The following is a 72,089-nucleotide window of genomic DNA, read 5'->3' on the forward strand; positions in this document are numbered from 1 at the left end:
AATCTGGGCTATCCTTGTAAATGGAATTTCACATCCTCCCATTGGCATAGTCCATCATTACTTGAGACCTGCCCCTGTATTTCTCAGAGACTATGGGACTCCCCCTACTCCTTGCCCTTTGCTGTGGCCAATTCATTGATGTCCATCTAATTAAGAGAGGATGAGAACTCTTGTTCTGGATTACACTGGGGCCTTAAGGCGTTAGAATTTGTTAAATCTTCCTGTGCACAAGGTAACATATTAAGCACTTTATATATATTATCTCAGCCCCCTCAGCAATCTTTATTAACCCTATTTGTAGATATGGAAATGGAAGCTCAGAAAAGCTAGAAGAGTTGCCATAGACACACAGCTGGCAACCTGAATGAGATTTACCAGACCACAGAGCCTGTGTTCTTATCTTCAAGGCCATAAATCGATCTCCATTTCTGTTGACCCATACTCTATAGGCTGTATTCCAAGTCTACTTAATACAAGCAGAAAATCACAGCATGCCTTTGGGGCAGAGGGAGGTGGATTCCAGACCTCAGTTGTATCTGTGTCCTAGGGCTGCCATCACAAAGTATACAAACTGGGTGACTTAAAGCCACAGAAATTTATTCTCTTACAATCTTGGGACCAGAAGTGCAAATCAAGGTGTTGGCAGGGTTGGAAGCAGCCTGACCACTGCAGAGGTGGCTGTTGGGAAGAAGTGGAAGATGAGGCTGGAAGGTCTGAAGGGAAGGACAGAGCCCTGTGTCAAGAGTGTATTGACCACAAATCACAAAACCCCAGTTAACACTGACTAGAGTGATAAGGAAATTTGCCATCTCACCAAACACTGCATCTGTGGATACAGTGGGCCCTGGGGTGGTCAGATCTGCAGGTCTGAGATCTTGTGGAGGACAGGCTCCTTTGCTACTCTGTGGGTTGACTTCCCTCCCCTTGGGGCTATAAGACGACTGCCCAGTTCCAGGGCTCACATCCACTCATGACAATATAAATCCTAGATTTGGAATGAATGGTCAAGTATTTGTAACCCTTTCACTTTCAATACATTTTGCCAAACTGCCCTCCAGAAAGATGTTCTAACATATAATAATATAATTTGTAATTTATAATAATCCCATTAGTCACATTTAAGAATGTCCACTTCTGACATCCTTATCAACACTGGACAGTGATTTTTTATTAACCTTGGTCAGTGTGTCTGGCAAATTTATGATGCTAATACATATGTATTGAATTCATAAATTAATGAATTCTTGCTTTTTTATATTCTTTCACTTGTGAGTTACCTGTTAGTGCCCAGCTTTCTGTTGGTATATTAATCTTTTGCTTACTGATTTCTAAGAGTTCTTTGTATATCTTTGTTTTTCAAATATATTACATTTATTCTCTTCTATTTGTTGTTATGCTTGTAGTGTTTTCTGACTGTGTTTTTATGTGGTCAAACATATAACATATTTATCTCTATTTTTCCAGTCTGTGAATGATTTTATTTTCAGCAATTAAATCTTTAATCTTTTTGGAGTTTATTAGAGGGTATAGAAGAAATCTAATTTATTTTTCTTCTATGTTTGGTCAATACTATTACTGACTAAATATCTCCTTTACCTACTGATTTGAAATACCACCTTATTGAGCACTAAATTTTAATTTTTCTTAAGTGTCTTTCTGGACTCTAATTTATTCCAATGAGCTGTCTTATAGCTCTAGATTGACTTTAGAATGCAATTGTGGTAATAAAGTGATTGTTGACATTTCCTTCACATTACTGGGAATGCTTTCAATGCTTTTCATTTCAATATATTTCATTAAATATCGTGTTTGCTTGCTTATAAGTGGGAGCTAAACAATGGGTACGCATGAACATAAAGACAGAAACAACAGACACCGAAGGCTCCAAATGGGCAGAGGGGAGGAAGGGGTGAGGGTTGAAAAATTACCTATTGGGTACAATGGTCACTATTTGGATGATGGGTACTTCAGAAGCCCAAACCTCACCATTACACAATAAATCCATATAACAAAGCTGCACTTGTACTCCCTGAATCTAAAATAATCATCTATCAATCAATATCATGTTTGCTATTGATTTCCTAATAGGGAAGAGTTTTAAATATTTAGTTCTCTAAATTTTTTTTAGAAATGATAGCTGAATTTTACAAACGCCTTTCAAGTTTTTATCAGGATCATGAGTTTTCTTTCTACTAACTTGTGTGATACATTGTTTTAATTGATTACTAAATGTTGAGCCATCCTTACATTCCTGGAATAAATTCTATTTGGTCATACTATATTACAGTTTTAGTACACTGATGGAATCAATTTGTTCTTCCTTTATTTTGAATAGAGGATGAAACACAGGTTCCCAGGGTGGTAGCATTAGGTGCTCCTCTTCAGTGGGAATGGCCCACAAAGTCGTCCAGGCACCTTTCTCTTTAGTGCTCCAGGCGATGACTCAGGTGTGCAGAAGCACGACTTCCATTGGGAGGCCCAGGACATGTCCTGACCTAAGGCTTTGTGCCCCACAGGAGCCAATATCTGGTGAAAGAGCTCCACAGACAGTTTCCAAGGCCCCTGCACTCAGGAGAGCCCAGGACTGTGACACTCCACTAAAAATGGATAGCTCATTTATAGTCATCCCAGCCCAGACACTTTGCCACCCAGGCCTACTTGATATTTCATCTTCATCCAGTGTGTAGGGGAACAGAGCTAAATAATTAATGGAAAAGCTAGATTCTCAGAAGGGAAGAGGCTGCATTAGCAACTTTACTTAGATCATGTCCATCCCTAAGGGAGTTCATTCTTCATTTTCCTTTTATGTGCCTTCTTTTGGGGGCACATAAAAAGTGAATTAGGAAGAGTTTAAATAGTGTGAGAATTTTCAATATTTCCTCACTCCTCCATAGAAAGGATTTTTCTTTTTTTATTTCCACAAAGCCAGTGACAAGACAGTTCCCAAGACATAGTAATTAGAATTTTTTTGTTTGACAGTGTCTCACTCTGTCACATAGGCTGAAGTGCAGTGGCATGATCTTGGCTCACTGCAGCCTTGGCTTCCTGGGCTCAGGTTATTCTCCCACCTCAGCCTCCTGAGTAGCTGGGACCATAGGCATGCATCACCACACCAAGCTAATTTTTTAAAAAAATTGTATAGAGATGGGGTCTCCCTCACATAGCTATTATTACATTGCTCAAGTTGGTCTCCAACCTCTGGCCTCAAGCGATCCTACAGCCTCAGCCTCCCAAAGTGCTGGGATTACAAGTGTGAGTTACCACACCTGGCCACTGAATCAATTATGTTCTGACAGAACTCATTTGTAAAATCTGGGAATGATTACTTATGGAGGAAAATTTGTTGGTGTTTTCTATTTCTTCTGTTTTCATTGCTCTATTACATGTTTTACTTAATTTTTTGTGTGTGCATTTTTGTAGGAGATAATCCCAGACATGACAAAGTAGTAATATTGTGCATTTTACCCATCTTTTCTCTTTAATAAAAATTGTAAGAAACTTGCATATTTGATTTTTTCCAGAGATTCAAGTTTTGCTTTTATGTATCAATTCTGTGTGTGATTTTTATCTTCCTAACTTAGCATTTTATGCTTTTTCATTGTTAATTTCTACTTTTTTAAAATTTATCTTATCATTCCTTTTCTAACTCCTTGAGTTGAATATTTGCTTCACCTTTTAAACAGATAGTAGCTGCAATTATCGAATACATTATATGGTAGGCACCATGCTATACATCTTTAATGTGTTATCTCACTGAATCCTCATAATACCACACAAGGCCATATAAGAGGTATTTATAGCAAAGTAGTTATGAGTGCAGACTTGAGACTGTCTCTGCCACTTACCATTCCATAACCTTGTGCAAATAACTTCTCTGTGTTTCGGTTTTCTCATCTGTAAAAATGGGGTAATTTTATAAGCTACGCCATGGGGCTGTGATGGAAGATAAATTAATTAGTACCTAGAAAGCCCCTGGAGTAGTGTCTGACCCACACACAGCACGGTGGAAGTAGCTGATATTATTAGACTGGTGCAAAGGTAATTGCTGCTCTTGCCATTAAAGGTAACGGTAAAAACCACAATTACTTTTGAACCCAACTAATATTATTTTAAAATGAGGAAATGGAAGCTTTAAGAAGTCTAGTAATTTGCCCAGCATCACATAGCTATTGCTAGATAAGGAGCCATCTTTTGAACACAGTATGAACAGCATTGCATAGATTTTGTTAAGTAGTTTGCTCATTCTCATTGATTCTTTAATAGTCTGTAATTTCAGGATTAAGACTGTAATTACATGATAGTCATCCTTGAAATTCAGGAATTTCACCAGGATATGTCTCGTTGTGGCTGTTCCTTGATTCCTCCTGACCAGCATGCAGTAGGCTCATTAGATCTTAAGATGACTTTCTCCAACTCAATAAAATTTTTTCTGTTAGTTCTTTGACTTCCAATCTTCTTTTTTCTCCTACTATAGTTCCTACTGTTTATGTGTCAAAATTTCATAAACCTATTTTTCATGTATTGGGTTTTTTTCTCTTAAATGTCTTATCATTATTCTTTTTAGTACTGATTTCTGGGCAACATTTGGATTGGGTGTTTTCATTCCCAGTTTCATTATCCAAAGATTCTCATTTGCTGTTTAAGAGCCTCTATTCAGTTTGTTTTTTTTTAAACCAGTGATCATTTTAATTTTAAATACTTTTAAAATGTAAATATGCATTCCAAAAAGCACATAACAAGCACATGAAGCCCCAGGAAAGAAAGATGATATACAAATGACAGAGTCTCATAAAGTGGTCTTTGAATTTCCCACTAAAATTAAGTTAGTAAAAATTCAATTTAAACTCTAGTTTCCATGAAAACTCTTCTACCCCAGATACAGCCATTCAACTTCTCTTTTTCCAAGATCTGGCAACCACTGCCAGATCCTAAAACCAGTCATCTGGTTTCAGTTGTTCTTCTCCACACTCTTCCCCGTTCCTCAGCATCTCTCCATCTTCTTTTTTGCTACTTAATTAAATTTTTATTTTAGAACAGCTTTTTTTACCAAAAGATTATAAAGGCAGTACAGAGAGTTCTCACATACCCCAAATCCAGTTTCTACTAGAAGGGTACATTTTTTACACTTAATGAACCAACATTGACATAAGATTATTAATTAAGTCCATGTCTTATTCAGATTTACCTAATTTTACCTAATGTCAAGTAACTTGCCCAAGACCACATACCTATTACTAGATGATAGCTGGTAACTTTTCTGTTCCAGGATCCTTCCCAGAACACCGTATTATATTTAGTCATCATGTCTCTTTAAGCTCCTCTTGGCCATAATTTCTTAGACTTTAGGGCCAGGCACAATGCCTCACACCCGTAATCCCAGCACTTTGGGAGGCAGAGGTGGGTGGATCAGCTGAGGTCAGGAGTTCAAGACTAGCCTGGCCAAAATGGCAAAATCCCATCTCTACAGAAATACAAAATTCAGCAGGGCATGGTGGTGCTTGTCTGTAATCCCAGCTACTCTGGAGGCTGAGGCAGGAGAACCACTTGAACCTTGGAGGTAGAGGTTGCAGTGAGCCAAAATCATGCCACTACACTCCAGCCTGGGTGGCAGAGTGAGGCCCTGTCTCAGAAAAAATTCTTCGATTTTCTTTGATGACCTTGACAGTTACAAGGCACACTGTTCAGGTATTTGGTAGAATGTCCCTCCGTTGGGATTTGCCTGACGTTTTTGTCAGGATTAAACTGGGGATATGTGTTTTGGGAGAAAGACCACAGAAGTAAAGTGCTATTTTTGTTATATCATATCAAAGGTACATATTATCCACATAATTTATCATTGCTGATATGACATTGATCATCTGGCCAAGGTCGTGTTTGTCAGGTTTCTCCACCACAAAGTTCATCTTTCCCCCTCCTTTCCATACTGCACTCTTTGGAAGCAAGTCTCTACGCATAGCCCACACTTAAGTGGAGGCGAAGTATGCTCCACTTCTTCGAGGGCTGCGTATCCACATAATTATATGGAATTCTTCTGCATAGGATATTTGTTTCTCCTATTTATTTATTTATTTGTTTGCTTGTTTATTTATTTATTCATTTTATCATTTGTATCATTAAGAGTTCATGGATATTTATTTTATACTTCGGGTTGTAATCCAATACTGCTTTATTTATTTTGTTGCTCAAATTGTTCCAGTGCTGGTCACTGGAGCCCCTGTGTTCCTGTGTTCCCTTTGGCCCCTTCAATGTGGCTTTTGAGATTTTTTTTTTTGAGCACTTATTACTTTGTGGCACTACAAGACACTTCAGGCACATCTGGTCTATTTCCTTCCCCAGTCCTAGACGCAGGCATTTCTCCAAAGAGCCCAGGTTCCTTTTACTGGAACCATTTTATTATAAATCAAAATGGCAGCTAGGGCGTGCTTATTATTACTCCTGAGATATTTTTAGTTGTGCTATGGTACCTTTTATCTTTAGGAACTGTTTGACTATTTCTTCCTCTCCATAACAGCCTGCTCTTGCTTTAGTGATGTAATAAAACAGTTACCCCAGGTAACCTGCCTGTTATGATGTGATGGCTAACCAGCCCTCCCCTGATTCTCTTCCTGATTGTGCCATCCCAGTCTAAAACTTCATAGCATAACAGGGTTGATGGATTAGTTACTTATTGCTGCATTCAAACTATTGCAAAACCTAGCAGCTTAAAACAGCACATATCTTTTATTGCACAGAAGTTGCGTCTGTCAGGAATTGAGCACGGCTTACGTGTTCCTGTGCTTCAGGGTCTCCCGCAAGGCTGTAGTTAAGGTGTTGACAAAGGTGGTGTGGTCTCCTCTAAAGGCTCCATTGGGAGAAACATCTGCTTCCAAGCCCACACGGCTTTGGCAGGATTCAGTTCCTCCTACCAAACTTGCTGGGCTGAGGATCTTGGTTCCTCCCTGGCTGTGCACTGAAGGCTTCTTTATCACATGGACTTCTCTAATGTGGCAGCTGGCTTCATCAAAATGTGCACACTGAGAAGGCAATAGGGACATCTGCTAGCAAGAGAGAACTTGGAATCTTTTATAACCGTGTCGCTGAAGTGGCATCTTATCACTAGGTTCACTTCACACTTCAGAGGAAGGATTGTACAAGAATATGAACGCCAGGTGATGTGGGTCCTTGGGGGCCACCTTAGAAGTCTGCTCATACAGGTAGGGATAAGACCTGCCTACTCCAGTCCCCAGAGAGGATACATAGTTTTTCATCTAGATTGTTTCTGTGGGATATCAGGAAATAATGAGCATAGAACAAGGCATGGAACACTACCTTAGTCCTGGTAGTGTGATGTTGATTTTTAATATGTTGAGTTTGAAGTTATGGAAGGAGCTCAGATGAAAACATTCAGTCAGTTGTGGCTGAATGAGACTTGTTTTAACCTTTCTTATGACCCAGCTCTAGACTCAGATATTTTGTAGGATTATCTCATCTTAAACCTCGTAACAATTCTATGAGGAAGGCATTGTTACCTGAAGTTTGTGGACAGAGAAACAGAGGTAGAGAGGACTTAGGTAACTTTTCAGTGCCTGAGCATCCTAGTACCCTAAGCAGCCCCCCCGCATTCCCACTACTGCTTGACTCATGCAATAGCAGTCTCCATCTCAAAGGAGACCGGGCTCTGTGCTTCAGCACTTCAGAGACAGCAATAGCTTCCACTTCTCATGCACCCCTCACATCTGCTAACTCTCTCAGGAGTTGGCCCCAAATGCATACTATTGACCTCTCTCTCTTTCCACTTCTCCGTCCTGCTCCCTTGGATGGAGTGCTTCATGGCAACTCTCTCCCTGGTTCCTGACTCACTCCTCCCCACAGTCATGACAAACTCCTTTCTTCCTTCATGACTTGTAATGGGTTCTAGAAGCTCAGTCCAAGTTAGAGAGAAGGCTCTAACCCACTGGATTACTCTAAGCTCACTGAGCTGGTGAGAGACAGAGCCAGGATTCAACCTACCTTCTTTGTCCTACTTCATTCTGCTTCCCTGGTTGACCATCAAAGTAAACATTTAATTCAAACTCTGAACTCAAACACCATTTTCTGATTGTTCTTTCTATGGTCTAAATATTCTCAGTTTGATGAAATACGTAAAATGCAGTGGAAGAAATGAATAACATTCCTACTACGGCTGTAGGGATGTCACTCTTGGGAGTAGAGGTCAGGGTAGGGGTAGTGGGGCACCAGGAACTCAGAGCAATGGCAGGGAGAGGCAGCAGGGCGTGGGCATCACACACACCCCAGGGGTTTAATTCCACTGCTCCTCTTGGGGGAAAAGGTGGCTCTACCTCTGGTTGTGCTCCTGCCATTGCCAGAATGACTGAGACACCAAGCACAGGACCCAGCAGGAGCCTCACCCACAATACCATGTGTCTGCCTGAAAGGATGAAAGACAAACATGTTTTCCAAGTTGATTTCAGAAAAAGATAAGCAAAGCAAAGAAAGAAATAGTCATTCTGTTCTTCATGCTACTTCATAAGAAGCAAACTGGGGATCCCGTGCAACAACTCTAAAAGTTCTCAGCACCAGTGTGGGAACTCCAGCGCCCATGTTCATGACTTCAGTCACCCTGGTGGGGCTCCAGCTGGGCTCAAAGAGCCCTGCATTTGCTAAATAGAGTATCATCGTAATTAAAAATGGTGACATGATTTTACAGAGTTTTGGGATCAATGGTCCTCTTAAATAAATTATTAGTTGTGGGGTGTTGTTTTTTTTTTTTCCATTTCAACTAATTTTCAGTGTATCCTTCTAAGGAAAAAATGAAGGTCTGGGTCAGGGTCAGGGTTCAGATCAGAGTGTAGATTAGAATTCTTCTACAGGCTTGGCATCCTAGATACAATTAATTCAACAAACATTTTCTGCCTCTGGAAACTTGCTAGTCTCCTGGTGCCAGGGGCACCTCTTGCTAATAACTCTTTTCCTATCTTATGCTCTGCTCCCTCTCAGTCTTATGTGGAGTTCCTTCACTTTTTTCAGTCTCTACCTACCGGATTGCCCCAGGACTCAGTCCTGAGCTTACTGTTCTTCTCTTCGATGATATAGATGTTCCCATTCAGTCCATGGCTTTACTCATCCACGTGCTGATGACTCAAATGGTATCTGCAGCATCAATAGCTTCCCTGAGCTACGAAATCACATTATAATTGTGACATGTTTAAATAGGAACAGATTTTCTTTCCCGTATCAATAATCAGATCACCTTTTCTCCAACCTCCTCAGCAATCAAGATGTAGCTGTGAGACTGAAAATAATGTTTATAATCCTTAATATATTTAGGATTTAAAATACAAAGAGATTTAATGAAATTTCATGAACAATGGTCCGCAGATAAATTATGAGGTGTTTTGTTTTTTGTTTTTTGTTTTTTTTTTCATTTCAACTCATCCTCAGTATCTTTTTAAGGAAGAAATGAGGGTCTGACTCTGATGATTGGTCTGTGGTCTTGCTGCCCCCGGGCAGGAGAAGAATGAACCAGGAGGAGTAAAAGTTGGAAGCCCAGCTTATCTGGTACCAAGGGATCAGAGGCAGACATGTGGGTGCTGATCTCCCCTCTCTGAACTTCTGGCCAGTCAGGGAAATATGGGTTACAGCTCTTCAGGGGAATGCTGAGAGGAGAGTTTTTGCCTGATTTATTTTAGGAGCTCTGGGAGAGATCATCACCCAACTGGCCTTTATGCCACCAACCTGGGCAGTGGGAAGGAGGTGGCAGGCAAACATATCAGAGTACAATCAGTGGCACAACTGGGTCAGGCAGAGAGAGGGCTGGATTGTAGCTAATCTACCTTAAGGTCCCCTGTGGTAGGGATGGGATGCAGAAATTCCCACATGTTGCCAAAGTGTCAGTGGACCATGTCTAGGTGGAAAGCTAGTGGACATTCACAGGGCCTGTGGCTGCAAGGGGCACAGTGGGCCACTGAACCAGGAGCTGGGTGGAGAGTATGGCAGACAGCTAGAGGGGTGCACAGGGCAATCCAACACGGGGCTGAGTCAGTCAGGGAGTCCCAGAGCATCCACCAAGCCCTCACCATGCCACACTAGCTGCCAACTTCAACAGTGAATGTCAGCAGGGCCAGTGATGTCCAGGGCTTTGCAAATAAGGTGCATGACTGTGGAGTTCAGAGGAGGCAGAAGACACGGAAATTCACAAAGACTCTTTCCCCGCCCTGCTGGAGGGCATGATAGGCTCCTGGCATCTTGGAGAAGAGGAGTGATGGGCTGAACATCTGAGAGATTGCACCTGTTTAAATGCTGCCCTCAGAAGAAGAATCCCAGGCTGGACTAACTCTAGTTCCCTCCCCCAGTCAACCCCTATCCCACAGTAGGTCAGCAGTCATGAAGAAGATCCGAGAGGAGGATATAATTGTATTGCACTTCTGAGTTACACTTAATGCAGTCACAAATTTCCTCAACTCATAAATCCGATTGTTGACATCTAACATGAATCTTAGCTCAAACCTAGCTTAAACTGAATTCTTCTTCCCTCCCTCCCTACTAAACAACAACAACAACAACAAAATAAAGCACTCCACTCTTAATTTTCCCTGCCTTAGTCAGCGGCAGCATATCCTCCCATGAGTTTAAGTCTCTCGGTTGATTCCTCCTTTCCCATCACCCTGCACATCTCATCCACCAGAATGTCTTGTCAGCTCTACTTCCAGGCATATCCTAAATCAACCCCCCTCTCTCTTTCTCCTCCACCACTATTATCCTTACAAAGATTATTGCAATCTCCTCTTCCCTGTTCCACCTCTGAGGCAGCTTCCACATGGTGCTTTGTATGCAATAAAAAAAGACAGCCCTTTCTACACGTGAGCACAGTCCCAGGCTAGACATGGAGTTTGGTAAACAGGCAAGGGCTGGATCTCAACTCTACGCATCCACTCTGCCTGGCACCATTGTGTGGACTCCACCCTACTAAAACACAGCCAGCAGCCCTCCTTGCTTCTTTGCTTGCACCCTATGATTCAGTATCCACCAGCAGCCAGAGGGATCTTTTAAAGACATAAATGAGATCTCGCTGCCCTGCTGAATATCCCTAATGTCTTCCCAACACTCTTAGAACTGTATTTCAACATCCCCCCATGACCTGTGATGCCTGCACACTGGGACCCTGCTTCCTTCTCTAGCCTTGCCATTCTCCCTCACTATTACCCTCTTTTCCTCCCACATGATGCCAGACCATTGCTTTTGATTTTTCTGTTTTGCCAAACTGGAATACGCAGGCTGGCTCCTTCTTGTCATCTAGGTTTGGGCTCCAATGTCACCTCCTCAGTAAGGATTTTCCTAACTGACCCCATTCATATTCTCCTCCTCCCACACGTTCTGTCATATTACATGTTTTTTTTTCCTGATGTTTATCAACCTGTAAAATCATTTATTCATTTGCATATTTCTTGTTTCTTCCTCTTTTAATTCAGCAAGAATAAAAATTTCAAAAGCAGGGACCACTTCTGTCTGGTCCACCTCTATTTTCAGGATCGTAAACAGTGAATGGCACATCTTTGTGGAATGAACCCTTGACTTAAAGAATCAGTGGTGAAAATTTCATGTGGTGTTATTGTAGGTGTCTCATAAAAAGACAGTTAAGTTGTTGTTAACCAGCAAATCCAAGGCTTTAGTATTTCTCAGAAAGACAGTGACGTGGACATAGAAACACACAGATGGAAGAACAGACATAAGTAATCATTAACAATTTGCTGGACAGTGAACCAGCCACTCAGGTTATCCAGTTTTCAGCAATAAATTGCATGGCAAGTTGATATCAGTGTTGTGAGTTTATCTTAACAGATTTCATACTTCAGTTTTCTAAATATTTCAAAAGTTCAAAAATAGTTACTATAACATACTATGCTTGGAATAAAAAACTGTTGATGAAAACATCAATAAAACCCATTTATAACTAAAATTGGATCTTCTAGTTTACCATATGTTAAACTAAAGATTTCTTACTCGAAGAAAATACATTTTTTCACTCTGTTCCCAGGGTCTCGCTCTGTTGCCCAGGCTGGAGGACAGTGTCATGATCTCAACTCACTGCAGCCTCAACCTCCAGGGCTCAAACGATCTTCCTGCCTCAGCCTCCTGAGTAGCTGGAACCACAGGTGCATGCCCCTATGCCCAACTAATTTTTAATGTTTTTGTAGAGACAGGGTCTCCTCTCCCTATGTGGCCCAGACTGGTTTCAAACTCCTGGGCTCAAGTGATTCTCCCACCTCCACCTCCCAAAGTGCTGGTATTTCAGGTGCTAGCTACCACACCCAGTCTGAAAATCCTATTTTAATACCTGAATTCACATGGCATATTCTATGTGGTTAATTCAATTAAGGTAATAATGAAACATCCCTCCCTTCCCTTTTTCACAATGTCTAAAGTTTAACTAAATACAGCATGAGAAAAGACACTCTTCAGTTGCGTGATTATGATACTAAGGAATCATTTAGGGTGTTGCCTTTCATTACTGAATTTGAAACTAGAAAATAGCAAGTTTTCAAGTGGTTGAATGCTTTTACAAAGTCATGGAAAACAAATTCTTTCGATAACCATCTTTTCTTCTGACTCTGAAACTTTTCTTCACCATTTGTCTGCATCCTGTTTGTGGTTTAAATAAAATCTGATCACAAAGAATGATATGACACATACTAAACAATAGTTAGAATCATCTTAAAATGTATTCATCATTAGATGTTCAAGTTTACTAAAACATTATTCATGGTGTTACCAAATCCAGGAACTGCTTACTTCTACACAATTTACTCTAATATACAGCCCTTGCAAACGAATATTACTAGTGATGACTGAGCCTCGTCATGACCAGTTCACAGAACTACTACAGTGAGGGTATTTATCGAGTGTTACCATCTTCTGTTACCTCATTTGCTCCTAATCTTCAGCCCTACTATGATGACCTTGTGGTCTGAGGCTCGGCCTTGAGGTTTCTCTTCTCACAGTTTCTTCGGTTCAATTTAGGAAAAGCAGTAGTTGCACAGTGGACTAAGTCTTATAGACATATTTTCAGATCACTGTAAGATACTGGTTATTAAATGTAAGCTCCGTTGAACAGTAGGAAAAACAATTTTTACTTGAAACCCACTCTATTTTTCTTTCTTCTTTTCTTCATCCTTCCTCCTTTTTTTCTTTCCTTAATTTCATCTTTCCTTCACATATCTATTGTGTTTCCATTATGCAGGAAGTCTAGCATGAGACAACTATTTATGAACTATGAAAAACCCTGTTGCTATGCCTGGAACGGAGTAGATCTTCCATTGGAGGGGGAAAAAAAGAATGAAACACATGGTTTCTACCTTTGATGCTGACATGATTGAATCTTTTGTTTGAACTTACCTGGACACAGATCAACTAATCTAAGCTCTCGTCTCATATTTTAGAATCCTTCAGAAATGGTCCTCTATCTTTTATTTAAATGAATGGATTTTTCCATCATGTAGTATGGTAGGGGAAGAGAACTGTACTATTATTCAGAAAATGTGGAATAATTCCCAAAAGAGAGTGCATAAAGCTCAGTGTAGTAGCAAATGCGTTGGAATTGAAATCAGTAGACCCGACTTCAAATCAAGATTTTGTTTCCAACAAGCTGTATAACCTTGAATCAGTCACTCCCTGCATATGAGCCTCACTTTCCACATTTGAAGAATGAGAAGATATATTATTACTTGGAATTCTTTTAAACAAAAGTGACAGGAACCCAGCTGAAACTAGTTCAGGCAATAAAGATAATTTTTCAACTAAACGTCTTCAGACACGGCTGGATCCAGGAATTTAAACCACGGCGCTAGAACACCGTCTTGTTCTCAGCTGTGCATATTTCTGTGTTGGCCATTTCTCCCCTCCTATAAATGGGTTTCCACTGTGGGCCTAAGAGAAGTAGCCACCGGTAACTTTAAGTTTACGTCATCCCAGCTTCTTAATTCCTAGAGGAAAAGACTTTTAATTCCCAAGATCTGTGGCTCAGTCTGAGGGAAGAACTCAGGTTGGCTGTGCCCTGTTCACACGCCTATCCTCTGGAACTATCTCTGTTGCTAGGGGAGTAGGGTTCTACTTTTGGCCAAATGTGGAATTTATGTCCACCTCTGTAATTGGGTGTGGGAGGAATTTTCTTGGTCCCTGCTCTATTGTCCATTTTCTGGCTACAGAAAAAGCATTAAGACAGCACAAGTTTTGCCCTCAGTCTTTCCAGGCAATGTTTCTCCATGCCTGTGATAGATTAGGAGACATGGAACCAGTGAGGCATTTCATCTATGAAGCAAAATTATTACCCATGTCCTTTGCTCATATACCTGTCATATTCTAGGGAATAATAGTTTTGTTACTCACTAAGAAGGTTTCTATTTTACAAAGAGATAAAGTACTTGCCCAAATTGAAATGTCTGAATTGTGATAAAGTTTAGGGCTAAAACTCACACCTACCTTCCCCCAACCAGGGTCCTCTCCACACCACCATCCTTTCTCTTTGGTTAAGCAGAGTATACTGTTTTGCCGTTTTGGTGCCAGTGGTCATGGGGCTACTCCAGTTTAGAGGCAGTGTCAAGTTAGTTCCTCCAGGCCCAACTTAAATCTTCTTAAGTATTCTATATTATTTATATTCCTTAAGCATGAGCATTTTTAGAGCATCCTGACCGACAAGCTCAGTCAAATATTACTACTCCAGACTAAGAGGAAGTGCAGAATGAATTATAGGATCTTTTGCAATAAATGTAGTCTGGGCATTTCCAAGTACATACAAAAATGAAAACACAGAATCTGTACTGAGAAGCTCACAGATCAGCAGATGACTTTTTGAAACCTCAGTTTCCTCATGTGTAAAATGAGGGAGTTAGACTAAATGACTTCTAAGGTCATCTAGGAGTCTGTGAACATGATTAAGGCCTGTTGGAGCTTCTTTCAGTCTCTAGACCCATGGAGCAGAGTTCATTTTAATAAGTAGAGAAGTTATATGCTGAAGATGCTTGGGGTGCATGGGTTGTGTCTGTCATACTCAACTTTATCTCCAGAGCATTGGCAGTCAAAGTCCTGACCCCAAACCACAGAGGCTGAACCTGGCTTGTTGATTCCTGAAATTTCAACATGGGGACTTCATTCGTTTTGCCCTCTCCAAAAAGACAAACAACAACCTTGGAAGAGGCGGCTTGTGTAAACTGTGATCAGAGGCTTTCCTGGAGCTGGTTTTGAAAGGAAGAAGCACAATGTCTCTGGACATCAGCAAAGGGGATTTAAGGTGCTGAGGGGCATGGCAGTAAGAGACCAGGACATCCAAGCCACACGCTAAACATCTGGCAAGTGTGTGAAGGCTCAGTCTCATAAAAAACACTTGCCTTTACATTCTCAGTGTGGTCAACACAGAGCACATGTGTCACTTGCATTGTGACCTCAGGAAAACACTTCTGGTTAACCGCCAAGATTGAGGCTCACTTTTTTATCAGTGCCTTCCCTGAATAGTCTGTTCAACCATGATATGCCCACGGATACAGGAAGAACCAAGTGAAGTAAAGTGAGATGACTGACTGGTCCAAGGTCACTGTGAGATTGTGCTCATAGTCTACATGTCATCCCACCTTTTTTCTTATGCTAATAAGCCAGGCAATGATAGATTTTCCAAGGCTTCAATGACATATTGTAAATGTCAAACTGCTGCTTGAGCTTATCTTGCATTTTTATGTTTCAATACAAATGTGTCAAGAGCCAGTGAGATCTTGAATCTATTAAGCCTTTCATTGCTACCTGATGTATAACAGTGATGTATAAATCCATGTAATTACAGTACTCTTTTTTCGGTAACACATTTTTAAGATGTCCAAATGAAAGGTGTTATTTAATACTTAATTTCTGAGAAATTGAAAATGTATAATGATTACATGCCGTCTTTAGCCTAAAATGGGAGAGTTCTGTCTGTAAGTCTATATTGGTACTTGTGCTGTTTTTCCTAGATGGGGGCAAAGTGGGGTAGTGGTGGTGACAGGTTATACCAACCTGTCCATAGGTGCTATTATCTATCAATCAATCAATCTGTTTATCTATCTATCATCGATAGGTTGATTTATCTATCTCCTTACCTATCCTCTGCTTACTGGAACAATTTTGGTAGATGATAGAACATTCATTCATTCATTCATCCCCTCTATAATTATGCATTGAGTACCCACCACGCCAGGCACTACTCTAAGTAGTCAGGATACAGCAGTGAACAAAACAGACAAAATCTCTACCTGCCTGGAGCTTACCTTCTAAGGAGAGAGACAGATAAGCAACACAGCAGTTAGTTCTAAGGAGAAAATAAAGCAAGTATCCTTTGAGTAGAGCCCAGAAGGAGGAAAGGGAGTGACCCTCACAGATATCTGTGGAAACAGCATTCCAGGTAGTGGGAGCAGTGAGTATGAAGGCCCCAAGGTAGGACTGGGCCTGGAAGGTTTGAGGAGGAGGAGACCCCTATGACTAGGGCAGAGGGAAGGAGGAAGGAGGTAGCAGAAGACAAAGTCAAAGAGGAGGGGAGGAGGGGAGGAGGTCATATTGGGAGAGACTGCATAGGTCCTTCTAAGGACTTACTTGGCTTTTACTCGGAGTGAGAGGAAACCTTTGGAGAGTTTTGAGCAGATGTGTGGCATGAGCTGACATTTTAACAGGACTCCTCTAGCTGTGTACTAAGGAGACACTGTAGGGAGCAAGGTAGAGGTGGTGAGGCCACTAGGAGCCTGCTGCACACTCCAGGTGAGAGACAGTGATGCCTTGGACCCAGATAGTGGTGGTCAGAGCTTTGAGAAGTCTCCAGAATTCTATAACCCATCTTCTGCTGACAGATAAGAAGTAGAATGTGAAAGAGAATAGAGGAGTCAGAGACGATTCCAAAGTTCTGGGCCTGAGCAACTGAAAACATGGAATTGCTATTCACTGAGGTAGGAAGACAAATTTTAAAGGAGATCTGGAACTCACTGTGGACACGTATGAGGTGACTATTAAAATCAAGGAGGAGTTGAGTAGAGAGCTGGATATAAACATCTGCAGTTCAAGTGAACTGTATCTCCAGGGCTGAATCAATCACACAGGAGACTGCACTTAAAGCCATGAGATGGGATGGCACCCCAAGGGAATGAGCGCAGGTAGAAAGAAATGCTCCTGGGACTTAGCTGCGGAGCACTCCAGTACTTAGAGGTTGGGGGCTTGAGGGGGATCAGCCAAGGAGAAGACTGGCTAGAGCAGTGGTGGGAATGTCAGAGGCTAAGTTCACAGTCTTTTACCATGAAATAGCACAAAATTAAGTAGTGTACTCCAAAATCATTTTACATTAATTGATCTCTATTTAGAAGAATGTGTGTGATTTGGCCTGAGAGTCAGACAAAACATTGCTAAGGCAGATTCTATTGCATCAAGCAACCACAGAACTCTATTTGGATATGCCTTCCATCATTTTTTCTACTTTAAAAGAGGATGCACACCAAAGTTTTAGAACCAAAGCATTTGATTTAAAAGCTATTTGGATACATTTTTTTTTCTGCTTAATTCCAGAATACAATAATTACAATTGTCAACATATTTCTACCGAATAATAGCAAAAATTATTCTGAATTAAATGTAGGTTGTGTGAAAATAGGTTTTTTATGTCTTCCAGACTTTAGAAGAATCTGAATTTGTGAAAAGGATCTTTTGCTCAACTTTATTACCTTTTATAATTAAATAATGCTTTAACTCCAACCTGAAAGCAATTAAGAAAAATACCAGGGATGCTATGAATGTGGTATAAGCAATGTTGTGATGTATTAACTCAGTTTCTAGCACAATTTTCTAGTTAATAATTCAAACAAGTGCAACTGGAGTATTATGCTCAGGGGTCAATGAAGTATTTGCACATCATTACCACTACTCGTTAAAGACAGCATATATATATACACACACACATACATATATATACACACACATACATATATTATATAGGAGGCAGCAGAAGACAAAGTCAAAGAGGAGGGGAGGAGGTCAGATTGGAGATATATATATATATGTATATATACAAGTTTAATATTAGTAAATTTTCCTGGATTGAAAAAGAAAGCTCTGTTTGAAAGGGAAATGTGTCAGTACAATAAGAGTTTGACAGGGTTGTCTTCTGAAGCACCTGTATAATTATCCCACTAAAAGTAGCAACACATTCTTAGGATATGACTCAATAGCAATTCACTCTTGGTGAAATATACTTCAATCAACAGGGGATAGTATGATGATTTCCTTTCAAAAATTTGAGAAGTTCCCTAAAAGTAAGAATGGGTGATAAATGTTGATAAAGAAAAATAAATATCAAAGTTTTTTTCTAAAGACTTTATTTATTAAATATAAGGGCAACAATGCTTGACAAGGATGTGGGAATTTAAAGTCGACTCTGATTATGATTCAATCCGAACTGAATACATATGCTGAGGATCATCATTGTGGGAAGAAAATATTTCTTCATACACAAGATCTGCTCCCCACTTCTGGAAAGAAATCTTTCCCGTGACACAAAATGTTCCGCATTCTTTTTCTCAAAGCCCATCTTAGTGCCCACATCATTCCAAGTGCCAGATATTCATATAGTCAGGCAGGTTTTAAGTAGGTTTCACTTAAATTTTTATTTGTACATGCTCTGCACACCTCATCCCATTTTTGTAAGGTTCAAATTCAAATGCACGTGAAAAATCTGAGAATGCCTTTCTCCCTACAAGTGCTGTTCTTTATTATTTTACTCAAAACAGGGAGTCCGTACTGGGAACTGTAAAAGTCAGACATCCTGTCCTCTATTTTAATTTCTATTTTTGTAATAACTTTAACACCACCATCTAGAAGACATGGTGGTAGGTGCTGGTGTGTTCAGAGATGATATGACCAGTAGTAAATATTTATTGTTGCAAGCACTTAGCCGCATTGTACGTATAAGTGTGGGGCCCACAGTTTGTTCTCTTGCACTGTTCCCCGTCCTGGATTGGCTGCATAGTCCTTCACTGGTAAACCTTGCTGATGTCAGTGAGTCTGATTTCTTAAAGCCTTCTCAATACCTTGTTTACAAAGAGTTGCCCTATTTCTGTTGGCACTGATTGGTGGGATTGCTGGCAGTATACCACTATCCTATGGCATTTTAAATATTATATCCATTAGCTATTGGAGCTCTTTTCTATTTACTCTGGGAAGTACTCTACTTTATGATTTTAGGGTAATTGGTAATACAGTATATTCCTTCAATTAATGATAATCTTTTTTTAAAAATCACTTCAGGCCGGGCGCGGTGGCTCAAGCCTGTAATCCCAGCACTTTGGGAGGCCGAGACGGGTGGATCACGAGGTCAGGAGATCGAGACCATCCTGAGCTACACGGTGAAACCCCGTCTCTACTAAAAAATACAAAAACTAGCCGGGCGAGATGGCGGGCGCCTGTAGTCCCAGCTACTCGGGAGGCTGAGGCAGGAGAATGGCGTAAACCCGGGAGGCGGAGCTTGCAGTGAGCCGAGATCGCGCCACTGCACTCCAGCCTGGGCGACAGAGCGAGACTCCGTCTCAAAAAAAAAAAAAAAAAAAAAAAAAATCACTTCAGAGCGTTTTCTTTCTAGAACCAGTAAAGCAAATTAAATGAAACCATTTAATTTTAAGTTCTTAATTTTTAATCTTAAAATATGTCAGTTTTCATAGATTGTAAATTAACATAGGAGGACATGCCATAAACAAACAAATCAAAATTTAGTAGCTTGAAACAATTCCCTGTTCTTCATAGGAAATATCTTTGTGTTAACATTTTCCTTTTGCTCAAAAAACTAAGAAATTTTTATTTTTGTTAATGACTTCTTTTTGAAATGCACCTTAAAATGATTGATCACCAGGACATCTATAAAACATGACTTACTAACCTACTTTTACTAGGTGATTTTGAATGACTAACTCTGTTTCTCTTGATGATCCCAGATTTATGCTGATAATTAAAGTAATAATACAGAGTTTCATCTTTCATAAATAAAATGACTACAGAAAATTATCTCAAGATTAACAAAGTATTCCTAAGAAATTTTCGGTTAAACATGGCAATAAAATCACTTGCTTCTTTTTAAACAAAATATATTTGTAGAATTATTTTCCTTGAATTTCAGGTTTTAAAACCAAGTAATCTGCAAAGTTGGAAAACATGATTCAATGTTACATTTTATTTTAAATGCATTGCAATGTGAAAGCTTTACTAGAAGAGCAATAGGAAAAGCAATAGGTTAAAAATCATTTTTCTTCCTTATTTTAAAAAGTGATAACTTCAGATCCATGAAGCTGTGCAAAAAAAAGTCTACCATAAACCAGAAGAACACGTTATTAATGAAATCTTGAGCTCCATACAATACCCTTGACTTTATTCACTTTTCAACACAGAGTAATAGCTTTGAATCAATGTTGTCAGGGACGACTAAACCTGACCCATTTAGAAATGCTTATTTCATAATTCCCCATTTACGATGGCCTCATAGTGTGGATACAGTGCAAAGGGCAGCAAGTTCTTCTGCATTTAGAGACACACTAGCTGGATTTGTGATTTTAAAATGAATAGCCTTAATCTTGAAGCAAAGTTAAATAGCTCCTTTACTAATTTCCTTTAGGGAAAAATGAATCTAAAGAAATATGAAATAAAAACTGCATCTCAAAAATCTTGAGAGATTTTTGCACAGACAAAAATTCTTGACCTATTTAGATAATAGGCCATTTATATTTTAAATAGTAAAAAGCAAATGCTTAAAAGAAAAATATGATCAATCTTCAGGACATAATTAAGTCCACTGCAGGTTCAAACGAGATGAATTAGAACAGAGGGAAATCTTACAGTGTCTTTTTATGCTGCCAAGGTGTTTTGCAGTGTCCAAGGGGAAACATGTGCAAAATGTACCTGAACTTTTCTCTGGGAAGTGGGCAGTTTACATTTTAAGCCTAATACAGACATGATTCAGAGATATTGTGGGTTCAGTTCCCGACCAGTGCAATAAAGCAAATATCTCATTGAAGCAAGTAATATGAATTTTTGGTTGCTCAGTGCATATACAAGTTATATTTATGCTATACTGTAGTCTAAGTGTGCAGTAGCATTATGTTTAAAATCTTTATGTACCTTGATTTAAAAATGCTTTACTCAAAAAAAATGCTAACCATCATCTGAATCTTCAGTTAGTCATCATCTTCTTGCTGGTGGAGGATCTTGCCTTGATGTTGATGGCTGCTGGCTGATCAGGGTAGTAGTTGTTGAAGATTGGGGTGTCTGTGGTAATTTCTTAAAATAAGACAACAGTGAAGTTTGCACATGGATTGACTCTTCCTTTCACAAGAGATTTCTCTGTAGCATTCAGTGTGTTTGGTAGCATTTTACCCACAGTAGAACTTCTTTCAAAATTGGAATAAATACTCTCAAACCCTGCCACTGCTTTATCAACTAAGTTTATGGAATATGCTAAATCCTTTGTCATTTCAACAACATTCACAGCATCTTCACCACAAATAGACTCCATCTCAAGAAACCACTTTCTTTGCCCACCCATGAGAGGCAACTCCTCATCTGTTCAATTCCTGTGAGACTGCAATAATTCAGTCACATCTTCAGGCTCCACTTCTTACTCTAGTTCCCTTGCAGTTTCCACCTCAACTGCACTTCCTTCCTCCATGATGTCTTAAACCCCTCAAAGTCATCCATTTGGGCTGGAATCAACTTATTCCAAACTCCTGTTAATATTGATACTTTGGCCTCCTCCCATGAAGCCCAAATGTTCCTAATAGCATCTAGAATGGTGAAGCCTTTCCAGTAGGCTTTCAATTTGCTTTGCCCAGATATATCAAAAGAATCACTATCTACGGCAGCAATAGCCTTACAAAATATATTTCTTAAATAATAAGACTTGGAAGTCAATCCTTGATCCATGGGCTGCAGAATGGATATCGTGTTAGCTGGCTTGAAAATGTTAATTTCTTTGTACATCTCTATCAGAGCTCCTGGGTGAGCACTGTCTATGAACAGTAATATTTTGAAAGGCCTCTTTTTCTGAGAAGTAGAGCTCAATAGTGGGCTTAAAATACAAAGTAAAATATGCTGTAAACAGATGGCTTTGTCATATTTCCAGAGCACAGGCAGAGCAGATTGAGCATAATTCCTAAGGGAATTAGGATTTCTAGAATAGTAAATAGTAAATAGTAAATAGGCTTTAATTTAAAGTCACCACCCACATTATTCTTAACAAAAAAGGCCAGCTGTCCTTTGAAGCTTTGATACAAGGCACTGATTTCTCCTCTTTAGCTATGAAAGTCCTAGACGGCATTCCCTTCCAACAGAAGACTGTTTAATCTACATTAAAAATCTGTTTTGAATGTAGCTGCCTTTATCAATGATCTTGGCTAGATCTTCTGGATAACTTGCTGCAGCTTCTCCATCAGCATCTGCTGATTCACCTTGCACTTTTATGTTATGGAGATGGCCTCTTTCCCTAAATCTGATGAACCAAACTCTGCTAATCTCAAACTTTTCTTCTGCAGCTTCCTCACCTCTCTCAACCTTCATAGAATTAAAGAGGTTGGGCCTTGCTCTGGATTAAGCTTTGGCTTATGGGCAGGTTATAGCTGACTTCATTTTCTGTCCAGACCATGAAAACTTTCCCCATACTAGCAATAAGGATGTTTCACTTTCTTGTCATTCGTGTGTTCACTGGAGTAGCACTTTTTAATTTCCTTCAAGAACTTTTCCTTTGCATTCACAACTTGGCTAATTGTTTAACACAAGAAGCCTAACTTTCAGCGTATATCAGATTTTGACATGCCTTCATCACTAAGCTTAATGATTTTTAGATTTGAATTTAAAGTGAGAGACATGGAACTTATCCTTTCACTTGCACACTTACAGGCCATTGTAGGGTTATTAATTGGCTTAGTTTCAATATTGTTGTGTCCCAGGGAATAGAGACGCCCAAGGAGGGTGAGAGAGATGAGGAAACAGCCAGTGAGTGGAACTCAGAACACACACATTTATCAAGTTTGCCTTCTTATATGGGTGCAGTTTATATCATCCCAAATCAATTATAATGGTAACACCAAAGATCCCAAATCACAGATCACCATAACAGATATTATAATAATAATACACTTCAAAATATTGCAAGAATTACCAAAATGTGACACAGAAACAAAAAGTGAGTACATGCTGTTGGAAAAATGGTGCCAATAGACTTGCTTGATCCTGGGTTACCACAAAACTTCAATTTTTAAGAAACACAACATCTGAGAAGTGTGATAAAGTGAAGTATGCCTGTATAGCATTACTTTATCTCACCACACTGCCAAAAATAAAGATTCTTTATTAAACAGAAAATATTATTGGTAGAGTTTACCTGTATTCTTTTTACAATAAGATACATAAACAATTTCATTGTAGAGTTCTGAAATGATGTTGAGTCAAATACAATTTGATCCCAGTGTAGTAAAGAGTTAACCTTATCCAAAGAGAGGTCTGACTTTGCACTTGGCTCCTAGGAGGTGATATCTTAGTCCTTGGAGTGTCTTACCTGATAGGAGTGTCTTTGTTTACCTGGGAACCTCGGGCCACATGGGACAGTCTAATAATGTGGTTTATGGTGGAGGTTTTGGGCTATGTGATATCACCTTGACCTCAGGGGTGAAGAAGGCTGGAAACTAAAGACCAACCACACACAGGCAGTCAACCATGTCTATGTGACCAACCTCCAACGACAACATGAAAGAGCTTCCCTGATTGACAGTACTCCATTGTGTATTGCCATACATTGTTGCCTGGAGAAATTTAACGCTGCTCATGATTTCGCTGGAAGAGGACACTTGGAAGCTCTACATATGGATTTTTTTTTTTTTTTTTTGGTATTCTTCTCCATGCTTCTCTTTCCTTGGATTATTTTAATCTGTATCCTTTCACTGTAATCGACTACAACCATGAATATAACAGCTTTCCATGAGTTCTGTGAGTCCTTCTGACAAATTGTCACATTTGAGGTTGATCTTAATCCATAAGCTCTGAAGTTGGTGTCAAAAGTTCAAGCTGTCTTGAGGATTTCCCAGAAATGTCCAACGTGCACCACACCCCCACCCACCCCACCAAAACTGAGACATCTTTTTATGTGTGAAAGTATTTTTAGTGTAATTTTTGTTGCACAATTTTACTTGTAACAGTCAGTACAGATGTTCCCAAACATTCCAGGTTTCTTCTTCCAGGCATAAGGTAGGACAGCACTTCCTCACCTAATTTAAGTTAGGTGTTGTCATTTTAGCTAGCTTTGGCCAATGAAGTAAGAACAGAACTGACATACAGTTAGAAGTTAAGGTGTGGTATATGCGTCTCAGTGTGTCTTTCCCATGGTCACAGACTATTTTTCCAGACAGTGGCTGCTCTAAAATCCTTGGTCTCAGAATGAATACAACAGGGACGAGAGCTTCTAGCTGAATTGTGACAGAAATGTAGCATGACTGAGAAATAAACCTTTTTTGCATTAAATCACAGCCGTTTGTTATTTCAGCATAATCTAGCCTATTCTGACTTAACCAAAATCTTTGTTTGCTCAAAGCTTAATAATAATACTTTCTTTAAAAGATCTGTACAACAATGTTCTTTTTTGTATCACAAATGGCATATTGTGTATTCCTGTATTGTAAAGTATATCATAATTATCTGACCAACATCATTTTAGGTATGGTTCTTTCTATCAAAATCTAACATATTTATATCAATAATTAAAATTCTAGAAAAATTTTCCATAATATTCACAGAAATGCACCAAGATACATGATCTTCACAGCCTACTTTATAATAGTAAAAACTAAACATCCAGCAATAGAAGAAGGTTAAAATAATTGCAATGTTTCCATAGAAGGAAATTTCTCATTTGGCCATTATGAAGTATGAGGAAGAGATTTCTCATTACAACCAAGATAGAGAAATAGATTGTCCCTCTGCATAAAAGAACAAAAGCACAAAACCAGAACCAACCAACTAAACAACAAAATCAACAAAAAACAATACACAAAGTATTTGAAACAATGACTTTTGTAGGAACACAAAGGGAATGATCTTTTTCCTCCTTGTCATTATATAGGTCACAGCCAACATCCATTCCTATGACAACAGGTTAACAAGAGAAAAGCATAACAAAATTATTTGATCATAGCTTTATGTGATCTGGGAATCTTCAGAACAAAGACACAAAGGTACAGGGGAACTATCTGATTTTTGTTTAGGTTTGATGAAGCAGGGACAGTGTATAGAAATGTAATTAGATAAACAAAAGTGTATAAGCTAATGGTAATAGGCTGAAAAACCTAGCAAGTTCTGTTTGATTAGGTTCTTCCTGAAGAAGAAATATTGTAGCATTTCTTCTTCCTGGGTATAGGGTAGACCCTTCTGGAATGAGGATCTTAACTTCTTTATAGCCAGCTATTACCCAAAAAGGCAGAGGAAGGTTAGAGCAACATTTTTAGGTTTTATGGTTGGCTTTGGGGGAAAACGGTTCTGGTTTCTATGACCCACCTTGGGGAAGAGGAATTCTAGTTTTTATGGTTTGCCTCATGGGAGTATGAGGGGTGAGAGACAGAAGGGCAAAAGATCAGAGAGAAACTTTGCTTTTGAGGCTGCTTCTAAGGTCTTCACTTTGGAGTCATGTTCAGAGCCCCAATACTTTTAAGAAACAAGACATCAGGCAACAAAAGACAAAGATCTCCAAGAGATAAGAAACAAATGAGATATGTCCTATGATTACCCCTATTTTATTGCCTTAAAAGAATGTCTAGTCTGCTACACAGAGAGGGGGAATCCAGACTAACTTTAGTGGACACCCTGAGCTTAGGAATTGACAATATGCTGCTAAGGCAGTACTTGTGGGTATATTTATAGCACTGCATGCCTATGTTAGAATAGAAGAAAGGTCTCAAATCAGTGAACTCAGAGTCTACCCTGAGAAACTAAAAAATACATAGCAATTTAAATTCAAAAGAAAGGAAATAAAGATGAGAAGAGAAACCAATGCAATATAAAACAGAAAAAATAATAGAGAAAATTAATTAAACCAAAGGCTGGTTCTTGGAGAAGATCGATAAAATTGATAATCCTTAAACCAGACTGATCAGATAAAAAAGAATGTAGACACAAATGACCAACATCAGGAATGAAAGAGTGACATCATTATAGATACCACAGACTTTAAAATAAGAGAACATTATAAACAATGTTATGTCTATCAATTTAACAATCCAGATGAAATGGATAGATTTATTTAAAGATATAAACACCAAAGCTCCTTTAAGAAGAAATAGATAACCTAACCCAATAGAAGAAAAGCCCTATATTTATCAAAGTAATTGAATTTCTGGTTAAAAGCCTTCCCACAAAATAAACTCCAGACCCAGATGGCTTTATTAGTGAATTCAACCAAACATTTCAGAATAAATAATACCATTTCTATATAGACTCTTCCAGAATTGAATAGGAGGAAATACTTCTCAGCTTGCTTTATGAGGCTTGGATTACTCGATATCAATATTTTACAAAGATATTACTAAAAAAGAAAAGTACAACCTAGTATCCCCCATGAACCTAGATGCAGAAATTCTAAACAAAATTTCAGGAAATTGACTCAAACAACAGGTAAAAAGGATAATAAATTATGATAAAATAAGTCTTTTGCCAGAAATGCAAGGTTGGTTTAACATTTGAAGATCAATGTAGTTCATCATTTTAATAAACTAAAAGGGAAAACAATAAGATTATTTCAATTGACACACACAAGTACTTCACAAAATCTAACATCCATTCCTCATCTAAAAATTCTCAGCAAAGTAGGAATAAAAGAGAAGTTCCTTAATCTGATGAAGAGCATCTATGCAATACGCATATCCATGCAATATGTCAATGATTAAAGATGAAGCATTTTCCCTTTTAGATGAGGAACAAGACAAAAGAGTCTGTTCTCACCTTGATGTAGAAATCAGTTTGGGGAGAATTCACTTCTTAAAAATAAGGAGTCTTCAAACCAATGAGTGTCATTGATATATCTCATTATTAATGTTAATTATTTAACATTGTACTGGTGATATAGTGCAATCGGGAAAGAAAAAAATAAAAATGCATTTTATATTGAAAGAAAAACTGTCTTTATTCACAAACAACATGACCGTCTATGTAGAAAATCCAATGGAATATATTAGATTCTAATAAAAATGTCTATTAATAAAACTAATAAGTGATTTTAGCAAGGTTGTAGGATACAAGACCAATATAAAAAAATCAATTGCATGTCTTCATACTGGCAACAAACAAATAGAAATTAAAATTTAAAAAACGATACTATTTACCATAACATTTAAAAACTATGAAATATCTAAGAATAGTTCTGACAAAACGTGTGTAAGACTTATACCCTGAAAACTGCAAATGTTGTTGAGAGAAATTAAAGAAGACCTAAGTAAATAAGAGTGCTCTATCAATCATGTTTGTTGAAGACACAACGTTTTAAAGATGCCAATACTCCCTAAGAATCCCAGCAATATTTTTGTAGATATTGACAAACTTGTTCTAAAAAAATCACACAGGAATGTAAAGAATCTAGAATAGACAAAACAATTTTGAAGAAGAAGCTGGAGGGCTAAAACTATGTGATTTCAATACAAATACTTGTTACAAAGCTACAGAAATCAAGACAATGTGATTAGTGTAAAGATGGGAAAATATATTAACGAAATAGAACAGAGGGTCTGCAAATATACCTATACATACATGGACAACTGATTTCCCACAAAAGTGCAAAAGGTAATTTAATGGAGAAACATAGTAGCCTTTTCAACAACTAGTGCTAGGTAAATTGGATGCAACCTGCACATGAAAAAAATACACCTTGACTTTTATCTTGCACCATACACAAACATTAACTCAAATAGATCATAGACCTAAATGCAAAATCTAAATCTATAAACCAGGTAGAAGAAAATACAAAAGAAAATCTTTGTGACCTTGACTTGGAAAAAAATTTCTTAAGTTTAACATCAAACAAATGATCCATAAAAAAACAAATTGATAAACTGGATTTCATCAAAATTAAAACTTCTGCTTTTCAAAAGGCACCATTAAGAAAATGATGCTGGCACAGGGCGCCATGGCTCATGCCTGTAATTTCCGTCACCTTGGGAAGCTGAGGCGGGTGGATCCCTTTGAGGTCAGGAGTTCAAGACCAGCCTGGCCAACATGGTGAAACCCCGTCTCTACTGAAAACACAAAAACTTAGCCAGGCATGGTGGCGCACGCCTGTAATCCCAACTATTCGGGAGGCTGAGACAGGAGAATCTCTTGAACCCGGGAGGTGGAGCCTGCAGTGAGCCGAGATCAAGCCACTGCACTCCAGCCTGGCGACAGAGTGAGACTCTGTTTCAAAAATAAAAAGAAAAGGAAAGAAAAGAAAATGAGGCCAGACACAGTGGCTCACGCCTGTAATGCCAGCACTTTGGGAGGCCGCAGTGGGCGAATTACCTGAGGTCAGGAGTTCGAGACCAGCCTGACCAACATAGAGAAACCCAATCTCTACTAGAAATACAAAATTAGCCCAGACACAGTGGTGCATGCGTGTAATCCCAGCTACTCGGGAGGCTGAGGCAGGAGAATCACTTGAACCCAGAAGGCAGACGTTGCAGTGAGCCAAGATTGCACCATTGCACTCTAGCCTGGGCAATAAGAGCGAAACCCCATCTCAAGGAAAAAAAAAAAAAGACATGTCACAGACTCGGAAAAAAAATAGTCACAATCATACATATCTGGCAGAAGTCCTGTATCCAGAATATATTTTAAAATTCTCAAAATACAAAAATGAGAAAACAATTTAAAATGGGCAAAAACATTGAATAGACACTTCATCAACGAAGATGTTCAGTTGGTAAATTAGCTTATGAAATTCACTAGGAAATTCATTATTCACTAGGAAAATGCAAATTAAAACTGCAGTGTGATGCCCCTAGATGCCTATCGATTAAGAAGACTGGTCATATCAAGTGTGAGTGAGGAGGTGGAGAAACTAGAACTCTAATACATTGCTGGTGGGAATGTAAAATAGTCCAACCTCTTTGGAAAACATATTGACAGTCCTTTTTTAAAGTTAATCATAGACCTATCATACAATGCAGCTATTCTACTCCTAGGTATTAATATTTACTCCAGAGTAGTGAAAGCATATATCCATTTAAAATTGAAAAGTAAAGGCAGCTTTATGTATAACACCCTCAAACAAGAAATAATCCAAATTTCTGTCATGAGATGAATGCATAAACAGTCTGTGGTATAACCATACAATGGAATGCTACTTGACAATAAAAAGAAATGAACATTATATGGGCAACAACACAGACATGTCAAAACAATTATGCTTAGTGCAAAAAGCTAGACCACAAGGAAGAGTACACGCTGTGTGGTTCAATTTATGTTACAATAAGAAACAGAATCTAATCTATAGGGTCACGAAGCAGAAAGGAGAGGAGCCGGAAGGAAGAATTACCGCGCGAAATAGGAAAACTTTTGGGAGATTTGTGTATGTTCATTATCTTGATTACAGTGGTAGTTTCAACGGTGTCACAACTTGTCAAATTACACTGCAAGTATGTAGAGTTTGTCAATTATACTTCAATAAAGCTATTTGGAAAAAAAGTATGAAAGAAGCTGTGTATCAATATGAACTGTATCCTTGACAGTAGGCAAAAGAGTAAGTTCCCGAAAGTTACGTATAGCTTGATCTCAGATTTTAAAACGTGAACAAGAAAAAATAAAATCCTTATCTATCATTATATACTTGTTTGCGTATTGGTCTGGTAGTTTACACAGTGAACTACTGAGTGATCATACCTGGGGGCTGAGTTGTATAGCTCGAACAAGGAGAGGTGATATACACACATTTCACACTGAGCTGTTATCACTTGGTATGTAGACGGTTCCTTTCAATGACAGTTGACCCTTGAACAATACGGGTTTGAACTGCATGGATCCACTTACACATGGATTTCCATACTGCAGATACTATATTACACAGTACATAATACATATAACATACAGCATACGTGTTCATCCAAAGTTTATGTTCTTGGTAAGGCTTCAGTCAACAGTAGGCTATTAATTGTTAAGTTTTGGGGAAGTCAAAAGTTATACCCCGATCGACTGTGCAGGGTTTGGCGCCCCTAACCTCTCTTCCCATTGCTCGAGGGTCACCTGCAATTGTGCATTGATAAAGGGATGCGCTTCACCTGCAGTAAGTCCCAAAAACCACAAGCGTTGGAGTCACAGGCAGGTGGCCACGAGGAATTAGCTGAAGACCAGCAGGCAGGAAGCCTCCCACATGCTACCTAAGGGGCGCTCCCGGAACCGCAGGCCCGTGGGAGGAGGGGCTGGGGGCTCAGATCGCCGTGCGTGACTCGGAGCTGTGCCAGGTGGGCGCCAGCTCCAGCACAGCGGCCTGCGGTGGGAGGCGGCCTCTGAGGAGAGGGTGCGAGGCGGGGCCAGGCGGGGCGGAGCCTTGGGCCGCTGCAGTCTGCGCGCACCCCGGCGCCTAGGCGCTCCTGCGCCCCCAGTGCGCGGAGCCGGCGTCTTTCGCGCCCTTCACGGCGCCGACCGGACCGCCGGACTCCAGCGCCTTGGCCCGGCCCGCGAACGCCGAGCACGCGCGGAAACCCTTGAAAGGTAGCACATCTTTCGGGTGTCGCAGGGGCACCGCCGGCGGTGGCGACGTGGGGCGGGATGGGCGCCCTCTTTGGGCCCGGGAGGCTTGTGCTCGCGCCCTGCGCCACGTCTGGACGGTCGCCTGCGGCCCAGTGCCCCCTAGAGCGACCGCTTCAGCCGCCCGGGCCCAGCCGCCCCCGAAGCCGGGGTGAGCGGGACCTGACTCGGGCCCCCAGTGCTGAAGTGCAAGTGCAGCCCCAGGGCGTCCGCTTTCTCGCGGGGCTGGGTTTCCGCAATGCTGGGCGCCCACCCGGCCACCCCATGAACCGCGCGTCTGGCTCTTCGGTGGAGTGAGCCTAGAAAGGGCGGCGTTCGTCCGGTGATCACTGATACCCGAGGTTGCTTTTTGCACGACTGCTTGCAGCTAACTTCGCAGGAGTTGATAGTTACCACAAAGAAATGTCAAAAAGTAGCCTTCTCGCGAGTTGAAAGCGCTCATCTGTGCGCTTTAAGGTGTTCCGTCTTTGTCTTTGGCGAGTGTGCCTCTTAAGACGCTTCCAAAATAAGAAATTGAAGAAGAAATTATGATTATTTTCTCCCGGAAAAATCTTGCAAAAATGATTTCTGGAAACACCTGTGTTCGTTGTTAGCTCCCTTAGCATGCCCAGCCCGAGGCGGGCTCCCCCTGGCTTGGAAGGCCTCCCCGCGGATGGGCCTTGCTTGCTGTCCTCTCCCTTTTCCCTTCCAGAGTCGGAGACGCGACTTTGGGGTCGATGTGGAGAGAGAAACAGATGCCTTTGGCGTCCCTCATTCAGGGATTTTCACAGACTGCCCAGTTCAGCTTTGCCCCTTGCGTCTCCAAAGGTGTTTTCAATCTACATATATTTGGAAAACTTCAGTTTTCATATGATTTATTTAAAAATAAGCATACATATTATGTTTATTAGGAAGTAAAAATTTTCTTCTTAAATAGATATGTACTGATACCACAGAGAGACTTGAGTGTAGAAAATTGCTAAACCAGTGACAAAATGCCAGAACACTGCAAAGATGGCAACTTCTGCTCTAGGAAATATTTGACATAAATATTTTTCATCTTTTGTCTCCTTAATACCTGGGTGATATTTTTATTTGATTTGAAATTTTAAAAAGAATTGTAACTTTTAGACTTAGAAGGGAACTTAGAGTCTTATGGGCTGCAAAGTACATAAATCTTTTTGACAGCATCTCCAACAAATTATGTTTTGTTCGTTGCTTGGATTATATTTAGTAGAAAGAGGTGTTGCCCCATTCTTTTGTTGGAAAACTGTGTGTTTTTACGTGTATTTTGGAGCACGAGGCTTCGGCCCTCCTGTCCAGGCCATGCTTTCCCTGCCATTGCACTGGTAACTAGGATTCCAGACTCCTTAACATAGACCATCTGCCTGGGGCAACAATCTGATGGCTCATCGTCAAACTTTAGGAAGGAGATTAAATAAAGGACATTTAACCGTTATTTCTGTTTACTTTTGCTGCTCCCAGCACATTTATCCACCCTTTTCAGATAATTTTGCATCTATATTCTGTTATCTGTAGTATTCTCCTATTATTTCTATTGTTGTGACCATTGAAAACTTGAAACTATTAAAAGTAACTTTTGGGTTTTCAATTCACCAATCTGAAAGAACCTAGTGATGGTGCAGAGGAGAGCTGCTTCCATGGCCTTTAGTGAGTTGACTGTGGATGTTCAGTCAGTCTTCATCTCATCTGTCTTTGATAATCTTGCCCTCAAGAATACTGTGGGCAATCTCTAAGATACTTTTAGAGATCCCATTCACGTGGTCACCTGATCTACCAAATTAGAAAACACATCAAAAAAGACATTTAAGTTAAGGTGGTTAGTGGAGCTCCTCAGTGCTAATAAACTTGTTTCATACTCTGAAATTGTGCTGAAGATCCATATCCAGCTTTCTCTTTTCTCCCTTTTTGGAAGAATGGCTTATCACTTGGTGGGGTCCTGTATTCTGGTTTTGTTCCCGACCTGTCCTCAACATTCTCGTGACTGTGAGACAGCCATCACCACGTTCCTTCAGCAACCAGAGAAGTAATTCATCTGATTCAGAAGACTTCAGTGAACTGATCTAAGTAGTGGTGCACTATCTTCTTATTGGTCTTAGGTAGCAACTCCCTATTGATATGTCAGTATTATGTCAGTATTCTCACATGAAGAATGGCCTATTGGCACAGAAATTAGCCATAAGTGTAACTCAGGAGAAAAGTTTCTGCATTAAATAAAATTGTGTGTTACCTGATTTGAGGAATAACTAGTAACTCAACTTGTCTTTCTTTTATTTTTGGTGTTTCACTGAAAGTGTGCCCTGGAGTTCCTTTCCCTCTACTTCTGGAATAAAGGAAGGACAGCCAACCGTGGCATTATCTGAAAAACTGTGGAACAGTAGGTGGCAGTGAGGAAATCAAATGGTAGATCCTGAGCTCAAACACATTCTGCTAGCCTGTCCTCCCCCGTTCTGCTTTAGGAGTTGGATTCAGAGAGAAATGGAAAATTAGCAGGTGGTAGACAGTAGAGTTTTAAGGGAACTGTTTAGTAAATTAATAGGTTGCCTTGTTTACCTCCTCTGTGTAGTTGAGTTTGGTTTACAAAAGTAGTAGAATGTATTTATTTATTTTTACCTTACGACATTTATTCATGATGCCAAGGCTGTGAGTTTTATCCTGCTGTAGACCTATATTACTATTTTCTTCAATTTTCATAGACTTTCCTGCTAACTCTGACAAGTCATTTTCCTGAAATTTGGCAAACCTCAAAGACTTCAATGCCATCTCTATCACTATATATGAAATGATTTTTAAATATGAAGCATATATTCTATTAACAGAGACTAGTCCAACTATATTCATATGGGAATGATAAAATAATAAAAATCACGTCTGCCTCTTTACTATAACTGTAATGGTATTATGCGCTGCTAAAATCTGGAACTGGAAGATTTACAAAGCCTATAAACAAATAATTGTGGTCATGAATTCTCTCACATTTGTTGTAGTGTCTCTCTATAGACATTAATTAAAATGTGGATTCTTAGAGTCCATTCACTCTTTGACCCATAGACTTGGTAGAGCCTCAAGAATAATTTCTGGGAATCGTAACAAGATTTCCACTAACCACGCTAGTTTTTTGGAGTTTGTTTTTGTTTTTGTTTTATTTTATTTTGTTTTGTTTTAGTTTTTGAGACAAGGTCTCACTCTGTTGCCCAGACTGGAGTGCAGTGGCGTGATCTCAGCTCACCGCAACTGCTGCCTTCCTGCCTCAGCCTCCCAAGTAGCTGGGATTACAGGCGTGCACCACTACCACCCAGCTAATTTTTGTATTCTTAGTAGAGGTGGGGTTTCACCATTTAGGTCGGGCTGATCTTGAACTCCTGACCTGAAATGATGCACCCGCCTCGGCCTCCCAAAGTGCTAGGATTACAGGCGTGAGCCACCGCACCTGGCGGGGCTAATTTTTTAATGAACAACAACAAAAAACAGTTTTAGAATCAATAATTTCCTAACAAAATCCTTCAGTATACAGAGTGATATATAAAGAGCCTAAGCATAGAAATTACTGGATGTTTATTTATGTATTCTGATGAATGTGTTTTTGTGGTATTTTACCAAGATAAGAAGTGAAATCAAATAGATGTTGGTGAGTACCCCATGGCAACCATTGCTTCATTTCATTGGTTTAGAGTGAACTCTAATCTGGAAGCCTTCCTTAGGTAAGAAAGGCTTGAAAAAGAAATGATCAGCTTTTTAAATGGTCACATATCTTTAGGCTAGACTGTTCAGATTAACGTCTTCAAGCTAATAAAGATCAATTTGTCTAAAATATATTTTACAATATACATAGCTGTAAAATTACATGAAATTTTTGATTTGTGGATGAGTATAATCTTTATGCTTTGAAGATTATACAACTTAAAAGAAAATTAAAATATTATTATTATTTTTTTTTATTATACTTTAAGTTCTAGGGTACATGTGCATAACGTGCAGGTTTGTTACATATGTATACTTGTGCCACCTTGGTGTGCTGCACCCATCAACTCGTCAGCACCCATCAATTCATCATTTATATCAGGTATAACTCCCCAATGCAATCCCTCCCCCCTCCCCCCTCCCCATGATAGGCCCCAGTGTGTGATGTTCCCCTTCCCGAGTCCAAGTGAACTCATTGTTCAGTTCCCACCTATGAGTGAGAACATGCGGTGTTTGGTTTTCTCTTCCTGTGATAGTTTGCTAAGAATGATGGTTTCCAGCTGCATCCATGTCCCTACAAAGGACGCAAACTCATCCTTTTTTATGGCTGCATAGTATTCCATGGTGTATATGTGCCACATTTTCTTAATCCAGTCTGTCACTGATGGACATTTGGGTTGATTCCAAGTCTTTGCTATTGTGAATAGTGCCGCAATAAACATACGTGTGCATGTGTCTTTGTAGTAGAATAATTTATAATCCTTTGGGTATATACCCAGTAGTGGGATGGCTGGGTCATATGGTACATCTAGTTCTAGATTTTAAGAAGTTACTGGTATTAATATAATACCCCTAATTACTTATTGTGATTCTACTATCAGTGAATTGGCAATTTAATGATATTATTAAATAATTTTAACAATCCATGCCACATACAATGAGATTTAATGTATAGCACAGTCCCTCTGTTTAGAACTGCCAGGTAGTTTTCTAACCTGGCATTTGAGTGATGTCTTTATGTGAGCATCACTGGTTTTCAAGTAAATGATTCTATTAAGAGTAACTTCTTTATAAAAACTTAGTGAGAATTTATCCATTTTGTAGATTTCCAAATGATACGGTTACAAGCAAAATGTCATTGACTATGCTCCACATCAGAGTTTAGAATCCAGCATCTGTTCTTGTACCTTTCAGTATTAAGGAGTTAGCACTGAAGAGTAGTAGATCAGGCCTTTTAAAATAGCATATGCTTTGAATTCTTGGTAGTCAGCAGTTTCACATGGTCTACATAGTATTGCTGGACAGTGCCTGAGTCATGCCTGTAACTGGTTTAGTCAGACTAAAATGTGTGTAGTAGCTCTTTTGCCTGATGCTTGAGATGCAGCTTTGTAACTATTTTTGCTTCTCATTTCAGTTTTCCAAACCCTAAAGATGACTTTTCATTGTGTTCAATGACTTTACAGGTCATTCCTGCTTCTGGGATCAAACTCTATGTTGTGCTTAAGAAATGTGTCACATCAGACACAGTGAATCACAAGACAGAGATAGTTTCTTATTACATAAATATTTTATTAGATTTCAAGGTGTGTTTCAGTTATGACACTGAATCTTCCCTGTGTACATTCCTAATATTGCAGGGGTTAAAGGAGGGTTATATAGTTAACCAAAGTTCAGTAAAGTTCAGAACCACTCTTACCATTATTTTATTTTGCCTTTCAAATAATTGTATACTTAAAATACTTTGTATTCTTATATAAAATATATGTACAAGATGACCATATATACTTGGACATATCTGGACTTCAAATTTGCTAGAACTTAGTTGCGTCCCAAGCTGGCTAGTATCTAGAGATTCATCATTTCTGTTTGGAGGGTAAGAACGCTCATTCCCTGGCTGCTTTACTGGAGAGGATCAGGTGTGTTGCTTGAACTAAGACTTTGTCCCTGCCATATCTAACTTCTCTGAGCTCCTGTGTCCTGGCTATCATCTGAAAATTGTTGCAGATCATTTAAGTTTTTGTTAGAATTTTGATTTAAGTAATGAAAACAGTTCAGAAAACTGCACTGAACAATTTAATATAGCAACACAGACTACAACTAAACTATCTGCTGGTACTTTAATCCTCACATTGATCTTATAGGTACTTTTCTTGTTGGAGATGAGGAAACTGAGGCTTAGAGTAATTTGTTCTGACAAGATCATATGGTTAGTAAGTAACAGAGTAGAGACTTATCTAGACCTATGCTTTTAATTGTGTTTTACTATCTCCCAGACCTCCCAGGTTTTTGTGTATGTGTTTTTTTGTTTGTTTGTTTAGCACAATTACAATGTGATACTTCCTTCTTTGAAATTAAAATACAATAATTGACTAGAAAAAAAAAAAAAAACCTGGGACATACACTGCTTCCTTGGACATTTCCTCCTGGAAGCCTCCCAAGCCACCTCCTCCACACACAAACTCAATCACATGCATCCTCTTTTCTTTCCATTGAAACTTATCCCAACTTTGGTCCTAGCATTTATCACTGTATTTCACCATTTGACCATAGGGCTTTGAGAACAGGTTTGTACTTCTTTATCTCTGTATGCCCAGCACGAGGTAGCACCTATCCATGCGTGAAAGTGGAAGATACCTACTAAAATTATATTAATTAAACAATTTTTCATTTTCTAATGTTATTCTGTACAGGTAGAGTGCCAATATTTGGTGGAAATGTGAAAAAACTATCAGACACTGAACATTTTCTAATGTTTACAGAATGAAGAGGAACAGTTTATCTGTTGAGAATAAAATTGTCCAGTTGTCAGGAGCAGTGAAACAGCCAAAACTTGGGTTCTACTCTTCTCTCAACCAGACTCATACGCACACGGTTCATCTAGACTGGGGGAGTTTGCCTCACCATGTAGTATTATGAATTTTTCAGTATCTTCCTTTACTAGATCGGGCCCGTGCATCTTCTGTATGTAGGAGATGGAATGAAGTTTTTCATATTCCTGACCTTTGGAGAAAGTTTGAATTTGATCTGAACCAGTCAGCTACTTCATATTTTAAGTCCACTCATCCTGATCTCATTCAGCAGATCATTAAAAAGCATTCTGCCCATCTTCAATATGTCAGCTTTAAGGTAAGAAAAATAAGCATTAAATGGAAACCATGACTTATATTTTGTTAACAATGCTTTTGTATATCTAGAGCCTTATTTTGAGGCAGTCAGTGAGTTTTGCAAAGCATTTTATCCGAAGCGGTTTCCTGTTTTTCTACAGTTATTTGCATTGATTGAAGTGTAGAACTTGAACTGTAATTGAAAAACTTAAAATGCAGTTTCCATCATTTGTATGCTGTTATTAAAATTCAGGTAATTGTAAAAGATTTGAAAATATGAAGTGCTTGGAAAGCTAATTTGTCATCATCTGTTTTTCATTTTATAGTCTGAGACATTTTGTACGAAGAAAAAATACTCATTTATACAATAGCTCAAAGGAATGAATAAAATTTTGCAATTGAATTCTACTAAATAATTACATTGCCATTATTTCTGATAAATTATCTTCAGGAAATTATTTGAGATTAAAAATTGTCTGTCTAGGTTGACAGTAGTGTCGAGTCAGCAGAAGCTGCCTGTGGTATACTCTCTCAGCTGGTAAATTGTTCCATCCAGACCTTGGGCTTGATTTCAACAGCCAAGCCAAGTTTCATGAATGTATCAGAGGTAAGGATATTACGCGTTTTTGGTGAGCTATACTAAAATCCCTAAAGACTGCCAAACTAGGCAAAAGCCATTTTTTCCTAAAGACAGACCATCTCCTATTAGTATTCAAAGTACTATTTCAAGCTGTTTTCTGTTGACTAGCACTTATTTTTGCAAAAATAGTTTATGCATGTTTTCATTCTTTAGATGTATTTTGTAACTGTAGTCATTTTTCCCACAGTGTCATTAATATAAAATTTGGATATTGTGCTTATTCTATTTAAATAACAATTTATGTAGTTACTTTGAACATAGAGCATGTAGAGGCAATAGTGGATGTTTTTCCTGTGATTCTGTGGCCTCTCTTTTGGAGGTGGAACAATATAATATTTAACTAAATGAACTATGCTTGTTAGCATGATGTTTACATTCATGCTGTAGGAACTCCAAAAGAAAAGTGGCTTAAAAACATGATCAAAGTATATTTCTCTCACATTAAAGAAATTGATAGGTGAGAGTCCATAGCTGGTATGAAGGTGGTAGGAACCTAGGTTTCTTCCAGCTGCTCCACTCTCTCCAAGGTGTTTCTTCAAGATGACCATCTGAGCTCCAACCATCATGTCCTTGCTCTGGGGGCTAGGGTGTTAGAAATGGGGGAAGAAGGGTGTGCCTTCTCCTTATCAAGGAGACCACCCATAAGTACTACACAGTGTTTTCTGTTTACCTCTAAGTCTGACCACACCGGATTCCAGGGAGTCTGGGGAATCTTTGAGCTGGGTGGCAGTGTGCCCAGCTAAAAATTGGGACTGATTTAACAAACAAACGAAGAATGGTTGCCAGGAAGCAACCAGCAACGCTCTGCCATAGAAACTAATACCGTATTCTCCTCGTTCAGGCTTCGACCTGAATGCCGTCTCCTTGGAGAGCCCCTCCTTAACTGTGAAAATGGTACCCCCTGCTCCAGTAATAATGTACTCTACTGTTACATTATTTTTATCTTCTTCGTGTCATTCATCAGTACTTGAAACCACCTTATATTTTTAATGTGTTTATTCTCTTCTCCTTACACCAAACATAAACTCATTGAAGGCAGAGATTCTATTTTGTTTACCATTGTAAACCTAGAGTCAGAATAGTGCCTGATATATGATGGGCATTAAATTATGGTAGTTGGTAAAGCTGGCTAATGGAAATTTTCCTATGGAAGAAGATGGAGGAATAGCAGCATCTCTCTTATAAACTGGGTCATGGCACTCTTCTAGCCAGTATTTCTGCTGGCCTGTTTATCTTCTAAAGGGATGGGCTGAAAATAATGGGTCATTTAGGGATTAGAGTAATGTAAGTAATCCGATGAAATTTACCACTTCTAGATAGTTATTTCCTTGTTTATGAACTACAGAATCAGATTACCCTGAAATTCTTCTTATATTCTAAAAGCTGTCTCTAATGTTGCACATCAGCTTCTAGGGCCAGCTTCTAGGTTAGCTGATGCAGTCACCAGAGCTAGATACCAGGAATTAATTAGCAAGCTTCATTTCTATTGTTTAAAGTGAGCTCTGTGGCTTCTGGCAAGGTCATGGATCTCTCTGAAACTCAGTTTTTTAAATCTGTAAACTAAGGAAAAATAAAAGTATAAAGCATAAATAGTACTAAAGTAATACATTGTTATTATAATGAAATATGTACTCTAATGGTTTTTAAAGTCGTCCTTCAGGACTAAAGCAGTCAGTTGAAAGTTGATTAAAGGGAAACTAAACCTTGTGTTTATATTTCCCTAATAATTTTGGCACCATAAAATTTACTGAAGAAGTCTAGCCTTCTACCATTTCAAAATTTGTGTAAACCAGTTTACAATTAGTGTAAATCAATAAGTTTTCTTATAAATTAATGAACATTTATAACCAGTTTGGTCATTCTGTTAGGCATAATAGAACCCTTGGTAGAATCCAACTTGATTGATTTTGAAAAGGGAAAAATGATCATGTACAGATTTGGTTTCCAGACTTTCTATCTTTGCCAAAAGATACTGAATCTGAAAATTTCTGAAGTTCTACTCATTTTCAGGTCAAACTAGAGGTAACCTTTAGTCTGTCAGTCTTCAAAGCATTTACAGACTTGGATTTACTTTGGATAATTTGCTAGGAAAAGGGTGTCACTGAAGATTGTGAAATCTTATAAAATGAATTAAAATCTCATTTATTCATTCAACAAATTTTTATCCTCCATTTGCCATGCTATGTGCCAGATACTATTTTAGGTGCTAGACATATGGGAGTGGATAAATCAGATAAAAATTCTGTTTCTTCTAGGGTAGGGGTCAAAAAGATTCAGATAGCAAATATTTCAGGCTTTGGGGGCCAACTAGTTACACCGCGACTACTCAACTCTAACACTGGAGTCTGAAAGCAGACACAGATACACAGACAATATTTAAATAACGGGCATGACTGTGTTCCCATCAGACAGTATTTAGGGATACTGAAATTCAAGTTTCATGTAATTTTCATGTCGTAAAACACTATTCTTTAAATAATTTTTCCAACCATTTAAAAATACAAAAACCATTCTTTGTGAGCCATACAGAAACAGACCATAGGCTGGATTTGGCAAGTTGTCTGTAATCTACCAACCCCTGTTCTAGGAAATAAATATACAATAATTATGTCCTTTTAATATTGAAAACCAAATCCTTAATTGAAGTAATCGGAAGACATGTTTTATGAAATCTTTGAAGCTTTTTTCCTCACTATTTCATTTATCAATTATAAAAAGTATAAAACTATACTTCATTATAAAAATATCTTCTACTGGAAAATGATTCTGTGGAAACAGCCATATGTTCATGGTTCTTACTATGTTATCGTTAGCATGTATTGATATGGTTTTAGTGAATTTCTTAAAGCTGTACATTTTAAAATAATGTTTTCATAATTTTTTCTTATGGCCATGCAAGTCTCATTTTGTGTCAGCACTTACAGTTGTTTTTATCAATTCAAAATCATTATCATCAATCAAAATTGAAGATACACCGGTGGATGATCCTTCATTGAAGATTCTTGTGGCCAATAATAGTGACACTCTAAGACTTCTAAAAATGAGTAACTGTCCTCATGTTTCATCTGATGGTGGGTTACATTTTTTAAAGCTAGAATGATATGATATTTTTATTACAATAACTATACAGATGCAGTTTCTTTTTGAAAATTATATTCCTATGAATCATAAATTATTTAAGTAAGTTTTTTCAAAAGATTTCTTAATCTGCAAGGTATAGTTATAGTAACCTCCTGAGATATTTTAATTTTACATATATACATATGATTTTCATTATATACTTAATACCTCCTGGCAGACATGCTCTCAGAAGTTGTTAGATAGCTTTTTCACAATTAATGAATAATTAATATCAAATTTAAATTTACAAAATACTGTATTAGGATCAGTATGATTCTTTGTTCTTAAGAATTTTCCCCAACTTCCCACAGGAATTCTTTGTGTAGCTGATCATTGTCAAGGCCTTAGAGAACTGGCGTTGAATTATTACATCCTAACTGATGAACTTCTCCTTGCACTCTCAAGCGAGACTCGTGTTAACCTTGAACATCTTCGAATTGATGTTGTGAGTGAAAATCCTGGACAGATTAAATTTCATGCTATTAAAAAACACAGTTGGGATGCACTTACTAAACATTCCCCTAGAGTTAATGTTGTTATGTACTTCTTTCTATGTGAAGCGGAATTTGAGATGTTCTTCAAAGAAGAAACCCCTGTTACTCACCTTTATTTTGGTTGTTCAGTCAGCAAAGTGGTTTTAGGACAGATAGGTCTCAACTGTCCTCGACTGATTGAGTTAGTGGTGTGTGCTAATGGTCTTCAGCCTCTTGATAATGAATTTATTTGTGTTGCTGAACACTGTACAAACCTAACAGCCTTGGGCCTCAGCGAATGTGAAGTCAGCTGCAGTGCCTTCGTCGAGTTCGTAAGACTGTATGGGAGAAGGCTAACACAGCTCTCTATAATGGGGGAAGTTTTGACCCCTGATGAGGATTATAGCCTAGATGAAATTCCCACTGAAGTCTCCAAATACCTGGGAAGAGTATGGTTCCCTGATGTGATGCCTCTCTGGTAATTGGCTACCAAAGATTCCGAAATTGTTGTTGTTTTTTTAGATCAGTATGATTAGCTGCTTTCTGTCTAAGCAAATGTAAATTTTAAAGTGTGTTGCTGCGATATTTTAGGTCAAATATTTGATTGTTTGCAAACTGTCTTAATGGATTGCTGCAGAAACATTTGAAAAAAAAATAAGAAATCTGAAAAGCAAGGAATTGCTGTAAATAGGGCACAAGCCCTGTATGTGGATTAGATGGTTGATATGCCAAAAACTGCAGATGGTTTCTAAGTAGATTTCTCAGCTTTCCTTGAAGGCATATTGTAGCTTGCTAAGTAAATGTGTAATATTGAACTTGGATTCCGTAAGTTATGTCATTTACTTTATTACATTGTTTTATTTGATTCTATTTTATCTTGGTATTAATATATTTTATAAAATATAAAATATTTTAAAGCTTATTTAATTATAACATTTTTAGCACTATATGAGATCATCTTGTGCTTCAATAAATAACTTCTAATTTCCAACGTACTTCAGATTCTACTTTATTATATTGAGAGATAATGGACATTCGATTAAAATTTTAAAATACTAACTCATTTCATAATGATACTGATGTGAAAAGAGAAGAGATACTCATTCTCATTGTTAGTTGGTAGACTATTTGAATAAAGCAGTAAATGCTGCAGGATGTGTTTGGGAGGGAGTCAGCATTTGCTGCCTCCTGCTATGGATCTGGAACTGTGCCAGATCCTCTGCATAAGTGATCTTAGAATTTAATTAGCAACACAGTTAGAACTCCTTAGTGGCTGCTTATTGTCTTAAGGGTGAAGATCTAGCCTTAAAATAACCCACAAGGCCCTGCAAGGTCTGGTCCCTCCCTGCTGCTTTTGCCTCATTTCCCATCAAGCTGCCCCTTGCCCTTTGGTTCTCATTTCCTCTCAGTTCCTCAGAACTGCCCTGCACCTCTAGTCACAAGGAATTGACTCGTACCTCTCTCTGCCTGGCTTACTCTCTGTGCTCCTCAGATCTTTCCTCTAGCTGTATGTCCTTGATCATAGAAGCCTTCCTCGACACCCAGCACATTCCCCGCTCACAGGTCAGATCCATGTTGTGCACTCTGTGCTGTGCACTCAGCACCCTGGCTTTACTGTGCGGCGCTTATCCCTGTTATAATTCATCACTTACTGGTCTGATTATTACGAGTTTGTTCCATTACACTGTAAACTCCATCAGTGCAATATCATTGCTGGTTTTTGCTCCCTAGAATCGGCCATGCTAGTGGTTTTATCCCCAGAATCGGCCGTGCTAGTGGTTAGCACATAGTAAGCACTCAGTAAATTTTACTTAAGTACTTTGGTTTTCAAGCTTGTTCCACTCAGTTCGTCCCACAGTATCTTAAATTTCTAAGAAATCAATTAAAGTAAAAAGAGACAAATATGTTCATCACTTTCCAGTTTGGGATATTAGGAAAAAATTATGGTTTTTGTTTTGTTTTGTTTTTTACCTATCAAGCAATTAGAATACATTGTGATGTGTAATGGAGGTTTAAAAAAATAGCACTTTTATATCCCTGTATTTAGAGACTATGTTTGTGTGTACATTCTCACCACTGTTCCACGTTATTTCTCACTGTAACCTCTGTAAGGCTTCTCATATCTACCTATATGTTCCTCCCTCTCAGAACAGTATTGCTACATTAGTAAGTACTCCATAAATGCTAGTGGAGCTGATTTTACTGGTTAAAAAGTAAAACCAATTTCTTCAGGACTGGGGTGGTATTACAATTACAGATAGTATAATTTATACCTTAAGATTTCAGGAGGATACAGAAGCATCATATAATAGGGGACTTAAAACTGGATTGGGGCTGGGTGCGGTGGCTCACGCCTATAATCCCAGCACTTTGGGAGGCCGAGGCAGGTGGATCACAAGGTCAGGAGTTTGACACCAGCCTGGCCAATATGGTGAAACCCTGTCTCTACTAAAAATACAGAAATTAGCCTGGCATGGTGGCAGTCACCTGTAGTTCCAGCTACTCGGGAGGCTGAGGCAGGAGAATCACTTGAACCCGGGAGGCAGAGGTTGCAGTGAGCCAAGACTGCACCACTGTACTCCAGCCTGGGTGACAGAGCGAGACTCCATCTCAAAACAAAACAAAACAAAACAAAACAAAAAACCTGATTAGGAGAACAGGACAAACAAATAGCTTGATAGAGATGGAGTTGGGGATCAGAGCAGTGGTGGACATTCTGAAGGGATAAGCCTCTGGTCTCACCTGGGATCACTCTACCATGATATGTTCTAGGAGGGGTTGGGAGTATACATGCCTGAATGGTCAGGTGATAGAATGCCAGTGGAGTTTGCACTGAGGATGATGGAGCAAAACAGGAACTAGAGAAGGGAGGTTGGGGGTGAGTTTTTCCCCATTGTCAACTAGTATGGAGAGATGATGGGTACCATTGGCCTCTTCTACATAGAATGAGAAGTTGCTGCTCTAAATCGTGATTTTAGTGGCCCAGTAGTTGAACCTAGTGAACTAAGCATATAATGAATCTTAGAGCAAAACTCAGAGTAAATCTAAGTTCATGAACTCATGTAAATTACCTTGATTGGCCTGACTTACTGGGTAAGTAAATGGAAGAGGAAAACATTTCTACAACAGCCAAAAACAAGACAAGAACTTACAGAGTATTTTTAATGTTTTGTCTAATGAAAATGTCTTTACTTTGGAAGTCTGTGAAAAGTACTGTTTATTTAAAACTAGTGGATTCTAGATAAAGGACTTTGACATTAGATGGATTTCAAACTTTAGTCTTTGGAGAATATTTTAGTTCTGTAAGCAAACTTTTTCATGTTAAAAACATTTACATTTGTTAGGTGATTCTGGAGAAGTTTGGATAATTTTGTGGGCAGAAATTTGGTAAACAGAGAGAGTGGGGGAAAGGTCTTACTGTTTGTGCTGAAGAAACACAAAAATAGGATGCTCATATTTTTTGTTTTTCCTTCCTTGTGATCCTTGCTGGCCTCATTTGTATTGTACCGAATGTGGGAGAGGTGAGGCAGGAGACAAGCCAGTTTTTCATGGGTATTTATTATTATGAATAACATGTCACAGAGGCAATAGGCATGTGATTACTGTAATATGCCACTGAGTGTGATAAATGTCAAATGCATGCAAGGATTCTTCCCTTTGTAGCCTGGCCTCTTAAATTGGCCACTTATCTCCTTCTTTTTCTTCTATTAAATTTATCTCTTGAAGATAAAACATTTTCAAAGTAAATATTGATTTTATTCACATTATTAATGTATAGCTATCAAACCTGACAGAATATTTAATATCACAATTTTTGAAGTGTATATTATCATCATGGTTACTAATGAAAAATAAGTTTCTCCGTACTATTACCCCTCTGTCATTCAAACCTTTATAATATTTTTATACTTAAGTCAAATGTTTTGACATCCAAACCTAAAAGACAAGCGGGAAAAAAACACGGATTTGTTGTTGCACTAGAGGGCGCTGTATTCCAGTTCTTCCTGAGAAAGAAGTCCTTTGGTCCAAAGTTTGCATTTCCATTGAGCAGATGCTGAGGGGAAGGCAATGTCCCTGCTCTACCTTGAGAAATTTCACCATTCCGGGTCATGAGTCTGGTTTTTAAAACAATATCCATATCCACCTGTGTTTTGCCTCCTAAATAATCAGAAGGATGATTATTTAGAAAACTAAGCATAGATTTGTTGTTCAAATATTTCAGAGCTTCTTTTAAAATTGCCTTTAAGAGCTGATGTGGTATTTCCTTTTTGTGTGTCCTCAATGGACTACAGCATTTATTTTTTGAAAGCCAAATTTCTGGAAACAACCTAAAGTTATTTGGTACCAAGGAGATGCATATTCAAATCAGATAGTGCTAGATATGGTTTGCCATTGAAAGTAATGGCAAAACCCGTGATTACTTTTGCACCAACCTAATAGATCTAAGAAGGTGCTAATTGTATGACATAGATTCTCAACTACCTGAGAGTCATCATGATAGCTCTTTCTTCCTGGCCACCCACTGCAAGTCTTGTTGCTTCTGTGACATGTTATTCATAATAATAAATGCCCATGAAATCACCTCCCAACTGCAAAACTATAGCACTGGTAGTAACTTAAATCTTTCTGTGTGATCCTCCCTATCTAGTTATGAGTTAACTAGAGTTCATTATTTTCTTGCTTCCCTTTTTATGTGATTTTGTTATATAAAAAGGAAATTGTATTTTAATTTTTACTTTTAATTTTATAAAAAGAATATCGTGTGTTATGTGATCTTCTGGACTTTTGTAAACTTAAAATTATATTGTCATGATTCATTCAGGTCATTATGTTTAGCTGAAGTTCATTTATTGTGACTGCTGTCAACTATTACATTCTATAACTTTGAGATTATTTATTGATTTCACTGTTGGTGGTCATTTGGGTCATTGAAGGTTTTGCTGTGAAAAATAGTGATACCATGAACATTCTCGTACATATGTCCAGATACACAAATGCAGCCATTTCTCTAACAATAAACTTCAGTTAATTATGTTTTCCTCTAAAAATCTACACATAAGAATGTAATCGTTCGCTGGCATTTTCTGCATTCCAAACAAATTTAAGCAGAAATTCATGAAGAAAGTTTCCAGAATGATTAGTTCAACGTATTCATTTTCTTACTGACTGGCTAAACTCTTAAGGAGCCAGAATTATTTCTGGTGCTTTGGACATTTGTATGGTCTTGTTTCCTCTTAGTACCTGTTGTCAATGTAACTAACACAGAATAACATAGCTATAATACAATGATGTGTAGAAATAAGTAGCTGTAATATGCATATGGCTAGATGAAATTGACAGGCCCAGTTCCACGAGACACTTCAGGTAAAGGTAGGCCTCATTCTCATTCTGGTCCTTCCTGTAGTGCAGCCTCACTGAAATCTGGAATATGTTTTCCTGGACTGCCATCATTCATAATCATGTGGGCGAGTGTGGATGGAAATACCAGCAAATCCTTTATTATCCAGGAAAGCAGCTCTCTCTACAACCAATATGATAAACCTAAGGATACTGCTGAGAGTCTACTACCTAAACTCAACGTATTCATTGAATATGTATTGAATGTATACTAAATCTAGCATTGTAAACCACTCACTGTTCTTGTACCATAGAAACACTTTCAGGCTTTTTCTTATTTTCAAGCAGAAAGGTTGCTAGTTTTAGAGGTGTCAAAAATGCAGCCTGGCCCAGCTTAAGTTCCCTTGTTTATTTATCTTAGATCTTCAGGACTGAGAAATCTAAAAAACAAAACCGCTCAGATTCCTTGGGTGACAGAAAGATCAAAGAGCCTGAAGAAACTAGTCCACTCGAATATCAGAGTGACAATGAGTTAAAATCAAAATGTTTTCTTTCTCACACTTATCATGTTTCCATTTAAACTCAAATTTCCTTTTTTAATTAAAAAAATTTTGTGGGTACACAGGTGTATACATTTATGAGGTACGTGAGATGTTTTGATACAAGCACGCAATGTATAATAATCAAGTTCTGGAAAATGGAGTATCTATCCCTTCATGCATTTTTCCTATGTGAACCCAAATTTCTCGAAGAGCGGGGTATGCATCCAGGTTTTTAAGATGACTTTTTATTTTGAAGATCTGACCATTGGCCTTCCATTTATAGGTATGCAGTAGGGTCACTCAAGTCACAGTTTTCAATGTGCACGTGCGACTGTATGCCAGGATAAACTTTCCGCAAGGGCAGTAGAGTTCCAAGTTTTTCTCCCTTCTTAATAGGGCCATTATACTTAATTGGCTTAATGTAGAACATTTTGACACAAAAACCTAAAAGAAAATAAGTACAATTATTTATCTGGGCTTCAGTAACCTTGAGTCTGAAATTTAAAAAACAACAAATGGACAAAAAATAAAAAATCAAAAATAAAGTTGAATGAACTCCGGAGAGGAATAGATGAAAATGACAGAATGATATTAAAAAGGAAGACTAAATTACAAGATGCCAAAGGAAGAATAGATTCAAATGAAATGCTAATAAATGCATTGAAGAATAATAGCAGGAAAATACTAGCTGGTTAGAAACGGTGAACCCTGAACAAAGTCAGCTCCAAGACATATTCTGATAAAATTAATTGGACTTTAAAGGAAAATGGAAATAACTGGAACAAAAATACAAACCTTGCTAAATACCAAAAGAACTAAAAAGGCAAAGACCCAAGTAGAGAAATAGAGTGCAATGCAATAATTATAAAATAAAATGATGGTGTTGGGTACAAATATAGGAGTCATATCTGTAAATGTGAATGGCTTTATCTTGTCTATTAAAAAATGTCCCATTGGGTTGAAAAGCAAACCCCAATTTAATGCTGTATGGAATAAAACACAGCGATTGAAAAGGCTGAAAGTGAAGAGCTGGACAAAGATTTGCCAAGCAAATGGACAAAGATTTGCCAAGCAATAAGAAAGCAAGGGCTAGCATCCTGTTACCAGGTGGAAATCAGGCCAAAAGGCATTGAAACAAGACAAAGGAAGATAATGTAAGAGAGTAAATGCCACAAGTCACAGTGAAGATACAACAGTTACATCTATCCATGCACTAAATAACAGGTCATCTATATAAAGCAGAGACTACAAGAGACACCAGGAGACATAGATAGAAACCCACCAATAATAGACTTTAATACACTACTGGCACTGCAAACCGATCAAGTGAGCATAAAAATAAGGCTGTAAAATTATGCTGTCCAATATGGTAGCCACTAGCCACATGTGGTTATTCATTACTTGAAAGGTAGTTAATCTGAATTGACATGTGCTTTAATGGTAAGGTACACAGTGGATTTTGAAGACTTAGCATTTAAAAATGTTAAATATCTCAATACTTTTTGTATTACATATTGATATACTTTGAAAATATTGAGTTAAATAAAATATTAAAATACCATGTTTTTTTACTTCAATGTGGCTACTAGAAACTACTCGCTCTGTCGCCCAGGCTGGAGCGCAGTGGCTCGATCTCGGCTCACTGCAGGCTCCGCCTCCCGGGTTCACGCCATTCTCCTGCCTCAGCCTCCCGAGTGTCTGAGGGACTGCAGGCGCCTGCCACCACACCCAGCTTACTTTTTGTCTTTTTTAGTAGAGACGGGGTTTCACTGTGTTAGCCAGGATGGTCTTGAACTCCTGACCTCATGATCCACCCGCCTCGGCCTCCCAAAGTGCTGGGATTACAGGCATGAGCCACCACGCCCGGCCGAAAATTTAAAATTATATACATGACTTCTGTTATATTTCTGTTGGGTAGCTGTGCTGTTGAAGAGCTAAAACTCCCATCAGGTAGGTTTTATGAATAAATATTGAACAAAAGATGTGCAAGATCTCTACACTGAAAACTACAACAACCATTAATATAACAGTGAGGGAAGACCTAAGTAAGTGGAAGATGTAATATGTTCATTGATTGGAGGACTCACTACCTTAAAAATATCAGTTCTCAATTTGATCTGTATATTTACTGTAGATTCAGTCAGAGCCCTGGCAGGATTTTTGGTGGAAATTAGCAAACAGATTCTGTTTGGAAATGCAGATAACCAAGAATTGCCAAGGCAGTCTGAAAGAAGAAGAAAGTCAATTCCAATTATGCATTCTGGAACTGGGGAAATAGCCTCTTGGTAGTTTGGAGGATGCACTGGGCTCACTGTAAGATGGAGTGAAAAGCTCTGTAGCACTGTAAGATAGCCAGTGAAAAGCTACATTGACCACCTGACTATAAGCCCCTACTTTATAGTCTGACTGGTGAATCACAGTGGCCTTTTAGATCTCCAGGAATTAGTGTCAGTTTTGAGCAAGTGTCCAATAATCTCCGAAGAGCCTAATTATTTCTTCCCCAATGTGCTGTCATCCTGCTAAACCACTGCAGGTCCCTTTGGGGATGGCTAGAAGTAAGGTTTACAGTATAAATTTTTGGCTGCGTGGCAGGACCCTTACGCAAAAGGGCTGAGCCTCCCTTTCTTTCAAGAGGCTCTGGGACTGAACCAATTCAAGCCTGGGAATTTATTGGGAATTGGAACCCATTATTGTGATGACTGAAGTCAGCATTTTGTTCATCAGACCTGGAGCATTTCCATTCACACAAGTCCAATAAGGCTTTAGTTGGCTGCTCATCTATTCAGTTCTAGGGTCACCGTGATTACTAGCCAGTGTCACAAATCTCTGCGGTTTAGACGAATCTGATTACTGCTGCTCTCACTGACCTTAGCATTAACTGTTAAGCACCACTTCAGAGGACCCAGTTCAATGGCAGAAGTTTCCCTTGCGACATTGGGCCTAAAGAGGACAACCATTATGTAGCTCCTCAAGGATGTGGGTTCCCTCACAAGATGCCTCTCACAGCCTTGGTGAGGTGAGTCTCCTCTGGACTCACTCCCAATAGGAATGCATATATATGTTCATTGAAAGGTATAAGAAAGTTCGTAGCTGCAGTTTTATAATCGCCTAAAACTGGAAACTACCCAAAAGTCTGTCGGAGGAAGAATGGATAAATGGATGAAAATATATACATATAATGGAATATCATGCATTAGAAAAAAATGTGGATACAAAAACATTAATCACGTAATCATGAAGTGGAATGAAAGAAGACTCACAAAAAAGAGTGAATGCTGTTTAATTCTATACCATTTTTAGAAACAGGAAGAACTAATACATGGTGTTAGAACTTGGGATAGTGATTATCTTGCTGGGAATAATGACTAAGTGGTAGCACAAGGGATCTCTAGGATGTGGGTGATGTTCTTTTTCTTGATCTGGGTGCTGATTACACAGGTATATTCACTTTTTGAAATTCACGGAGCTACACATGGATGTGTTGTGCACTTTTATGTGTATATTTTATACGTTGGTGGAGTAACCAAACAACAAAGCCAATACCTGGAGTACCAGAAGACCTAGCTTTACCTAAAACTTAGAAGCTTTCAAAAATATTTCACATTCAACTCTTGGAGAAATGCCAGCATTTATGATTTGTGGGATTTGAGTAAATGCAAGTATCTATCCATTATGGTTAGCATTGCTGAAAGTGGCTTCGTTTATAGATTGTTAAGCAAAACCACATGGGTCACAGGAAGGAATGCCTCCAATCAGCTATGGGGTTTCATGGAGTGTGTGCGTGAAGCAGAAGTTTTCAGAGAAAATGGTGAAACATCCTTGAAAGTGCCTCAGCTGGGAGAGGATCAGAAAAAAATATCTATCGGGTACTATGCTTATTACCTGGGTGGCAAAATAATCTGTACACCAAATGTCTGTGACATGTGGTTTACCTATATAACAAATGTGAACATGTACCCCTGAACCTTAAATAAAAGTTTTTTAAAAAACGCATCAGCTAATTTGGGTACACTCTATATTCTTTCTGTTCTAGGTTTTATCATTTTGAAAGAAGTACAAAATCTCTATGTATGGAACCTGCATTAAATAAATAAGCATCAACATCTCCAGTAGACACCCCAGGTATAGACTCCACCTTTCTTACCTCTTCCAGATATTCGAACACCATTATTGATAGCATTTTTGTTTTGATAAGGTTTCTCCTGGCCCTCAATCATTCCAGTGAATGGTGCATACACAGTAGATCCAGCAGAGCACAAGATGTCCACACCCTGGTGAGGCCTCTGACTTCTAGGATGTAAATAAGAATGAACAGACTGAGGAGCTGCCCTGGGGAGCTTTACTGCCCGGGAACATGGTGTTAGCCCACTGTTTCCAGATGAGGTACCAAAGCTTGAAGCTGCCAGAACATGTTGGGATGTCCCAGGATGCCTCACTCTGTTTAGGCCAATTTTAACCTCCCTCCCCGCAGGTGCTAATAACCATGTTATAAAGATGAAAACATTTAAAATGGTACTTGGTACATAGTAAGCTTTAAACAAGTATTAACTACTATTATTTTATGTCATTTGGGGGGAATGAGGCAATCCATGTAAGTGCATTTTCTAGATACCTAGATCTTGACATCTTCAAGCCCACTTTGAAAACAGCTGGCTTTTTATGGGAACCTATCATAAAAGTATCACATGTTACCCTCGTCTTATTTTCCTTGCAGTGATCTAGAAAAGTGATTGTAAATGCCGCTTACTATATATGGTATTTTAATACAGCGTGTGATACCTCCTGGGTTTATTAAAGTGCGTGGAGCCCAAACCAAACTATTCCAGATCGTGAGGTGCGTTGAGTTGGTGTTAGCAACCCCTCAGCTCTTGCTTCCCACTGCTGTCACTATGCCTGCTCTCACCAGCCTTCTAATAGGCTTTTTTTTTTTTTTTTTTGAGATGGAGTCTTGCTCTGTCGCCCGTGCTGGAGTGCAGTGGCCGGATCTCAGCTCACTGCAAGCTCCGCCTCCCGGGTTTATGCCATTCTCCTGCCTCAGCCTCCGGAGTAGCTGGGACTACAGGCGCCCGCCACCTCACCCGGCTAGTTTTTTGTATTTTTAGTAGAGACGGGGTTTCGCCGTGTTAGCCAGGATGGTCTCGATCTCCTGACCTCGTGATCCGCCTGTCTGGGCCTCCCAAAGTGCTGGGATTACAGGCTTGAGCCACCGCGCCCGGCTCTAATAGGCTTTTAATAGGCTGTTGTCTGAACGATCAGATTTACCAGGATTGCTACAATTATGTACAAAGCAACACTGAGCAGGCTCAAGACAAAAGCCAAGAAGTTACTGTATCAATCAAGTGCATAAACTTTACAGTATGAGCTAAGTTTAAATTTAGGCAATTCAGGGGACGTTTCCCATACTTCCCTTCTTAGTCCTGTTTCAGTATTTGAGGTTGCTTTGTAAGTTCTATCTGTATATGTGAGAGTTCCCCTCTAGTTAGGATGGAGATCAGTGAAATGACTGGGCACATGGCTATTTCACTAGAAAGTGGCACCCCAAGTTGATGCTGGGTATAACTGAAAATTCACGAGTGTGACCCTCATTGAAGAGATAGTGGTGCTCTCTCTCGCCTGCTTAGAGTCAGCCTCTAATATTCAACCTCCAGAACCTGGGCCAGTAACAGCGTGGTTTGGTGGGAAGAGGAACCAAAAGCCTGAATTCATGTCCAGCCTTCACCATCTCCAAGTGTGCTTGGCAGGTCCCTTAACCCTTTGGCACTTCAGTTCAAGTTTCTCTTCTATAAAATGGGGTAGTCGTGTTTGATACCCCTTTGGAAAAACCAAGTGAGGTAAGTCAATGCGTGAAGACATTCAGAAGGAAAACTGTGTTTGCTCCCTGCTCTTTTCCTTCTTCCACATTCTGATCCCAATTCACAGCTCATAATTGAAGCAGAGTTATTGGAAGCTGCTCCAAAGACAGTGATGTAACTGGTTACATCTCTGGTTTTTCATGCTGTCAGAAATGTGAGCCCTTGAGGCAACCAGCGTTGGGCAAGGACACTGAGAAAAGAGGTCAGGGACCAAAGGATTGGATGGTTGTTTGTGCAACTTTCTACCTTTGAGCAGAGTACTGTCCACAGCCATGGCGGTCACACGTCCGGATCTCATTGGAAGACTTGCCAGCACATATATTAGCCCATGGCCCTGCCAGTGCTAAAAAGGAGAAACATGAGAGCAGAGCTCCTGGCCTCAGACATTCCCTATCTCCGTTTGCCTTATCAGTCACACAGTGGATCCTGACAATTCTGTTTGCACTGTAGGTTTCCCCAAACTTTATGTATTTGTGGGAAGGTCGTCTTTCCAGAATTTTATATCCTGATTCAGATGTAAAATTGGCTTTTTCCTGGGCCACAGAATTCTGCCGTGTTATGTTAGAGCATTAGTGAATACAACTTTTTTTTTTTGAATCAGAGTCTCACCCTGTTGCCAGGCTGGAGTGCAGTGGCATGATCTCAGCTGACTTCAACCTCCACCCCCTGGGTTCAAGTGATTCTCCTGCCCCAGCCTCTTGAGTAGCTGGGACTACAGGTGCACACCACCACACCCAGCTAATTTTTGTATTTTTAGTAGAGACGAAGTTTCACTATGTTGGCCAGGATAGTCTCGATCTCTTGACCTCGTGATCTGCCCACCTCAGCCTCCCAAAGTGCTGGGATTACAGTTATGAGCCACCGTACCCAGCTGAATGTGTTTCTTTATAAGCATTGGCCTCCATCATTATACTTTGCTTCAGATCCATTAGTAAATGGTATAAGTTGTGATTTTCTATTTTTCTTTGCTCATTATCTGCCATGGGGATCATTATTTTTAGATTAAGCAAAAATAATAAAACGGTGGCTCAAGCCTGTAATCCCAGCACTTTGGGAGGCCGAGACGGGCGGATCACGAGGTCAGGAGATCGAGACCATCCTGGCTAACACGGTGAAACCCCGTCTCTACTAAAAAATACAAAAAATTAGCCGGGCGAGGTGGCAGTCGCCTGTAGTCCCAGCTACTCGGGAGGCTGAGGCAGGAGAATGGCATGAACCCAGGAGGCGGAGCTTGCAGTGAGCTGAGATCCAGCCACAGCACTCCAGCCTGGGCGGCAGAGCGAGACTCCGTCTCAAAAAAAAAATAAAAATAAAAAAAATAAAACAGCATGGCTCAGAAAATAATTTTAGAAACTGTAATTTTGAAATAGTTAGTTCTACTAATCAAATCCAAGCAAATGTTTGAATTAAAGGAAAAACGAACTCTGAACTAGCCAAGTTTGTTTAACACTAGATATCTCATACTTGCAAACATGGAAGGGAAGAGGGAGATTGTTAGAAATAATCTGAAACGTTAAACCAATTTAGCCTAGATTGAGATTAGGAGAGAAAGTGGGAAAAGGAGTAGAACCAATTATATGAAAACTTATGAAACATGGAGGAAGGGCTGCTTTCTCAGCAGACTTGGTGCAAACTTTGTTTTAGGCACAATTCGTCTCTTTAGTATAGTAAGCACTTGATAAATGTTCAATTGAATTAAACATCCTGGATTTCCGGTGTTAACATTCACAGAGAGATACAGTAAGCACACTCAACCTCGCACTTTGAAACAAACAAGCAAAAGCAAGAGTCTGGTAATTTGACTATTGATTTTATTTAAAGACATTTTACTCTTCATTTATACCTATGCTGTGAAGAGAAGCTACAGAATATGGCCATTAAGTCTCTTCTTTAAAATACTTTTAAAAGGTGGGTTTCAAAAGTTTTATGCCTTGGAGCCAAGCTCCAAATCAACACCTTGATCAAGATATAATCCCATCAGTTTGGCAACTAATATTTATCCTTGGGAATTGAGGCAAATATCAGACAGTGTAGTAATTTATGCACCTTTTCTCCTTCTGTGAGTATTAAGGGAGCATTCCCTTTGTCTTAATCCACACCAGTCTCTGTATTAGTATCTGTATCAGAATTTGATTTTGATCAAAATCAGAATCAAATTCTTATATCAACTTTTTATTATCTAGTTTTGTTCTAGTTAAGTCTCAGACCAAAACTGAAAGGCTTTGTAATGTCTTCTCAACCCACTATTATGTTTCCCTCATTAAAGAACTGGAACATTCCATTTAAATTATTTAGAACATCATCAGGACTGTGTATCATTCCTGTTTCATTTTTTAATAGCCAAATACACAAGTCTTTGTTGTGATCATGCTATTAATGACTTTTTAATCTTTTTAATCTTTCCCTGAAATCAGTTTTTAAAAATTAACCAACATTCTAAAATTGCACTTTCGACTTACCGGTAGAAATCAGACCAGCCAAAAGGAGGACTTTGGTGGAAAACATCTGGGTTTACTTCCTTTACGTTTCTTCCTCCGATTAGAGTTGCCCCCACACTCTCTTTGAAGAATATTCAAGTTTGAATGAATACTTCCTAGCTATTTAGCCTTAGAATCACGCATCTTTCATTTCTTTAGTGTGAGACACAAAAAGTATAAGAGAATGGAGCAGGTCAAGTTCTAATATTCCATGGATAGCTATTTGATTTGCAGGTAGGGCCTATGTAAAAGCCTTTGATCTGAAGAAGCAGCCAATTATATTGGAAACACTGACTAAATATTAACAGAAAATGATAAGGCTTGGTGCATATCGACAGTCTTCTCAGCTGTGGCTTGTAGGAGAATGTTCATGCGAATGATGGAATATTTAGTGCTGTCTGCTGGTAGATCTTTCTTTTATTTCCTTTAGAGCACGTATTTCAGAAGAAAATTGATCATTAATAATGTATAGCCCTTCATAACATATTCCTTAATATATCCCTTAAGTGTTTTTGAATTATCAGTTTAATTATATTTTATCTGTGTAATATTTAGTATATTATATTTTATCTGTGTAATACTTTAGTATTTTAATAAAATTACCTGCTCTTACCTTAAATATGTGATTTTTAAATGTTTTCTTGTTTGTGATATGACAAGTTAACACCATTAAAAGCATCCATTAATAAAGGAAAAAAGATTAAGTATAATATAGTCATTGATATGGTTTGGATCTGTGTCCCCACCCAAATCTAACGTTCGATTGTAATTCCCGGTGTTGGAGGTGGGGCCCAGAGAGAGGTGATTGAATTATGGAGCTGGAGTTTTCATGAATGGGTTAGCATCATCCCCTTGGTGCTGTTGTCATGATAGTGAGTGAGTGAGTTATGGTGAGATCTGGTTGTTTAAAAGTGTGTAGCACCTCCCCTGCTCTCACTTCCTCCTGCTTTAGCCATGTAAGACGTGCCTGCTTCCCCTTTGCCTTCTGCCATGATTTTCAGTTTCCTGAGACCTCCCAAGAAGCTACCATGCTTTCTGTACAGCCTGCAGAACTGTGAACCAATTAAATCTCTTCTCTCTATGTATCACCCAATCTCAGGTATTTCTTTATAGCAATGCAAGAACAGATGAATACAGTCATACAATGGAGTAAAATATAACAATTTAAATGAAAACAATCTATATGTATTAACACAGCTAGATCTCTAGATATATGGTTGAATTAAAAAGCTATTTTTAGAATTATATATATAGAGTATACTATTTATGATATTTAAAATCTGAAAACAAAGAAGAATATTAATCTTAGTGAATGCTGTATATATAATAAAAATATGCACAGACTACCTTTAAGATAGTAATTACTTCTGGATAGTGAGAGAAATAAAACTGTGGAAGGATATACAGAGTACATAAACTCTAAAATATTTTATTTCTAAAAAAATCAGAAGCAAATATGTAAAAATATTAATTTGTTAATTATTGGAGATAGACATGGATGTTACATTACCCTGAACTTTTCTGGGGACTTAAATTTTCAGTGTGTTTCAAATATACATTCACAACTCCTTTTTAGCTTACTATTAGATGAGCACCTGGAATTTTCTATGGAAGCTTCCCCATTTAAATTTAGTGTCAGTAGCTGTGGGAGATTGGGATTGTGGCCCCCGTTCTTCACCCTCTCTGCGTCCACACCTTTGCCATGTCTCATGGGGGTAAAGGGAACTTTCCTCATCCTTGATTTTGGGTTTAACTGTGTGTCTTTGACCCCTAAGATGAGGCAGAAGTGGCAGTGGGTCAGGAAAGCCTGGGTCCTCTGGGGCCTTAGTCTTTGCAAACTTCTTCTGTGTTTTTGCATCGCTGTGAGGCAGATGATCCTGCTGCCCTGGAAAGGGAATGGACGCCACGCAGAGCATGGTTGCCCCCGCAAAACCCAGCCTAGTACACCCTATAAATGTGTGGGCTTAACTGGCTGTCATTGGAAGCCACTGAGTTTTCGTGTGGTATGTTACACAACAATAACAAACGATGCCAATGAGATTATGCACCTAATTGTTTTTGCTTTACACACAGCCTTTCAAGGAGACATCTAATGTATACAACATAGAATGCCAACACATTGAATACATCAAGGATCTGAGTCAATGTACTAAAAGAATAGATAAGTGAAACAAAACGGATGATTCAGAAATAGACACAAATATATACAGCATATAGTACACAATAGAAGTCATACTTTAAATGATTAGAGAAAATATAAGTCATTCTATGAGCAGTATTGAGACAACATCTGGCAAGAAATAAAAGTGCAGTCTAGGTGTGGTGGCTCATGCCTGTAATCTTAGCACTTTGTGAGGCCAATGCAGGAGGATCACTTGAGGCCAGGAGTTTGAGACTAGCCTGGGCAACATAGCAAAACCCCATCTCTGCAAACAATTTTTAAAAATCAGCCAGGCATGGTGCGTATGTCCATAGTCCTGGCTACTCGGGAGACTGAGGCAGAAGGAATATTTGAACCCAGGAGTTTGAAGTTACAGTGATCATGCCACTGCACTCCACCCTGGGTGAGATAGTGAGACCCTGTCTCAAAATAAATAAATAAATAAATAAAGTTCAATCCATATCAAAGTGAACCAAACATTTGTATGGAAAAGGGGAGAAAGAGGGAAGAGAAGGAAAGAAAGAAAAGAAATGAACTGAAACCGTAGAAATACTAGGAGAAATTATGAATGCTTTTTAATGGTATGGATTAGACTTTTCAAAGAATGTTAAAAAACCCAGAAGCTATGAAGGAAATATTTGATAAATGTGTTATAACAGGTTAAAAAAAAAAAAAAAAACCTTCTACAAAGCAAGCAGTATCCTGATCAGAGTCAAAAGACAATAATCTGAAAAAATATCTATAACCCATATGATATGACAGATAAAGAACTCATCTCCCTAATATACAAAGAATTCTTAAAAAAATAAAAGGCATAAACAAATGGATAGAAAAATGGGCAAAGGCCGGGAATGGTGGCTCACGCCTGTAATCCCAACACTTTGGGAGGCCGAGGCGGGTGGATCGCGAGGTCAGGAACTTGAGACCAGCCTTGCCTACATGGCGAAACCCCATCTCTACTAAAAATGCAAAAATTAGCTGGACTTGGTGACAGACGCCTGTAATCCCAGCTTCTCGGGAGGCTGAGGCAGAAGAATCGCCTGAACCCAGGAGGCAGAGTTTGCAGTGAGCTGAGATTGTGCCGTTGCACTGCAGCCTGGGTGACAAGAGCAAGACTCCGTCTCAAGAGAAAAATGTGCAAAAGTTAGCAAAGACTTTCATAAAAGAAAAAATACAGATTACCAATATATATTTGAAAATATGATCCACTTCACTTAAAATTAACAATTGTAAACCAGAATGAGGTGTAGTTTTTTACCCATCAAATTGACAGAGTATGTAGAAACATTTATTGAAAAGTGTAAGTTGGTTTAACCTCTTTAGAGGACAATTTTGCAATACCCCTCACATTTTTAAATGCACAAAACCTTTGCTCCAGCAATGCTATTGTTTTCCTACCTGTAGCTTGCTTTCCTCCCGTTTTCCCTGCTTTCTGTATTAACTGTTTCCAATGCATATTCCCCTCTGAAGCCAGTGCCATCCTCAAAACTGCGGAAGAGATGGTAGGAGACTGTTTTGAAACCCATAATGGGATAGGACCTGAGCAATGTCATCAGTGCTGAAAAGCTGATGAGAAACTTTGTAATGGATGGATCAGGCTGAGGATACCTAGTCAATCTTATTGTTATGAAGAGAGAGAAAGAGTATATCAGACATTTTATACCTCCTGTGGGAAATGCACAACACAGCCTATAAAGTATTCTTGTCAAAAAATCAGGCTCAAGTCTTATAAGGCCATTAGCTCTAACTTCCAGTTTAGAGGAACTATGCAGCACAGGGATGCTTGTTAAATGTACCACAGGAATGCAGGCAGCCAAATGCAGGCTGTAAGAAGTTCTACCAGATAAAGAACCTGGTTTCTTCAACAAACAAATTCTGAGGGAAGGAAAAAAGAGAGAGGGGCAGTCTGTGGATTACAAGAGATTTACAAGATTTATCAACAAAATGCCGTGTATGGACTTTTACTTGGAGTCTGAATCAAATGAGGAAATGATAGAGAGAAACAGAGAATAGGGATAATTTTAACACTACTTGATGATATTAGAAATTATTCTGTGTAATTTTAAGCATAATACATTAGGTGTTTGTAAACAGTTCCTATCTTTTAGAAATACATACTGAAACATTTGTGGGTATGAACTCATAGGATGTTTCAGATTTGCTTCAAAGTAATCCAGGAGTTTGGAGAGTAGGTAGCATATAGATTAAACACAATTGGCTATGAACGGCTAATTACTGAAGTACATGAGTAATGAGTACTAAAGTAATGAGTACATAGAAGTTTACTATACTATCCTCTCCAGTTTTTTTGTATTTGAAGATTTTTCCATAGTAACAAGTTAAAGACATTTGTTGGACAACTAATTTGTTGGCAATATCTTTTGAACATAAAAAAGTTCCCACACAGCAAGGAAAAATTGATTTTTCTGTAACCGTGTTAATATTTAGCCACCCATATTTTAAACCCTTTAATCAATCAATGGCAACCCACGTCTGGTAAACATGTTCTTCAAAACAACCAATCAATAACAGCCCCTCACTTCTGACTTTCAACCAATTAGGAACGGACTCACTCTGGTAAGTGATTCCCAACCAATCAACAACAGTCTTACCTGAGCACCGTGTTTCTTAATCCGTCAAACCCCTAACACTCCGAAAGTCCACAAACCCCTGAACTCCCAGCTTCCCAAATCCATACATAAATAAGATGAACAGTCTGCTGTGCTTAGAAAGATTGTGCCTGACCAACACAGCTCTTCCTAACTATTGTCACTCATTCAGCTTTGTCTTTTTATTTCAGGTCGTCTGTCGAGTGGTGGTCTCGTCCTCCTACGAAACAGAAATACCCTACGACAGAACAGCTTCACTCTTAGTTATACTCTCATATCTGTGTGCGTTCAAAAATGTTCATAGTAGTATCATTTGTAGTAGTGTAAAACAGGAAACAACCCATATGTACATCAACAGTAGAATGGGAACAAATTCTGGCATTTTTATTTAATGAAATACCCTACAAGAATGAGAATGAATAAAATACTACCAAATACATCAACTTAGATGACTCTCAAAAACATAATGGTGATTAGAAGAAAGGAAATAGGCTGGGCGTGGTGGCTCACGCCTGTAATCCCAGCACTTTGAGAGGCCGAGGTGGGCAGATCACAAGGTCAAGAGATCGAGACCAACCTGGCTAACATGGTGGAACCCTGTCTCTACTAAAAATAGAAAAATTAACTGGGCATGGTGGCGAATGCCCGTAGTCCCAGCTACTCGGGAGGCTGAGGCAGGAGAATCACTTGAATCCGGGAGGCGGAAGTTGCAGTGAGCCTAGATGGCGCCACTGCACTCCAGCCTGGTGACAGAGCAACACCCCATCTCAAAAAAAAAAAAAAAAAAAAGGAAATCACAGAACAATATGCAGTACATGTTCATTAAAAGTTCAAATGCATGCTTGAAACAGGTAAGCTTTATAAATTATATCTCAAGATGAAGCTCTTTTTAAAACGTTCAGATACAGGCGAATCTAAAGCATATATTGTTTAGGAACACATACATATATGGTAAAACTATTAATATAAAGAAAAGCAAGAGAAGAGTTAACACAATTTGTATACTGGTTACCTCCAGGAGAGAGGAAGGAGATGTGATCAGGGGCGGGCACCTGGGCTTCACCGGGGCTAACAATGCTCCTGTAAACCAGGTGCTGGGCACAGGTGTTCATTTGGTTATTACCCTTTGTACATATATGTTTTATACATTTTATATTTTCCAGATTTTTATCTTTCACTATGTCAAATTCACATACAATTTTATGTGACAAAAAAATTACAATAAAAAACAAGATCAGAGTGGAACTGAAGGAGAGAGAGACACGAAAAAACCTTCAAAAAATCAATGAATTCAGGAACTATTTTTTTAAAAAAAGAATAATTAAATAAACTGCTAGCTAGACTAATAAAGAAGAGAGGAGAATCAAATAGACACAATTAAAAATAATAAAGGGACATCACCACTGACCCCACAGAAATACAAACAACCATCAGAATACTATAAATAACTCTATACCAATAAACTAGAAAATCTGTGAGAAATGGAGAAATTCCTAGACACACACACCCTCTCAAGACTGAACCAGAAAGAAGGTGAGTTCCTGAATAGACCAGAACAAGTTCTGAAATTGAGGCAATAGTAAATAGCCTACCAACCAAAAAAGCCCAGGATCAGATGGACTCAACAGTTGAATTCTACAACAGGCACAAAGAGGAGCTGGTACCATTTCTTCTGAAACTATTCCAAACAATTGATAAGGAGGGACTCTTGCCTAACTCATTCTATGAGGCCAGCATCATCCTGATACCAAAAACTGTCAGAGATACAGCAACAAAAAAAGTCAGGCCAATATCTCTGATGAACATTGATTCATCAGAATGAACAAAAATTTTATTGAGAACAAAAATTCTCAATAAAATACTGGCAAGCTGAATCCAGCAGCACATCAAAAAGCTTATCTACCACAATCAAGTTGGCTTCATTCCTGGAATACAAAACTGGCTCAACATATGCAAATCATTTTTTAAATAATAAAAAAAAATTATTCAATAAAAATTGTTTAAAGATTTGTTTCAGAAGTCAGTGGAGGCAAGCTTACTGTACAATGTGTATTGTAACAAGTGCATTCCCTGTATAATTTAATCCTCACAAAAAACTCAGCAATAAGGTTAAGGAAGCTTGAGGCTCAAGAGAACTGAAGTGACATGTTCAGTGTCCCACAGCTGGATGTGCCAAAGCCAAGGCCTGAACTCAAATCTACTAGACTCTAGAATTCATACTCTTACATATTTTGCTATATGGCTCAATGAATGACTTATCATTCATACACAGCTTCTCTCATATTTCAGAATTTGAAGCTCGACAATCAATAAATCAGCTTCGTTTTACTACCTCTAAAATGAAGGTGATGATATCAACCTTCATAGGATTCTTGTAGTAATTAAATGAAGTAGTATTTCTAAAATAATTACATTAGGCTAAGCACATACAAAACACTAAGGCTGGGTACAGTGGCTCACGCCTGTAATCCCAGCACTTTGGGAGGCCAAGGTGGATGGATCACAAGGTCAAGAGATTGAGACCATCCTGGTCAACATGGTGAAACCCTGTCTCTACTAAAAATACAAAAATTAGCTGGGCATGGTGGCACACACTGTAGTCCCAGCTACTTGGGAGGCTGAAGTAGGAGAATCGTTGAACCCCAGAGGTGGAGTTTGCAGTGAGCTGAGCACGCCACTGCACTCCAGCCTGGTGACAGACACTCTCACCTGCTTTGTTATCTACTCTAAAATGGAATTAGATGTAAACATCAGTTATTTTCCTATGGAAGCCAATTATAATCCCCAAGATATAACCCCAAATGCTATAATTCTAAATGTTGAAATTCCAAAAGATCAAAATCCTGAAACTATAATTCTGGAAAAAAAATTAAAAAAAATTTTTTGAAGATATGCATTTACATTTTCAGAAGGGAATTTACTTGAGACACATAAAAACGTGACAGAACACTATAGACTAATTTACACAATAAAATAGGCAAAAATACATATTTTTGTAAGCATAAGCACTTGGGTATACTAACAACAGTCATAGAAATATAATAGTGATGAGCAAATGAATCATATTCATAAAGAAATGGGTCAAAAAGGGAAATGTATCAGTGCATATTACTATTGTTGGAAATAGTGTGCACCCAGATTTAAAATTGCAGTTATCTGAAATACTGTGATGCACAACCCAAGTCTTTTGATGGGATCAATAAAAAACCACAGTGAATCACCATCATAACATACAGATGTTCAAAGATCTGAGATCTTAAGAAATTTTATCTTTCACAGATGCAGATGCACAAAAGGAACATTTCTTTATTTACTGAAGATGTTTCAACATTTTTACGTACAGGCACAATGTTTACACACAAAGTCATTGTTGTGATAATACACTTTTGGGAAGTCAAATTTGCAAAAATGTATGCAATGAATTAGAACTTTCTAAAAGTCTCTACACAATTTATACCTCCAGTATTGGAAATAATGCCAAGATGAAATGCTCATAGTGAATCGTAAAAAAATGCTGAAAATTTAAAATAATAAAAGAAAACTTAAAAAAAGAAAAAACTGAAAAGAAAGTTTCACATATGAAAAAATATGTTACAAGAATAGATTATAGGCATTGTGCAAAGATAGTCCATAAAAAATGCCTGACTTTCCCAAGCATTAACTGTATTTTGAAATCTTGCATTTCAATGAATAGCTGCTATTTTTCTTTTAGGACATGGCTTTCCTCAGAGAATATGTTCACCTGCATTTTCTATGTGGCACTGCTCTTTTAAAAATTCTTCTATGATTCTGTATACAACAACATAAGCCTTCCCTATTAAATTTTCCCATCTTTGGCGCCATGCTTCCGTATTGTTTGGGGTACATAGAAGTCCATCCTCAGAAACAATACTGGTGCACAACTGTTGCGGGTCTTCTTATCCTACCATGCACATAATTATTTTCTAACCAGGCAGTAACTTCACTGGCTTCTTCGAGCAAATGTGGCTTTAATTCATTAAAAGCCCCTGGAATGCAATGAGATGGAAGGAATGCTAATGCGGGCAACCGATGGCATTTTTAAACTGAAGTTTTCATTGTTGCCATATCGCATGACCAATCATCTTAATTTTCCACCAATTTCTTCTCTTTAAACCACACTTAATTTCCAAATAGAGACACTAACAAGATGATAGTTCTCCTAATACGACACAACTATCCTGTTATTGTGATCTTCAGGGTTTTAAGATGTCAGGGATTTTAGACTTTAAGGATTTGGACTTCAGAGGTTTTGATCTTTTGGAATTTCAACATTTAGGATTATGGCATTTGGATTGTGTCTGTCAGGATTATGATCTAAAACTGTTTCCAATGTCCTGTGGCTGGAATCGGTTAAGGAAACCAGGAGGTTACATAATAAGGTGACCTTGTTTATAGGGCAAATTCTGGATACTACATATATTACATATACTACATGGGATGTGTACCTCAAAAAGACTCTGAGGTCCATGTTCTGATTCCGAGGCCCTTTCTGTGTCACTAATAAAGGTTAAATAAAGATGTTTACACCCGTGCTTTGGGTAGGCAGGCATTTTCTCCTGTCATTAGTTTTTCCTATTCTGTTATTTCTTTCTGGTAAGCCATTGGCCAAAGAATCATTTCCTTTTCTTCTGTTAAAGCTAATTGTGTCTTTTGTTGATAACTTGCCTATTGATATGTAAGATGTAGCTATATTGATTGTTCTAATAATGTAAGCAATACATTCTTATTGCAAAAATTACCCCAACATGCAAAAAAGTATAAAACAAATCCCCACTAATGTTTTTCGTGTATGTATTTTTCTTTTTCTTTTTAATTTTTCTCTATTGTCAGGAAAATATCAGTGTTTTATTAGATGCGCACTATCTTCAACTGAGCACAGCACTAAAAGTAAAATTTAAGAAAAGAGTAAAGATTTGTATAGAATGTTAAATAACAGAAGAGTTAAAGTATTGGACATGTCTGGATGTTTTTATTTGGATAAAATTTACCTAGCACCATTTGGTTTTACTTAGCTGTGGGAATAATGGGTGAGAGGGTATGGAAATCAGAAATCTCTTTGGTATCTTTGATTGTTTATTTGATCTGCAGTTTGGAAGCTTTTGAGAGAAGGATGGAGAACATGTGCTTTGCAAAGGGTTGTCCTGACTAAACACGTGGGGATTCCTCCCTCTCTCCTCCTCCTGTGTTTCAGTGGAAAGAACCTACCCAGAAACAGCAGGCTGTGCTAGGCCACTGACTTATTAACCAAATGCATTCAGAAACCTGAAGAAAGTCCAGAACAGCTCTATTAATAAAGTCTGCATACTCATGATCAGAGTGGAGAAGGCATTACATCCACATGTTTTGGCCAGTGGGAGCCTTAGCTTGATAATGAGTCCCCACTTGGTATCTTCCATCTCTGACTTGCAAATGCAAAGTAAACATTTAAAATATTCCATTTTACCTGTCCCCATTCTTCTGCCTTCACACATGCACATACACACACAAATCCTCTGTGCTGAGTGAGAAAGAATGGAAATAATTACAAGTATGAGAGGTTAGTCATCACCAATTTGGGAAGTGAAATATGCAAGGGGAGATTTGATGGCAACAATAATTTTAAGATAGAAAATCGTTTCTAAGTTTTCTAATGAATGGGATGTGTCTACAGCCATACCACTCTGAACATGCATTATCTAATGTATGGGGTCTAAAGTAAAGGGTGGTTGACTTATCCTAGAAGACAGGAACCTAAAGAAGCATTCTCCAGTAAGTCATTTATTTTGTCATTGATGGAATAATGGATGGGACAGGTTGTAATCATTACAACAGAGTGGGCATTTGGTTTGATTTGCTTTAAATTAAGCTGCGGGCTGCTGAAGGTGAAATGTACACATACAATACAACTTCGTATTGGGCCGAATGCAGTGTTTCAAGGTTTGAGTGACATGACCAGGAGGTTTTCTGGCTAGAGGCCCCTGAGGGAGCATTCACTAAGTCAGGGTGGCATATCTGCAGTACACAAAGCCTGATTTTCCTACATGAGTTCAAGCGAACATTACTAATCAAGCATGCCATTCTGTCAAACTAGACGCAGACATGTCCCTAGGATCTTGCTCAGCACAGAAACTTTCTCAACTGTTAATGTATTGAAGTTAGCATGTAGATTAAAATCTACTTAGCATTCCTGATGGAGGTTAATTTACCTTAATCCGGAGTCTTGGCCCTTGGTTTTTTTCAGTGTCCCAGACTCAGACTCAGGGAGAGTGATTCAAGTTCATCAAGTTACTGGGGACCAAATAAATGAATACAGTGATAGATGACTAGATGATTGATGATAGATAGATAGATGATAGATAGATAGATAGATAGATAGATAGATAGATAGATAGATAGATAGATAGATGATAGACAAGATAGATAGGAGATGGATATGATTTTCAATGGCAATAGTCCTTCTATAATGGGGGGAAATGCTCCCTTCCTGTTATTATGATCCTTGGGATTATGAATATGAAATGAGAACAAAAAAGGTGAAGAATTTTAAGAGCTTTTCCAACTAACTGTGTGGTCTAATCTGAAATGTATTTCCTTTCCCATGAAAAAAATGGAGTAGAAAGTGATTCCCCCTGGGCATCACCTAAGGGACCTGAGAACCTCTGAATCTTTGATTCCCTTTTTGACTTCCTAGGCCCATGTTTTTCAACTGCGAGTGCCTGGGAGTGGGCCAGGCAATACAAGAAGCCACAGGATAAACATGGCAACGCAGGACGTCAGTGTTTCCTTAAGATCTGGGAATAGGGCTAGAGGAAAAGGAAGAACTATTATGTATCTCAAATGCCTTTTATATCTGCTAATTAGTGTTTAATCTGTTTTAAGTTAAGATTTAATTCACAAGTGATAACATCCACCCCGTAAAGTGTACAATTCACTGGTTTTTAAGTATGTTCACGAAGTCATGCAACCATTATCGCTATCTAATTGCAGAACACTTTTGTCACCCCAAATGAAAAACCATGCACATTAGTAGCCATTCCCCATTCTTCACTTTCCTAGTCCCTGGCAACTATTAATCTACTTTTCTCTCCATGGATTTGCCTATTCTAGACATTTCATATAAATGGAATCATACAGTATGTGGCCTTTTGTGCCCAGCTTCTTTCACTTAGTGTGTTTTCAAGGTTCGTCCATGTATCTGTACTCATTCTTTTTTTATGACTGGATAATACCATTGAATGGATATACTAACATGTTTATTCATTCATCAGTTGATGGACATTTGGGTTGTCTTTACATTGGGGCCATTGTTAATAATACTGCTACAAACGTTTGTGTACAAGTTTTTGTGTGGATATATGTTTTTATTTCTCTTGGGTATGTACCTCGGAGTGAAATTGCTGTGTCATATGGTAACTCTATGTTGAACTTTCCGAGGAACTGTCAAGTTATTTTCCAAATCAATTTACGTTTGCACTAGCAATGTATGAGAGTTTCAATTTCTCCACAGTCTCACCAATATTTGTTATCTATATTTTCAATTACAGTGATCCTAGTGGGTGTAAAGTGGGATCTCATTGTTTTTATTTGAATTTCTCTAAAGACTAAGGATATTAAGCATCTTTTCTCATGCTTGTTAATCATTTATTTACCTTCTTAGGAGAAATGTCTATTTAAATCCTTTGCCCAGTTTTTAATTGGGCTACTTATCTTTTTATTGTTGAGTTGTAAGAATTATTTATATATACTGGATACTAGACTTTTGTGAGATATAAAATTAGCAAATATCTTGTTCCATTATATGGGTTTTATTTTCACTTTCTCGATAATGTTCTTTGAAGCACACAAGTTTTATAATTTTAATCAAGTTTTATTATGTATTTTTTTCCTTTGGCTGCTTGTGCTTTAGCTGTCATTTATAAGAAACCATTGTCTAATCCAAGGTCATAGGTTTTTTTTAGCTTTTTAAGGTATAATTTATACACAAAAAACTGTACATGCTTAATTTATGTATTTTGATAAGTTTGAACATATATACACACATGTGATATAATTTAGTACAATCAAGGTACTAAACATATTCATAATTTTCAAAAATTTTCTTGTATTCTTGTATGTGTGTGGTCTCTGTTGATTATTATTTTTGTGTATGGTAAGAACACAACATGAGATCTATCTTCCTAACATATTGTTAAGTGCACAATGCTGTATTTTAACTATAGGTACTATGTTGTGTGGCAGATCTCTAGAACTTTTTCATCTTGCATGACTGAAGCTTCATATCCATTGAGCAACAATTGCCCATTTTCAACTCATCCCAGCCGCTGGTAACCAAAATTCTATTTTCTTCTTGACATTTGCTAAGAGAGTAGATCTTAAGTATTCTTACCACAAAAAAGGTAATTGTGTGAAGAGATGAACACATTAATTAGCTTGCCTGTAGTATTCAGTTTACTGTGTATATGTTTATCAAAACAACACATCACACAACTTAAATACATGCAATTTTAATAAAAAATAAAAAAATTAAATAAAAATGTAAAATGAAGATTTCTGATGGTAAATGTAGTGACTGCTGATTATATAGTATTCAAATAGACACTTTTCCAAAGAAGACATACATTCTTCTGGGTGTTTGACTATTTTAAATATCTCATATAAGTGGAATCACATAGTGTTTATCCTGTGAGTGGCTTATTTCACTTAGCATAATGTCCTCTAGTTTCGTTACTGCTACTGAAAATGGAAGGATTTCCTTCCTTTCTTTTAGGATGGAATAATATTCCATTGTGTACCTATGTCCCCACTTTCTTTATCCATTCATCTGTTGACAGACATTTAGGTTGTTTCCATATCTCGGCTATTGTGAATAATGCTACAGTGAATGTGGGAGTGCAGATATCCCTTCAAGATCCTGATTTCAATTCTCTTGGATGTATACTCAGAAGTGGGATTGCTAGATCACATGATAGTTTCTATGTTTAATTTTTTGAGGAGCCTCTGTCCTGTTTCCCATAGTGGCTGCACCATTCTCTACATTCCCATCAACACAGTAAAAAGGGTTTCAATTTCTCAGTGTTCTCACCAACACTTGTGATATGGTTTGGCTCTGTATCTCCACCTGAATCTCATCTTGTAGCTCCCATAATTCCCATGTGTTGTGGGAGGGACCCAGCGAGAGATAATTGAATCATGGGAGTAGGTCTTTCTCATGCTGTTCTCATGATAGTGAGTAAGTCTCATGAGATCTGATGGTTTTAAAAACATGAGTTTCCCTGCACAGGCTCTCTCTTCTCTCATCTGCCACCATGTAAGATGTGCCTTTCACCTTCTGCCAAAATTGTGAGGCCTCCCCAGCAATGTGGAACTGTTAAGTCCATTAAACCTCTTTCTTTTGTAAATTGCATAGTCTCAGGTATCTTTATCAGCAGCATGAAAACTGACTAATACAACTTTTTATCATTTGGCTTTTTTCTTGATAATAACCATCCTAACAGGTGATATCTCATTGTGATTTTGATCTGCACTTTCCTGATAATTAGTGATATTGAGCACCCTTTCATATACCCATTGGCCATTTGTATGTCTTCTTTGGAAAAATGTCTGTTTGAATACTTTATAATCAGCAGGCACTGTGTTTACCATCAGAAATCTTCATTTTATATTTTTATTTAAATGTTTTTATATTTTATTAAAATTGCATATATTTAAGGTGTGTGATGTGATGTTTTGATAAACATATACACAGTAAACTGAATACTACAGATAAGCTAATTAATGTATTCATCTCTTCACACAATTACCTTTTCTGTGGTAAGAATACTTAAGATCTACTCTCTTAGCAAATGTCAAGAAAGGATATTAAGATTTATGCCTATGTTTTATTATAAGAGTTTTATAGTTTTATCTCTTGTGTTTAGGTCTTTGATCCATTTTGAGTTAATTTTTGTATATAGTATAAAGTAAGAGTCCAAATTAACTTTTTTAAGGTAGATATCCAGTTTTCCCAGCACCATTTGTTAAAAAAGATAACTCTTTCTCTCACTAAATTATCTTAGCACCCTTGTCAAAAATCAGTTGACCATTCTGGATTCTCAATTCTGTTCCATTGATCTACATTTCTATTCCATGCCAGTGCGACAGAGTCTTGATTAGTGTAGCCTTGTAGTAAAATTGGAAATCTAGAAGTGGGAGTCCTCCCACTTTGCTCTTCTTTTACAAAATGGCTTTGGTTATTCTGGATCTTTTGCATTCCCATATGAATTTTAGAGTCAGTTTGTGGGTTTCTGGGAACAAAAGCAACTTGAATTTTGATAGGAATTAAATTGAATCTGTAGATCAATTTAGGGAATACTGCTGTCTTGGCAATACTACGTTTTTCAGTCAATATTAAGTATTGCCATTTTAACAATACTAAGTTCTTCCCATCTCAAAGAACATGAGGTGTACTTCCATCCATTTAGGTTCTCTTAAATTTCTTCAATAATCTTATTGTTTTCAGAATACACTTTGTGCTTCATTTGTTGGAGTTATTACTAATATTTTATTCTTTATGATGCTATTATAAATGAAATTGTTTTCTTAATTTCTTTTCCAGAATGTTCATTTCTAGGGAATAAAAATACAATTGCTTTTTGTATATACAGTTGTGCGTTGGTATCTGTGGGGGATTGGTTCTCAGACCCCCAGAGATATCAAAATTTTCACATACTCAAGTCTTGCAGTTGGCTCTTTGGAACCCATTTATACAAAACATCCGGCCTCTATCCACAGGTTTCACATCCCATGAATTCTGTATATTTTATCTGCATTTGGTTGCAGAGGTAGAACCTATGGATATCAAAAGCTGATTGTATTGGTTGAAAAAAATCTGCCTTTAGGTGGGCCCACACAGTTTAAACCCACATTTTTCAAAGGTCAACTGTATGTCTTATATCCTACAACCTTTTCAAGCTAGGTAACCATTAGCACTAACACTTTTTATTTCTTGGTGGATTCTTTCAAATTTTCTATATTCAAGGTCATGACTTTTTGTTCCTCCATTCCTCCATAACTGACTTTTTTTAATGTTCTATAGACACTTTTTGTATCTTTTCACTTCCTTGTCATTTTTTACTACATATTTTTGAGTTATTTTCTTAGTGGTTGCACTGGCGATTGTTACTTAGTTTATGATAATATAATTCAGATTAATGCCAACTTAACTGTAATCATATATAAAAACTTTGTCCCTATATAGCTTCATTCCTTCTCCCTTCCTTTGTGCTTTGTCATAAAAATCACATCTTTCTATGTTGTATACCCATCAACACATGAATTTATAATTATTGC

At 38.3% G+C, this 72,089-nt stretch overlaps 2 protein-coding genes across 3 annotated transcripts; one reads left to right on the plus strand and one right to left on the minus strand.

Moving 5' to 3' along the window:
* Window positions 1-21,139: 21,139 nt before the first annotated feature.
* LECT2 (leukocyte cell-derived chemotaxin 2) lies at window positions 21,140-56,221 on the minus strand. 2 transcript variants are annotated; one of them, XM_011935256.1, is made up of 4 exons: window positions 55,974-56,153; window positions 53,761-53,857; window positions 51,807-51,952; window positions 21,140-21,294 (listed from the first exon to the last, which is right to left on the minus strand). In XM_011935256.1, exons 1-4 carry the CDS (start codon window positions 56,017-56,019, stop codon window positions 21,188-21,190), a joined length of 396 nt encoding a protein of 131 aa, XP_011790646.1. In that variant the 5' UTR covers window positions 56,020-56,153; the 3' UTR covers window positions 21,140-21,187. The 2 variants fall into 2 exon arrangements, with proteins under 2 accessions (XP_011790646.1, XP_011790645.1); XM_011935255.1 differs by lacking the exon at window positions 21,140-21,294 and adding an exon at window positions 47,517-48,106 and having other exon boundaries at window positions 55,974-56,221.
* FBXL21 (F-box and leucine-rich repeat protein 21) lies at window positions 30,555-42,423 on the plus strand. Its single transcript, XM_011935257.1, is given in 7 exon segments — window positions 30,555-30,729; window positions 34,367-34,466; window positions 35,910-36,029; window positions 37,206-37,572; window positions 38,035-38,157; window positions 41,090-41,261; window positions 41,622-42,423. Coding segments are annotated over 4 exon segments (1,305 nt in total). The 5' UTR covers window positions 30,555-30,729; window positions 34,367-34,466; window positions 35,910-36,029; window position 37,206; the 3' UTR covers window positions 42,266-42,423.
* Window positions 56,222-72,089: the final 15,868 nt, after the last annotated feature.

The sequence above is a fragment of the Colobus angolensis genome, unplaced genomic scaffold (assembly GCF_000951035.1).
Source record: "Colobus angolensis palliatus isolate OR3802 unplaced genomic scaffold, Cang.pa_1.0 Scaffold142, whole genome shotgun sequence".
In the NCBI taxonomy this organism is placed as follows: Eukaryota; Metazoa; Chordata; class Mammalia; order Primates; family Cercopithecidae; genus Colobus; species Colobus angolensis.

What these genes read in the sequence shown, in the direction of transcription:
- LECT2 (XM_011935255.1), bottom strand. Translation starts at nt 56,019, where the DNA reads ATGTTTTCCACCAAAGTCCTCCTTTTGGCTGGTCTGATTTCTACCG. An exon ending in GGCTGGTCTGATTTCTACCG is followed by an intron (nt 53,858 to 55,973) that starts GTAAGTCGAAAG and finishes TCTCCTTTTTAG; the next exon opens with CACTGGCAGGGCCATGGGCT. An exon ending in TGTTCGAATATCTGGAAGAG is followed by an intron (nt 48,107 to 51,806) that starts GTAAGAAAGGTG and finishes ATTTTCTTTTAG; the next exon opens with GTTTTTGTGTCAAAATGTTC.